The sequence below is a fragment of the Chenopodium album genome, chromosome 16 (assembly GCF_948465745.1).
Source record: "Chenopodium album chromosome 16, dcCheAlbu1.1, whole genome shotgun sequence".
Taxonomy (NCBI): Eukaryota; Viridiplantae; Streptophyta; class Magnoliopsida; order Caryophyllales; family Amaranthaceae; genus Chenopodium; species Chenopodium album.
Window position 1 is genome coordinate 35,855,527 of NC_137849.1, and position 72,089 is coordinate 35,927,615.

The following is a 72,089-nucleotide window of genomic DNA, read 5'->3' on the forward strand; positions in this document are numbered from 1 at the left end:
GTTAAAAGTCGGTTTTAATGATATATATATTTACCTTATATATGCATATCTTTTAGGGATTTGGTTTTACTGAATAAAGATATTTATCTTCTAATAAATCCCTTTTGGAAAAAGATAAATTTTGTTTAAAAAGTATTTTTAAACTAAAAGATAAGATTGGAATTAAATCTGATTTTATGTTAAGTTTATCTTATTATTATTGACAGATTTTATTCTTAACAAAAAGATATATTTTCGGAAAACTTGTTTTTAGAAAATATCTTTTAAACTTATCTTTTCAGAAAATCTATCTTTTTCAAGATGAAATGAATAATTCGAGTGTACTATAAATATGCTCATATGTATTCATTCAAAGTTGAGGCTGACGAAGTGTAGTGGTCGTGCTTAATGGTTTTATCCTTCACCACGAAGCTAAGTCAGTTCTCCTGGTCAAAGTTCCTATCAGGTTTTGGTTACAGTACGTCCAGTGAGTTCCAGACAGGTCTCGAGTGTCCAATATATTAGTTTTATCTCTTTATTCATAGATATGTATTTAGGGATATTCAATGAGATCTTGTAATGGAAAAAGGGTTTTGAGTGTTTTGTATTTTGGGGTGAGATTGTGAATTCTCTTAAATTCACGCAAGTGATGAGTTTGAAATCTCGTAAAATTCGAGTGGTAGCTGTGAGTGCACAGTGAGTGAAAGGAACCTGAGAAGTGTCTTGGGTCACCTAGGAAGTGTCCTGGGTAAGGGGAGAAAAAGGGTCCTGAGAAGTGTCTTAGGTCTGGTAGGAAGTGTCCTATCATAGAGTCAAGTGTCCGTGGTGGAACTTGCAAAGCAAAGGTCTGTGTAATAGGTTGTACTAGGAGAGTTGCCTATTATAGTGGAATTTGTTTATAAGTCCCAATAGGGCCGAGGTTTTACTTCCAGTTAGGCACTGGATGGTTTCCTCGTAAAACTTGCTGTGTGCTTTAAGTTCCTTTACGTTTCAATTGTTTAGTTCCGCATAAGTTCCGCGATTGGAACCTACTACCATTCACCCCCCCTCTTGTAGTAGTTCATCTAAACTAACAGTATCTGAGTGAGCCTGACCCCAAGATGGGTAAAATTGGTCCCGATCTCGATGAGGGGTTCACTGAGGTTGAGAAGAGGTTGCTGACCCTCTTCGGCAAAGTGAGAAATCCAGGGGGGACTGGTATGAGGGCCCAAGTGCCTGAGACTTGGTTTCCTTGCTATCATTACGCCTTCCAAGAGAAGATGTTCGCCGTTGTCAGCCTCAGCCGAAAGTTCCAAGGGGGTAAGGATTTCGGTTGGGGCCGAAGATTTTTTAATTTTCTTTCTTTCTTTTGCTGCATGCCCTTTTTCGTAGACTAACATTTGTGCTTTGACTTTTCAGTGCTGACCGAGGCAAACTCTGGTATCAATTACCGTCTGCTTGGGATCAATGTCGAGAGACAAGTGACCAACAGAGCTCCTGAATTCCTTGATGCTACGGATCGACCAATTGCTCTCAAAGAGAAAAGGCTTTTCATTGTCAGCTCTGCAGAGTATCTTAAGTAGAAGGCTTGGTGGAAGAAGCGGGACCCGTTCTTCCTTTTGGGGCCTTAGGAATAGGCTATTGCAAGCTCTGCAGCTAAGACACACGCGGTTGCTAAGGCTTTCGCCACTGGGCCTCTCGCTGATGAGGAGGAAGCTGAAGAGGAAGAGGACGGGGAGGCTTAGGACGCTCGTCTGCTGGCCTTGGTAAGTCCTTTAGACTTTGCCTTAGTCTTTCTTTTTCTTTCCCACCGAAGAAATTGTGTTGTCCGTTTGTTATTGTTGTTGTTGTTTTGTTTTTTTTTGTTTGACTTGTTGTTCATGCTCTACTCCTTGCCCCCCTGTTTCCTTCTGCTGTAGGACAAGTAGGAAGGAAATAAAGTAGAATTTGAAGAAGAAGAGTCTTCAGAAGAAAAGATGGTGTTGAGAAGAAGAAGGGCTGTTATCAACCCAGGGCGGTTTGTGGACGCCCCTCCTCCAGCGAAAAGACCTCGGCTTAATGAGGACGAGCTTGAGGAAAAACAAGAAGAAGTTCCTCCTCCTTACTGCCGAAGGAGGTGAAACCGTGAAAACTCCTTCCCCTTCTAAGGAACATGGGAAGGAGGAGGTTATGCAACCGACTCCCCTTCCTGAGCAGCTGACTGAGACTCAGGAGGGTGAGTTTGCTAAAAAGGACATCTCTTCCCCTCGACATAGGGCTGAACCCTTCATAGACGAGATTCAGTAGGAAGCTGACAAGCTGAACCCTATCGAGGGTGGTGAAGATATATGGTTTGAGGTGGAGATCTTAGATGAGATCCCACAAATTTTTGTTGTAGAGGGCTTGAAGAAGGCCGAAGAATAGAAGAAAGCTGAAGAGCAGCAAAACAACATGCCTTCTTACTAGGTTGTTGATTCCTTTAAGACTTTCCAATCTTCAGAAATGGGTTTGGCTCTGCCCCCCTCGTCCCAGTTCCCAGGCATTCCAGGGAAACACTTGAAGCGTAGCGTACCTCAACCACTAGATGCTTCGGCGACCCTGCCAACGTTTCTGAATTAGACAGGGTGAGATACTGGACTACTGGGGTTGCTGCAGGCACTCTTGAGCCTTCAACAAGGGTCCCAAACCCCTTCCTCAAAAATCAGAGACTACTCATGCAGGTAAACTTAAGCTTTTTACATAAGTTTTATTTTTTTTTAATTTTTTTTATTTGTTTCCTATATGACTTAGAATCATTGCTTGGCCGTCGAGATGAACAACGAGCTGAGGGCCAAGATTGAGGAAGTTGACCGCAAGCAGACCGAAGCTGAGCAGAAACAGCTGGAAGCTGAGAAGGCTGCTGCCGAAAATGAAGAAGAGTGCCGAAAAATGGCCTCCTAGTTCAAGATCTTCTGCCAAGAGATGGAGCAGAATGTTTTTCCCACCATTGATCAGGGCTACGCTCTTCAGGAGTATGGGGCGGAGGATATTCCTAGCTTCCGAATTCGGATTGAGTAGAGGATCCGAGAGGGAATTGAGGCTGTCCAACTCTAAGCGGCCAAGGCCTCAAGGCCAGGTTGGTTGTTTGTGAGGCGAAGGTTGAGCGGAGGGAGAAAGAGCTTACTGATGAGGTCTGGCGCCTCGGCAATGAGATAGAGGCCAAAGATACCAAATTGGTCGAGGCCGAAACTGATGCTAAGGCCAAGGATTTTAAGTTGGAGGCTATAGGTACTCAGCTGAAGGACAAGGAGACTGAGTTGTCCCAGACTCAGAATGAGCTTTCCAACGCTCGGGACTAGCTGAGGGCTCAAAGTGAGGGTGTTGCTAAGGTCCAGGCTGATCTCGAGGTTGTCCGAAAGCTACTGCAAGTCTAGATATACACCTAGGAGTAGTACGATGAGGGGTTTGACAATGGTCTTAAGGCAGCTCGATGCCTTGCTTTCCATGTCAACCCTAAAATCAATTGGGATGTTGTTGAAGAGTGGTCGCTGAACGATCAAGATCCTCATCTAACCTCTGCTCACCCTGGTGAAGGTAAGTTTCTAGTTCATTAGGCCGAAAAAGAAGCTTGGGAGGTCGTAGAGGCTGAAGAGAAAGAGAGAGAAGAAGAAGCCAAGAAAAGGGAGTCCGAAAGGACTCGTGCTCAGCCTGCCTCTTCATCAGTTGGTACCGAAGCCTCTCAGAGCCTCATCACTACTGCCAAGAATAATCCTCCTACTGAAGCATAGAAATTTGGGCAGCTGTTTACAGAGTCTTACGGATCGACTTGCGCTTAAATTATACTTGTCGCGTCTGTATTTTTGCCTTGACTATTTTTGCTTCAGCTTGTCTATTTGTACAAACTCTGACCTGTTTTTGTTTTTGAGTAGTTGTACTTGATTCGGCAGCTGTAATTTTCCGCCTGTGGGCGGCTACCGACTTAGAATTTGCTTGTGTTTGCTTCAACGATTCTGAACTTGCTATAGCTCGGTGTCCGAGCATATTTTCTTTTTATAAAATGCATTGCTTTTCTTCTTCCATTGCCTTGTTCCTTTTTTCTTAGCCATTCTTGCACTTTTTCGAATATTTCGAAAATTTTGCAAATTTTTTTCCAAGTACAGAACTTCGGCTTGAGAGTTTTCTGAAGGTAAGCTGAGTGCTCCTTGCCTCCCCCCCCCCAAAATCTGAAGTTACTGTCTTCGGATTTCTAAGGAGCTTGCTATTGATTTTTCAATATAGACTAAGCTTTGGGTTTAGCAGAATTTTTTTTTTTTTTGTAGTTTCTGTTATTTTCCTTTTCTCTTCTCACAGTTTCCCATTTATTCGAGGGAATAGATATTCAAGACACAAGGCCATTATTTGGCAAAGTAGAATTTCGAAGAAGAGGAACTTTTTTTGTGACGGGTGAAGAAGAGGGACCTAGACAGGGTACATATTATTTTCTGGTTTTAATTGCTTTCAATACTTCGTACTTATTCATCGAATTTGTCACATGTGTTTCTAATCTTGATTAAGGCATGTGCATGTCACTATCTGATCCCTTATAAAGAACAAAATCATAAGGAAAGGCTCTAATTTTACCTCCTGTATTTAAGTATTTATGTTTTAGAGCTCTGATGGCAATGTTATCATTTTGGTTGAGAACTTTCCACCAAATATAGCTCGAGGATATGGCCATTATTGAGGGCTTTGCAACACCTAATGCTACCTGCTTGGTCTATGGTTTCTAGCTATCTTTTTTCAGCCTACTTGTTACATTTAGTTTTTGCACTCATTTCGGGCAATCCGAATGACTGTAATGTGTATAGCTAAGCTGACAATGGGATCAGAACTCTAAATTTGTCATTTTGGTTGTCACATAATTGTTTTGGGTTTAGCTGATTAGTCAAATCCTTTGTAACTTAATTATTACAGGAGATATTCCATCTTCATTTTCTGAGATTTTCCCTTTTAAACTGAATCTTAAGATACTTTGCTAGAAGTGTATGCCGAAATAATTTTGTGTGGGCCTTGGTTCATTTTGTATCAATTTTCCCTTTTAAACTTAATTACTCACTTATTCTGTATCAATTTTACATATTATCAAAATAATATATGTATCTGTTGGCAATTTGGCATGGCAAGGTGAAGTTGAAAATTTTGATGGGACTAATTTGCTGTATGTGGCTGCTGTTTCTAATCCTTTTTATGACATCTAGTAGTGCAAGCTTACAAGGACGGAAGCTATGTAAAGATTTTCTAAAATTTGTTCCACTACAAGTCTGTAACTAGTCACGAATGAAGTATAAATTGGAATTATTTTTGTTTTAATAGAAAATTCATTACTATGAGAAATTGTACATATGTATAACTGTATATTATAATTTATTTATATGCAATTTAAAAAATTTTGACCTAATTTTGATGTATGTATATTTATTTATATTTTTGTAATACTAGTATACTACCGTAGTAATAATTAACAGTGAGAAATATCTTTTCTAATAAATATATTTTTGATATTTTTTAAAGAATATGGACGAGAAAAAGCGTCCCCAACATAGAAAATATACACAGAAAAAAGTGTCGCAAAAATATTTAACATTAAATATATGAAACTCTAGACAATAAAAAGCGTTGCCAAAAATTGAAGATTAAAGACACAAAAAAGCGTCAATATACTTGAGAGAGTGTGCAACTATAGCAAATTTTGACGCTTCGTATAAAATTTCAGACACTACATAGTGTCGAGATTTGCTACGCTTTTTTATGACGTCTAGTTTTCTCGACTCACCTTTTTTCAACGCTTTTTTAAAGCGTCGATAAAAAATTACGCGACGCTTTTTGGCGTCGAAGAAAAGCTTTATAAGCATCCAAAAAACACGGATTTTCTAGTAGTGATTGTGTATGTATGAGTATATGTGTGTGTGAGAGTGTGAGTGAGTGTAAGAAAGTATATGTGTGTGTGTGTGTGTGTGTGAGAGTGTGTGTTTGCTTCTGGCCGTGTACATTCTTATTTAAGAATATGATTTCAGTTCTAATTTTAGATTCCGAAATTATTGTGTGTGTGTGTGTGTGAGAGAGAGAGAGTGTAAGAGTGTTATAACTATGGCTTAAATTAATGACTTTGTTTTAAATGAACTTAGTATAATTGCTCATTACTTCAATGTGAAAAGTGAATATCCCCATAAGTGTAATATTCTTTGATAAGAGTATATATGTGGGCATTGAAATTGCATGCTCATTTGTCAATGAGCATTGAATTTGCTCATTTGACAAATGAACAAAAAATTGTATGCTTATTTCACAAACGAGCATTGAGTTATTTGCTCATTTGACAAATGAGCATTCAATTATTTATTCATTTGACAAAAGATCAAAGAATTGTTTGCTTATCTCACAAATGAGCATTGAGTTATTTGCTTGCCTGCGCACAAGCCCCACCCCCTTCTTATTGGTCTGTTTCCTGTGCACCAACCACACTCCCTTCTTCCACTTCCCTACACAAACCTATCCCCCCTGCCCCTTCCTTTTTCTGCTTGCAGTTCTGATTTCTAGAAAAACTGGTTTCAACTCTAATTTTACATTCTGTCTGTGTGTATGTGTGTATCTGTGTGTACGTGTGTGTGTAAGTGTGTGTGTGTGTGTGTGTGTGTGTGTGTGTGTGTGTGTGTGTAGGAGTGTTATTTGTTCATTTGACAAAACTCACAGTTAGGACTGCTGCAGCAATTCCAACAACAACAACAACGGCTTTTTCTCCGGCTACAACACCATCTGTTATACAAGAAAAAGATAATAAACAATGTCCTTAATCAGCTATTGCATTCAAAGTTTCAAATTTAATTAAAGCACAAATTAAGCAGTTGCCTTGAACTCTGTGTTATTGGTGCGACTATTTATAGTCAGGTAGCAGTTTTGTGTTGCTAGGTGTCATTGGTTGTTGTTGTGTGTTTGAGCGAGGGACGTTAGGTGGTGTGCTAATGGTTTAGTAATAGTGCAAACTCAAATTTTGATCCTTGTTTTTTAGGTTAATACTAGCACTAGAAGTTCTGTAAACTACATAAATATCAAATTTCTTTAATATTAGCATAGATAGAGTTTGTGGTATGATTCTCTTTTATCATATATAAAATGTATCAAGGTCAGGTAGTTATTCAGGTAGTTACGAGTGATTGAAATTGTATGTTGAGTATCTCTTTGCTCATTTATCAAATGAGCAAAAAAAACTCTTTCCTCATTTATCAAATGACCAAACAATTCTTTGTTCATTTTGTCAAATGAACAAACAATTCTTTGTTCATTTATCAAACAAGCAAACAATTCTTTTTTCATTTATCACATGAGAAAACGATTCTCTGTTCATTTATCAAATGCGTAAACAATTCTTTGCTCATTTATCAAATGAGCAACAACAATTCTTTGTTCATTTTGTCAAATGCGCAAAAATTTCTTGTCCATACTATACAAAATAAGTAAACAATTCTTTGCTTATTTATCAGATGAGCAAACAAATATTTGCTCATTTATCAAATGAGCAACAATTCTTTGTTCATTTTATCAAATGAGCAAACAATTCTTTGTTGATTTATCAAATGAGCTGATTAAAAATTTATAACATAGAAAAATTATTTAAAACATATGATAAAACCTATTAGCTCAATTGGTAGAGCACTATGCAAATTCATAGGGGATGTAGGTTCAATTCCTACATAGGTTATCTCTATAAACAAAATGGGGGGAGAGAGAAAGTGTGAGATAGCTAAGAGAATCTTAGAGAGATGAATTAATCAGTGCTACGGGAAGAAGAAGAATTAGTGTAGGGAATATTTCAAGCATCCCACACTTGAGCCCCACTATGATCATACACTTAAGCATGGTGGCGTCCAAAGGGAAGGAAGCTAGAGTAAAAGAGTCGCCAACAAGTTTTAGGAACTTGTAAACCGTCCACAAGGTGAAGGTTACACCCCTTCACGATCCATGAGATCGCTAACTCCATAGCGGTTTGGAACCATGACTGGATATTCGGGGATGAAGGTACAAATCCAACCTAAAAGAGGTTGAACCTGCCCTAAAAATAGGCCTATACTTTATCCTTCTCGTATTCATGTGCGCTTTCTGACTAACATACAATCAATAGGTTAACCCTAAACCTGTTTAATCTATGTTGGTTGAATATTAATGCACAAACAAATCTATTATTGGCGATCACTTTGAATTATAATCATATTAACCTAAACAAGATTACTAATTATCTTATTAAGCGTGATTACAAGTACAAATTTCCTTTAAACCTGCAAGAGAAGGTGTGATCAAGCAATAGCAATAATATATATCAAGCAACATAATAATAACAATCATCATCATAATAATAATATTAATCTCAATCTCAAAGCAATAATATTATTAGCAAGATCCTAGACATGATACTAACAAGATATAAGAAATAGGAAGCATCATAGAAACATGCATAATATCAGAAATATTAGTTAACCCTAAACATGATACTAGGAATTAACAAAATAATCTAAGCATGATTTCTCTATCAAAATAACAACAATTAAAGCAATTACTTACTTCGATGCCTCGTATCTCTTTCTAATAACAAAATACACGCGTTAGTAACTTCAAGGAAAATAATAAATCAAACAATTAAATTAAATAATTGAAATAGAGATTTGGGACCAAACCCTCAGAAATATTAAACCTTTCACGTCTAGGGCGAAGGCAATTTCGAATTTGGCTAGGTGTGTCTAGAACTTGTGAATGTGGAATTTTGTTTAGAAAAAGAAAAAGAGAGAACTTCTAGCTTTAAAGAATAGATGATTGTTGATGATTGAAAACGGAGGAGATACGACCCCTATTTATAAGAAAACAGTCTAGAAAGGATAGAAAATACTTCAAGTTCTATACGAAATAAAACTGGAATCTGTCGCCAGGCGACAGACATCAGCGCCAGGCGACAAGACCAGCGTCACAGGCGATAGACTTTGTCGTTTGGCGCTAATTAAAAGATAAAACGCGCTTTTGTACGGAATCCTCTTCTTAATATGATTAAGCAGCAAATTATGTGTTTATCAAATTAAAAACAGGTTTATCATAAAACACTTATTTTATTCCAAATAAAACTCTTTAAAATATAATTATTAATCCTAATTCCATTAGAATCTAAAAGAACCTTCTAAATATTCTAGAAGATTAAAATCAATCCTAATAACTTTAGGAATAATAATTAATAGGTCCTCCTCTATATCATTGGGCCACATGTAAAAAATCATTTCGAGCCCAATTTAATTTAATCTATAACTTCCTCATTATTCATCGAAATTGGGCTTATAATATATCGTTGGAAAGCTCTTTTCAAGCCCAACCCAACTACACTATTATTGGACTCTTATCGTGGACCAAACTAAATTGGACTGGATATTTTCATAAACAGAGTAAGAAAAGAAATATTTTTAAAAACAGAAAGAGAGATATTTTAATAAAAACATCCACATCACTAGACTTTTCACACTTTCACTTCGTTCGATAATCAAATGACGTGAAAGATATTCATCACTGGGTTTGGTTTTGGGGAGACACATTTGGGTGTCTACAATTAGCAACAATTCTTTGCTCATTTATCAAATGAGCAAACAATTCTTTACTCATTTGTCAAATGAGCAAACAATTCTTTGTTCATTTATCAAATGAGAAAACAATTCTTTGCTCATGTATCAAATGAGCAAACAATGTTTTGCTCATTTATCTAATGATCAAATAATTCTTTGTTACTTAATCTAATGAGCAAACCATTTTTTGTTCATTTATCAAATGAGCAAACAATTTTTTGCTCATTTATTAAATGAGCAATAATTCGTTGCTAAATAATTGAACAAGCTATAGAATGATAACTTGTTAAAGGACTGCGCATCTATACTTGTTAGCTCATTAGTACCAATTTAATATCAAAACAATTTTGTTCATTCCAAAAATAAGCAAAACAAATTTCTTATATGTGAAATGAAGAAAAATATTTGCTCATATGTTAACTGTACTTTGCTCATTTATGAAATGAGCAAGAGCAAAATAAATTGCTCATTTATGAAATGAACAAAATATATTGCTCACTTATGAAATGAGCAAAAATATTTTGCTCATCTAAAAAATGAGCAAAACTATTTTGCTCAATTATGAAATGCAGCAACATTGTTTTGTTCTTTGCATCAATCAGCTAAAATGAGCGTATTTGTTTACTCATTTTGAGAAAAGGATAATCAAAAGTCAAATTTAAGTATTGTGACGATAATATCCTATTATGTTCATTCTATTGAATACAATTATAAATGTTTTTTACAACTAGCCTATGTAGGATTTGAACCTACACCTTCTGTGCAATGCTAGAACACAGTGCTCGACCAATTGAGCTAATAGGGTAAAAAATTTATATAATCAACAACACACAAATATAAGAACTGGTAAATGCTTGGCTGATCATGGCCAATAAGCTATGACCAAAATCATTTTGGCTAACGATTAAGGTCGAGCAGATCTAAGACAAATGGTCAGCAATTATTATTCAGATTCAGGTCGAGCCATGTTCTCAAATAAGCAAAAAAAATGTCAAAAATTATTTGCTCATTTAATCAACGAATAAGCAAAAAAAAAAAAAAAAAAAAAATATTTTTTTTGCTCATTTAATAAATGAGCAAAAATTATTTGCTCATTTAATAAATGGTTATGAGAAGTGTAAGGAGAAAGAGAAAAAAATGAAGCAATAAAATGAAACTATAGAATCACATTACTCATTTGACAAATGAGCAAATAAATATTTTAGTATTTGCAAATATCAAAGCGTGGAGGGAATTTACCTTCAGAAATTCTATAGGACATTTATGATAGTCAGATGAGAGGAACATGACATGTAATAAGTTGATAAATGCGAAAAGAACTATTTGCTCATTTGATAAATGAGCATTGAATTGGTTTCTCATTTAACAAATGAGCAAATAATTAATATTGATTTTTTTTGAAAAGCTAACTAAATCTCTCTAACATTCAATAGCTTGTACAAGTTATTAAAAATTGCTAGCCATAGATTTTACTTTGTAAACGACACGGAGGATTGCAAGATTTGAAAGCACCAACAACCAATTTTGCTCATTTGACAAAAACTTTTGCTCATTTGACAAAAACTTAGTTGTTCATTTGTCAAATGAGCAAATAGTTAGTTGCTCATTTGTCAAATGAGCAGACATTTCTTTAATCATTCATTAAATCAGCAAGCATTTCTTTTCTCATTTGTGAAATGAGCAAACATTACTTTGCTCATTTGTCAAATGAGCAAATAATTAGTTACTCATTTGTAAAATAAGCAAACACTTCTTTAATCATTTGGGAAATGAGCAATCAATGTTTGGCTCATTTAGCAAATGAGCAAATAGTTAGTTGCTCATTTATTAAATGAACAAATACTTAGTTGCTAATTTAACAAATGACTGCAACTTCAAATAGAATACTTTTCATCATATTTGCTATACAAAATAAAAAAACCTGATATTTCATAAATGAGCAACAGAACATAAAATGAGCAAGTTTTATCCAAACAATCATACAAAGCAAACTAAATATCAAATGATCAAAATCATATAAATTAAATCGCATACTATATAAACTAAACCCAACAGACATATCAATTCCTTAGTTGACAAACATCGCATGTAAATGTAATACACGTGAGGGGGCCTTGATGTAATTACGTGGTTCTAAAAGAAAATAGGAGGAAACCAAAAGTTACATTGAAACAAGTGGCTTCTTTTACTGAAATAATTTGCTATGGAAGCTCTTTTTAGGTCAGATGCTCAATTTCATTTAAACCAATTAACTAGCAGAATCAAAGGTTTTCGGTAATTCACATATTCATCACTTCCGATATTAGCAAAATTAGCAGCAGGAGATGTTACAGAGTAGATATTTGATTCACACTTAGTATACTTTAGTACTACGGGGGTAAGAAGGCAAATTCAGGACACCTTAAAATATATTAGGGGTTATTTTTGGGGGAAAAAACGGAGGAAAATAGTTAAAATGGCAGTATATTTTGTTGAATGATCATTTCGTTATCATTTCTTAACAAAGCTAATGAGTTAAAAACAAAACAAAAAGAACAGAAAAGCAGAATTTCTTACCATCACTTGGTTCATACATTCTAAAACAGTGGTAAGGCAGTTTATGCTATTCATATTAAGCAAAGATATTAGTGGGATTACAACGCGCTCTTATATAGTAGCTATTATTGTTGGTTAATGACTTATCACTATATATATATATGAAGGGTGTTTTATAAAGTGTGTATAATGGTTATGAATCTTATGAATTGAGCCAACTGCATATAATATTTCTCCATAATTGGCACTATAAGAAACCGTACAGTGAGCAGCGCTATGTGGCTTTAGGCAATGTTTAAATTAGAATGGCAATCCGAAGCATTGTGTCTTCTGTTGGTTGACTGTAAAGGAAAGGTGATATCAGAGACGCTATAAAAGATGAAGCTAGATAATCTAGTAGACACTCCTTTATTGCCTACCCTCACAAAGCTACTCATGAATCCATATTATTGCTCCATCTTGCTCTGGAATTAGTGATATGCTCGGGTTCTAGCTTATTATCTTACCCTCATCTAATTAGTATCTACTGCACTTCATTAGCCTCATCTAATTGCTTGGTCTCAGAATCATGTACTAATTTAATGGGAACCGAATATTAACAAATGCAAACCTTATAACAACAATGAGTAAAACCAAACACTCATTTCATTCCTACTGTCTAGCCAAGTTATCACAGCCAACAAAGCTGAATATCATACTTCCAGTAGCAAAAAAGTATGTGAAATTACTCAAATAAAGCTAAACATAAAGAATTTTATTGAGCAACAAACAAGAAATGAACAAGTAAATATAAAATGAGCATAAGCACATACATTGCATTTTCTTGAGGAACATTTGCATTTGCAGAATCCATAGCAATTACTTCCAGGTTTCCAAAAAAAACAAAGAAAATGTAAGATAATTACTCAAATGAAGTAAAATTAAAACTAAAATCAACTAATAATTACTCAAATAAAGCTAAAATCAAACAAAAAATAAGATTAAACCAGAAAATAAAACATAATTGAGAACTAAAATAAACCGAAAAATCAAATTAAAATACACATAATAATTAAAATACCTAAAATCAAGCGAAAATCAACATAATAGCACAAATTATCAATTATTTCTAGGTTTTCGGAAAAAAAAACGAAAAAACTGGATAATAACAAAAATAAGGCAAAAGAAAACTAAAATCAACTTGATAACTACTAAAAAAAAAAACGAAAATAAAACTAAAATCAATGAAAAAAACATAGTAAAACATAATCGACACCAATTGATAAACAATGTGAGCTGAAATCAGCGAAAATTAATTGAAAATCTAAACGAAAATCAACGATGAATGTGACCTAAACTTAATTGAAAAACACGAAAATATAAACAATAAACTCACCTTGACGAGAATTAATGAAGATTGAAGAAGTAGTGATGAAAAATCAGAGCGAATAACATAGAGAAATTGAGTAGAAAACAGAGAAATTGAGTGAGGAGAGAGAAAATACCGCGTGAAAGAGGAAGGAGGAGAGAGAAAAAATGCAGGAGTTTTGTTGACCGGGAATTAATTATGGCCGTTGGATGTAATTGATCCAACGGTCATAATGAATCCTCACATATAATAGGGTTCTCACATAAGGGATGTGATATGATCTCATTTCTATATATTTTCTATTTCTATTTCTGTTTTAACATATTTGTTATTAAATCAAAATATTCTTTAAAAATGACCATTTTCATTATAAAGTAATATGTTTCATTAACCATCAATAAAAAAAAAATTAACTTTTTATATATAAAAAAAATTGAAGTTAAAAAAAAATCACAAGTTTAAACTTTTGATCAACGAAAAAGGAAATGTATAAACTAATATCATTTGAATAAAAAATTATTAATATATAAAAAAATCTTAAAAAATTAATCTTATATCAATTAATTTTATTAAAGTTTAATTATGAGAAAAATGATATGCATATAACGAGCATCCAATTAAAAAATCAAACTAAAATATAACATTTACTAGACTATTTACACGTGATTGTATTATGCAAATCTAAATTAAACCAAATTAGGAAAAAAAAATCACTTTTCATGTGTCATTGCTCACTCCCTTGCTAGTGTAGTGTACTGGTGTATCTTAACTTGAAAACGTCAAATTTTTCGTGCGAGCAATTGAATTTTTTTTTTTTTCAGAAATTTTGTCAAGAACTACCAATTAAAGCGCGTGTTTTGAAAACAACTACCTATTAAATTTTTTTTTTAAAAGAACTACTACAAAGTTATAAAAATTTTAAGTAGCACTACCATTCTAATAATTCCAACTAGAATATTCAGCATATAGGTTCTATTATTGTAAAGCATTTAGGAGGTATAATCCTAACCTCTTTTGTAGAGCATTCATGAAGCCATGCATAAAAACTGATGCTATCACAAACAACATAGTAGAAACATTTAATGCTTACATCATTAATGCTAGGACTAAGCACTTGATATTCATGTTAGAGGATATTAGGGTAGCATTAATGCAGAGGTTAGTAAAAAAAGACAAGAAATGGAAAAATGGACTTCTGTAATTTGTCCTAGAGTACAAGCTAGGTTAGAGAAAGAGAAGGAAAAGGCAGCTAACTGTGATGTAATGCCTTCCTCTGAGAGTAAGTTTAATGTGAGATATTACTTTGATCAGGTCAATGTAGATTTAGTTGGTAGGAGTTGTAGTTGTAGAAAATGGAATATGGTAGGCATTCCATGCTGCCATGCTATTGCTTGCATATATTTTCAAAATAAAGAACCTGAGGCTTTTATTGATGAATGTTACAAAGTGGAAACATATAAGAAGGTTTATAGTGGTTCTATACCTCCTTGTGAAGGGGAGAATAGAAGTATTTTGAGAGAATAAGGTAGGCTAGAGCATAGAAGAAAGAAGAGAATGTTAATTGATGCCCCGAACAACAGAAATGAGGGGGTATTTATAGGGAAAATGAGCAGAGGGAACACGTGGAACCCTAAAAAGATAAAAACCCTAAAAAACAATGCCGCGACACGGTGTAGAATCCCGTGACACGGGGGAAAGTAGTGTGACGCGGGACAGAAAAAAGACTACAGAAGATAAAACGCGTTTAGGGATTACGGGAAGAAAACACGGAGCAATCCCGTGTCACGGTATATGCACAGTGGCACGGGAAAATATGCCGTGGCGCGGCAACATTTCCTGTGACGCGGCGAATCCTGCTTTCATTTTTACGTCCAGATCCATTTTTACCCTAATTACGCTCAGCATTTTTAAGTGCCGTTTCATAATTTCGGGCTATTTAGGTTTATTATTTATTAATTAGGCTAAAATAATAAATAATATGAAATGAATAAAAAAAGGTTTGGGCCAAAATAAAAATTGGACTATGCTTTGACTAAACATTAGGACTGATTTTATGAACTGAGTTTGATTGAATATGAATTTTAAGCACTCCCGAGATTAAATACTTAACCCGACCAATAATGGCGTGAAAAGTTGTTCATCATCGGGTTTGGTTTCGGGGAGACATTTTTTAGGTGTCTACAGAAGCCCCCACTTTGACTGAGACATTTTTAGGTGTCGATAGGGACGAAGAATGATTTAAGACGTTCTGCGATCCTAAATCACTTTGTATACACCGATACCTGCCGAAAAATGTTAGTTACACAGATAAAAGAGTAAAGGGATAGAATGCGTATCTGACACCAGTGTATGAGTGACAAATGAGTTTGGTAGCTTCCTATGCTTGAAGCAATCCACCGGATGACGTTTCGTTGAGATACTTTCCATGCTTGAGGAAAGTCGACTGATGAGTTTGGTAGCTTTCTATGCTTGAGGAAATCTACCGGATGATACTTTTCATGCTTGAGGAAAGTCGACATATGAATTTAGCGGCTTTCTATGCTTGAAAAAATCAACTGAATAATACTTTCCATGCTTGACGAAAGTTGATAGATGAATTTGGCGGTTTTCTATGCTTGAAGAAACCCACCGATACACTTTCCATGCTTGAGGAAAGTCGACAGATGAATTTGGCGGTTTTCTATGCTTGAAGAAATCCACCGATTGAGATACTTTCCATGCTTGAGGAAAGTCGATAGATGATATAATTGCTGACTTCTTCGTTTTGAGGAGGTGACAACGACCGACAATTTTCCATGCTTGAGGAAAAACTTGTCTAATGAGATTGCAAGTCTCTGTGTATCGAGAACCTTGCGCCATGAAATGATGGTGGTTCGATTGTCCCCGAACGTGGGTTGTAATTGGTTCGCTTGTCCCCGAACATGGGCTGTAGATGATTTACACCGTCAAGTCGACTATCCGACCATATTATGTGCTTAAAATATCGAGAATGTGATTTTGAGGCTTGATAGGGGCAAAATGGTAATTTAGGTACAACTTAAATATTAGTCAGAATTTTCCGTGTATTTTCGGTGAGAAAATAACTGTCAGAAAGCTGCGGCAACTTATTTAAACTAGTCAAAATGCCTTGAATACTTCAGAAACAAGTCAATGCGGTATATAGGACACGCACGTGCACCGTGCCACGTGGAGGTTTGCGCGTGCATCGAGTCTTTAGATTTCCGTGCCTTTGACCAGCTAAATCACTGCGCCACGTCAGGTATACCGTTACGCTGCAATGAATACCGTGGCACGGGAAATAAAGCCATGGCACAGGGCTTTATTTTGCCTTTAAATTCGAGTTTTCGCATTCCTGCTTCCTCATTTCATTTTGTTGCTGCTGTTCAATCTTGAGTTCACCATTTTCGCCCTTCTCGTTCTTCTTTTTTTTTTTGTATTTTTTTTGCTGTTCAATCTTGAGTTCACCATTTGTCGCGGCAGGCTTGTACCGTGGCACGAAGCTTAATACCGTGTCGCGGCGTTATTGACCGTGTCACGGTGTATCTGAGAAGGTTTTCTGCTCCGTCGCTGCTGCTGTTTGAGTTTGCCGTCGCCATTTTCGCCGCGTCGCTTGGGTCAAGACCGTGACACGTCACATGTTACCGTGTCATGGCATAGAGTACCATGTCACGGTGGTCTGTCTGCTCTCGTTGCTGCTGTTCGACTTCCTTGCTGCGGTTTTTTCGAGCTCCATTCACTCGTTTCTTCACCATTTTTACTCAAAACTCTTGCAAACTTCCCCATTTTCGAATTCCTATAAGGATCCATGTAAGTTTTCTTTGCCTTTTGTCTCAAATTTTGCCGTAAATGCCGTTTTTGCTTGAAACCCTAAAAAAATCAAATTGGGGGTTTTTGATTTTGAGCTTCTATGTCGAAATTCTTGCCATGAATTAGCTTGTATATGAATGTATGTTTGTTTATGAGCAATTTGAGGCTAAGTTTGCATGATTTGGTGAAGAAATGAGCAAATCACCATTTTTTGTACTACTTGTGCGTGAAATGGTGTTCTTGTTGTTCTTGTTGTTTCTTTGCACTTGAAACGATGATATAATGGTTGTAGATCTTGTAAAATATGCTGTGATGTGCCGATCTATTGTTTTTGTGCAATTTCAAAACATGCTCTGTTTTTGTGTATGTACTATATTGTCATGGAGAACATAATATCATGCGATTAGGAGAACTGTAGTATTAGTTTGTCATGGAGAAACTAAGTACTAGAAATAATTCTATTATTTTGCTAATTTTTAGCCTTGAGGTAAAAATTTAGCGTATAACAGAAAATGCAACTTGAGGTAGCTGTTAAGCTGTTTTTGAATAAATAACTCAATAACTTGAGATCGAGATATTTCTACTTGTGGCCGGCGTCAGGCTTTCCGAGAGGACACTCCCACGGTTCCTGAGGGCATAGACGATGCCTTGGAGACTGAGCCTCGCCCTTCTACGAGTAGGGGTAGGTGGACTCCACCTCCATGGACACCAGACGAATTGGTTTTCTGTCGTGAGAACCATATTTCTCACCGTCCACTTACCGGCGTAGTCGATGGCGTGCTTCGCCATCATGGATCAGGAGCTGGAGACTTGATTCACCGGTTATACAGGATCATCATAGGGGATCCTGCCAACAACGCCTTCGGAGTCAGTCTACGCAGTTTACCGGTTGGATAGGTGATATGTCTATTTTATATAGTGTGTTTCCCCCGTCCTTTGGTCATAATTAGTGGTGTTTTTGGCTCTTAAGAGCCACTTTTATTACTAATTGGTGTTTTCTAGTGTCTTCGTAGTTTTGGTTGAGTTTTGTAGGGAATTGCACATTTGGAGCGTTTTCCCGGGATTTTATGGAGCAACTACGAGCGTTGAAGGAGCACGACCACTTTTCGTAGCCCAAGGCTGGTTAGAGTCATCGAACCGGTGATTAAGGGCTCGACATATGAGATACCGAGGCGTTGGACTAAGTATTAAAGCCCCAAAGAGGAAATTCGAATTGGGCCGAAGAATCGGAGCCCAATCGAAGTCCAAGAGTAGCTCAAGTGAGCATCACCTGGCCAGGCTGCCCTCGCCCTGAGGCGCGCCCGACCGGGCGGGACGAAAGAAGGAAGGATGCTTCGTCCGATCTCGCGCCCGACAGGGCGCGAGAGATGTGCTACAAAGGAAAAAGGCACGCCCGATCGGGCGGTGTGGCGCCCGACCTGGCGCGTGTTACTGGAAGAAGATTAGGCGTCGTTTTAGTTCGTTTAAGCTTAGGATTCTCTAGTTTAATATGAATACGTTTTTGTTAAACAAGTTTAGGACTTCTTAGACCTCTTCTCTTAGCTTTTCTCTCTCTACTTAGTTTTTAGATTAGAATTCTCTCATTTTTTTTCTCTCTCTACAACTCTACAACTTTGTTCTTAATTCAGTCCATTATTTCCGTTAACTTTGGTAACGATTTCTTCTCTATTATTTTCGGTAATTCAATTTCTTTATTTCATCATGTCTTGTTTAATTTCTTTTATTAGTTTAGATTTAATTATGTGTGAGTAGTTTTCTTTCTAGGCTTTATGGGGATCCATAAATAATATGAAGGGGTAATTTATTATTGTTAATTGTCAATGCTTAGTTAATTTCCTATTGATTGATTTAATGCTATGCAATTAGATTTGGCCAGATTTAATTTGTATGAGTTATGCAATATTGATTCGAGATTCGAGATTCGAGAGATGAGAATTGATGTTTAGGCTTAGTTTCAATAGGCGGACTAATTTATAAATGGTTAAGTCGATATTCGAGAGATGAGATTTAATAAAAGTAAATTAACTCTGTGATTGTAATACGTAGTGAAAGCCCTTTATGATCTGATTAATTGATGCATTGATGATTGATTGTTATGTTTTACCCTGCAATATTATTTATTGGTAAACCTATGCCCTAGGCTTTTATAAATTGATTCCTCCTTACTTTTATATCCCTTATTTTAATTTCCTCATATCTATAATTTAGTTACTTTATAATTTAGATTATTTAAATTAATTAGGAATAAAAAGACTTGTTTCCCTGTAGTTCGACCCTTCTTCCCTATCTGCATAGTTAGAGGAATCTAAGAATTATTTTCGATTAGGTGATACGACTTTATCCTGTCAAAATTTTTCGCGTTGCTGGGGAAACAATTTTATTTTTATTTCTAATTGTTTTTGTAGTCTAGATTATTTTCCTTCGTCACAGAGAACTTGAGCTCTTTGGGACAGTTCTTATATTTGTCGTCTAGTTCTTTATTTATGCCCAGGTGTTCCAGATCAGGTTACATCCCTTTCGATCTTGAGATTGAGCGTTCTTTTCATAGACAAAAGAATTTGAACAGGTAAATACTGGCAGGCTCTGGGGGTGATATTCCTAGGGACCCTCCATCTTATTCCAGCAATTTGGAAGTTTCTTCAGAACCAGAATCAGAGATGACAGGAAATCCACCTAAAAAGCTCAGTGATTATTCGCAGCCGTCAGTGACGGATTTTCCACATCTCAATCTCACTCCAGCTCTTGATGGAGTGCGATTCGAGATTAAACCCCAATTTATCACGATGATAGAAAGGAAGCAATGAAGTGGAGCTAAGGGTGAAGACCCAAATCTTCATGTTGCAGACTACTGTCAATATTACAATACCATCAGGCAAGCTGGGGTCACACAAGACCAAATCAGGGAGATCCTTTTTCCTTTCTCTATATGTGGGAGGGCTAAATTGTGGTTTAATGGTTTTAATAGAACTGCGCTTGGTATTATTAACCGGGAGACTCTTGTTTTGAATTTTTATAATAAATATTATCCTGCAGAGAGGACAGCTTTACTAAGGAGTGCAATTCAAAACTTTGCCCAAGAGCTAGATGAAACTTTATATGAGGCTTGGGAAAGATTTAAGGATTTGCAGAGAGAGTGTCTCCACCATAATTTTAGCACAATGGCAGTTGATCCAAGTCTTTTATAATGGGATTGGAAATTCATCTAGAATAATTTTAGATTCTGCAGGTAGTGGGAGGTTTATGAATCTTAATGTTGATGATGCAGGTCAAGTTATCGAAGATATGGCAATTCACAATTCCCAATATGGAAATCCTAGAGGTTTTGCTAACAAGGGGAAACATAGTGTTGACTCCGTATCCTCTTTGCAAGCTCAATTAACCTCCATTTGTCAGATTTTAGATAATTTTAGTACTAATGTTTCTGCTATTAATAATAATTCTAATGATGCTTTCTGTGAAAATTATGGAATTGTAGGTCATTGGGAACAAGATTGAAGGAGTTCCATGGAGCAAGTTAATGCCTTTCAAGCCTATAGGTAGAATGACCCATACTCCAACACCTATAATCCTGGGCTCCAGAACCATCCATATCTTTCTTACCGGAGCACCAATGTTCAAAACCTACTACCCCCACAACAATCACAAGCACCACAACAACCACAACAGAAATATTACCATCCCAACTCTGGCCAGAAAACCCAACCACAACAACCCTCCTCATCTTCTGACCCTGCTTTGTCAGAAATTAGAGCCATGCAATCTAGTATGTAAAAGCACATGGAGAGTAGGGATGCTCAAATTGATTCGATTATAGCTCATAATAAAATCATGGATAATCAAATTGCGCAGATTTCCTCTACTCTTCAAGCCCGCCAACAGGGAGCCCTACAATCGCAGCCAACCAGACCTACAGATCAAGCTTTTGCTATTACTTTGAGGAGTGGTTCACACTATGATAGGCCCCTTATGCCCAGAGAAGATGAACTTGTTTTAATGAAAAATGCTAATCTTGATTCTGTTAAACCAAACTATGTTGCTAATAGCCCTACAGGGCTCAAGGGTAGTACTAATATTTTTGATAATACATTGCAGGGTACAACTCCAGGGAAGGTTGCAACTCAGGATGAGAATAGCGGAGTTCAAAAGCCAGTTATCAAACTTCCATTCCCCAATCAACATTTAAAAACCAATTTGGATAAGCAGTTTGGTAAGTTCCTTGAGATGGTGAAAGATTTGTAGGTAACGGTTCCTTTCATAGAACTAATTACACAAATTCCTGCATATGCTAAATTCATGAAGGAAATATTGACTAGGAAAAGGTCTATTAGTGAGGTAGAGACAGTCGCTTTTACTGCAGAATATAGTGTTGCACTACAAAATAAATCTCCACCTAAACTAAAAGATCCGGGTAGTTTTTCTATCCCTTGTCATATTGGCAATCTGATGATTGATAATGCATTATGTGATTTGGGTGCTAGCGTTAGTGTCATGCCATTGTCTGTGTGTTCTAAGCTAAATATGGGTAAATTAAAAGCTACTAATATTACTCTACAAATGGCCGATCGTCCTTTTAAATACCCCCTAGGTGTTTTAGAGGATGTTCCTGTTAGAGTAGGTAAATTTTATATACCTGTTGATTTTGTTGTTCTTGATATGGCTAAGGATTTGCAAACCCCAATTATTTTGGGTAGACCATTCCTTAATACTGCAGGAGCAATTATAGATGTGAAAAGTGGTAAACTGACGCTATCAGTAGGGGAAGATAAAATTATTTTTAATTTGAATAATGCCCCAAAAAGCCCCATGACAAAGGAGAAGTGCTTTAGTATTGATGTGGTTGATAATTATTCTAATAAGCCCTAAACTCTTGTTAAAGATCCCTTGGAGGCGGTATCTTGTGTTGCACCTTCTACATGAAAAACAAATAGATGGAAAGAGGAGGTTGATGCAATAGAAAGAGCCCTGTATTGTGAAGGGTTTGGTTTTGAAGATGAGAAGGTGGAGAAAAGTGAGCAGGTTGCGACAACTAAGCCCGTAATGCGAGTCCCACCTGATCGAGTGCCAATAACTCAGTCAAGTGAAGAACCAAGGCAAATTAAGGCCAAAGAGGAGCCCCGTGTGAGTAGTATTGAAGAATCCTGAATTTATACCGCGTAGGGTCCTCCCGACCGGGCGAAGTCGCACCCGACCGGGCGCGAGAGGAAGGAAGATTGTGGCCTTAATTTCGCCCGACCGGGCGAACGTCCGCCCGATCGGGCCCGAGAAGAGGTCCATATACGACAAATTTTACCCGACCAGGTGCGTAAAAGAGCCTCATCGAGGACACAAAATCGCCCGACCGGGCAAGGAACCGCCCAATAGGGTGCGAGGTTAGCAAGTTTCTGTCCCTATGTTCGCCTGACCGGGCGCGCCTCCCCCTTTTCCCCTGTTTTGTTTTTCTTTTTTCTTTCTCCTTTTTCTCTCTATTTTCTTTACCTTTTCTCTCTCTAAAAGCCAGATTTCGTTCAGCCACGCTAGGCTAATCCCTGAGTCAATGAGGACATTGTCTGATTTTGGCTTGGGGGAGTTTTAGGATTGAGGTATGGTTTCTTTCTATTTATTGTTTTCTAGTGTAGTTTTATTGCTTATAGAAAAATGAAAAAAATACAAAAAATTGAAAAATAAAAAAAATAAAAATACAAAAATACGTTCCAATGATTAATAAATCATGCTTCCTTATGCCCCATACTTGAAAATTATTTTGATTCTTGGTATATGATGATGAGCATTGTGGATAGGTTAGCCATGATTTGATTCTTAACATGCGTTAATTTTGTCCAACTACTTGTGAATATAGTGCTTGACTAGTTGATTTGGTTAGGAATTGTGTGTTAGTTCTTGGTATGTCAATAAAGTTGAGTATTGGTTTGCAACTTAAAGTAATGTTTGCATGACTCATTATTATGCACATTGAGGAGGACGAAGGCATTTGTTCTTTTAGGTGACCTTCAGACGATATTAGATACATTTGTTCCCTTCTTGCTACCCATGTTGTTGCCTTGACTTTTTGTTGTTACTAGCCACATTACAAGCCGATTTTCCCCATTCGTTACTAGTCCCAAGCTAGGGGAGCTATTAGTGAGTGAGGTGAGGGAATTTTGTTATGTGCTTATTATTTGCACAATTTGGGTGGATATGAGGAGTTGTTTTGTTCTTGATTGTGTTTTATTTTTGATGATCTTGAAAGTTAAATTTTCTTGAAAGAATAAAGTGTGATGATATGAAAAAAAAACAGAAAAAAGTGAAAAAAAGAGTGAACTTTAAAAGAAAAAAAAAGAGCAAAAAGAGAAAAAAAAATGTTTGAAGTTCAAATGTTCTAAGTGGAGGTTGATCGAAAGAAAGAAAAAAATTGAAAGTTGAGTTTCAATGAAAAATAAAATCAAGTTTGGAAGTTAAAGTTTGTTATTCACTCAAGTTTTACAATGTTATATTTTTATGAGTGATTAATTGTAAGTGTTGGGAATTATTGTTTTGATTGGAGTTGTATTTGGTGAATTTTGGTAGAGTTGAGTTGTGTTGGAGATAGTTTGGTCATTATTTATTTTTGACCTTGGGTTTTATTAGGATTTGGCTCCCTTAAGCATGGCTTTACTTTGACATTTTCCCAAATTTATCCTACCTTTTACCCTAGCCTTACATTACAAGCTTTGAAGACTTTTCGACCTTTGTGCATAGAGTTGTGTGAATATGAAATTAGTTGTTTATCAATGCGAAGAATGACTTGACATATTCCGAGTCGACTATTAGGTTGAGTGCAAGTTTTCTTTAAACACACGAGAGTGTGAGTTGGGAGGGCATTGTTCACATAAAAAGGTTGAGATGGAGAGCGATCGAGTACATCTTTTACTCGCCACATAAATGAGAGTTGAGTGTGTGATCACTAGTCTTGAATTCTATATGCTCTTGTGGTTTGCTCTATTTGACAATTGTCAGGGTGGATGAGTGATTGGATGGATGAGATTGGTTGATGTTGGTGCATGCTTGTTAGCTTTGCCTTGAATTGGTTGTTCTTGATTTCGATTATTTGGGGTGAGGCATGTTTTATGTATTCATTGATGAGCTCTTTGCTTAGGGACAAGCAAAGGTTTGGCTTGGGAGAGTTTGATATGTCTATTTTATATAGTGTTTTTCCCCCGTCCCTTGGTCATAATTAGTGGTGTTTTTAGCTCTTAAGAGCCACTTTTATTACTAATTGGTGTTTTCTAGTGTCTTCGTAGTTTTGGTTGAGTTTTGTAGGGAATTGCACATTTGGAGCATTTTTCCAGGATTTTATGGAGCAACTACGAGCGTTGGAGGAGCACGACCACTTTTCGTAGCTCAAGGCCAGTTACTGTCATCGAATCGGTGATTAAGGGCTCGACATATGAGATACCGAGGCGTTGGACTAAGTATTAAAGCCCCAAAGAGGAAATTCGGATTGGGCCGAAGAATCGGAGCCCAATCGAAGTCCAAGAGTAGCCTAAGTGAGCTTCGCCCGGCCAGGCTGCCCTCGCCCTGAGGCGCGCCCGACCGGGCGGGGCAAAAAAAGGAAGGATGCTTCGCCCGATCTCGCGCCCGACCGGGCGCGAGAGATGTGCTACAAAGGAAAAAGGCGCGCCCGACCGGGCGGTGTTTCTGGAAGAAGATTAGGCGTCTTTTTAGTTCATTTAAGCTTAGGATTCTCTAGTTTAATATAAATACGTTTTTTTAAGCAAGTTTAGGACTTCTTAGACCTCTTCCATTAGCTTTTCTCTCTCTACTTAGTTTTTAGATTAGAATTCTCTCATTGTTTTTCTCTCTACAACTCTACAACTTTGTTCTTAATTCAGTCCATTATTTCCGTTAACTTTGGTAACGATTACTTCTCTATTATTTTCGGTAATTCAATTTCTTTATTTCAACATGTCTTGTTTAATTGCTTTTATTAGTTTAGATTTAATTATGTGTGAGTAGTTTTCTTTCTAGGCTTTATGGGGATCCATAAATAATATGAAGGGGTAATTTATTATTGTTAATTGTCAATGCTTGGTTAATTTCCTATCGATTGATTTAATGCTATGCAATTAGATTTGGCCAGATTTAATTTGTATGAGTTATGCAATATTGATTCGAGATTTGAGATTCGAGATACGAGAATTGATGTTTATGCTTAGTTTCAATAGGCGGATTAATTTATAAATGGTTAAGTCGAGATTCGAGAGATGAGATTTAATACTGGTAAATTAACTCTGTGATTGTAATACGTAGCGAAAGCCCTTTATGATCTGATTAATTGATGCATTGATGATTGATTGTTATGTTTTACCCTGGAATATTATTTATTGGTGAACCTATGCCCTAGGCTTTTATAAATTGATTCCTCCCTACTTTTATCTCCCTTATTTTAATTTCCTCATATCTATAATTTAGTTACTTTATAATTTAGATTATTTAAATTAATTAGGAATAGAAAGACTAGTTTCCCTATAGTTCGACCCTTCTTCCCTATCTGCATAGTTAGAGGAATCTAGGAATTATTTTTGATTAGGTGATACAACTTTATCCTGTCAACAGGACCTGCTTTGAGTATATCTTCTGTTGGAGCTGTGGGGACTAGTAGGGACACTACTCCTCGTACTCGGATGATGGAGGGTCTTTTTGGTCCGCTATTCCCTTACTCGGGATCTCAAGATGACACTGATCCTAGCTCTGGATCTGAGAAGTATTGACCAAGGGTTTTTATTATGTACTTGGTTCATGACACTTGACATCATTTATGTACCATGACTCACTTTGTATATTTTATACACACTTTATGTATTTGACATTATTTACTTAATTAGTGTGCATGTTAGTGTGTGCTTGAGACTGATTGTGTGTGATTGTATATTTAGTAATGATGCAAAAAAAAAATCGTTATTTTTCGTAAGTGGAGGGTACCGACCTTCCTCAAAAGAAAAAGAAAATAAAAATGGGACTAGGTTTACAACTTCCCCAAAAAGAAAATAAAAATAAGAATAAAAAATGGGACAAGTTTTACAACTTCCCTAAAAAGAAAAAAAAAAAGGGACAAGTTTTACAACTTCCCAAAAAGAAAATTAAAATAAAAAAAAATGGGACAAGTTTTACAACTTCCCCAAAAGAAAAAGAAAATAATAATAATAATAAAAATAAAATAAAGGGAGAATTTTATTAGGAATAAAACTCTCGAAAAACGAGATTGAAGGATAAACGGTGAAGGAAAATATAACAAAAATCCGGAAAAAATAGGTCAAGGATAAAAATTAAGAAGTGCGTGACCACCGTGACATGTCAGAATATACCGCGTCACTGTAACGTTTGTCGCGTCACGGCATTCTGTCCTGTGACACGGTGGAATTTCCCGTGTCACGGCACACAAATATTGCAGCAGTGTGTTTTGCGCGTGTAACTGGATAGATTTTTCGCGTTTCTAAACGCTTTTGGCTATAAATTACGACCAGTTAATTCGTGATAATTACGAAACGTAAAATAGCTAGAATTTCATATTTCAATAATAATGTCTCAGAATTTTTATAATACATTGAGTGATTGGTTATATTCTTTGATTAATTCAGACAAAAGAGAGCTAGAATTGTTTCATGTCAGAAGTTTATTAGCATTAAGGCATGTAGCAATTGAACATGATTTTCTGAGAGCAGCCTTAGATTATTGGAGTCCGAAAACTCATTGTTTCAAGTTTGATTATGATAAAATCTATCCTCTGCCGAAGGAATTTGGTGCTATCTTTGGCTTTCCTGCTAGAAATCTCGTTGCAATGCCTACTCTGCGTAAATATTATTACTAGGATTTTGAACATCATCTAAATCTGACAGATCCAAATTTAAATAGAATTGTGTATGGTAATGAAGTAGATCTAGAAAAGCTTGCAAATTTATATTTTAATCATCCTGTCTCTGAGTCATATCATGTACACCGTAGAAGGGCTTATATTTTTTGCATGTTTAGCAAGCTTTTATTTACAAATGATAGAGTAGGACATGCTTGTTTAGCGTCTGTGCTTTAACATGTTGAATCTGGAAGATCCCCTATGCCCACTTGCCTTGGAGAAACTTTATGCGGTCTTGACGAAGCAAAATCTGACCGGAAAGCTATCAGCAAGGGCTCTCTAGTACTATTGCAGGTAAAAACGCGCTCTGGCTAACCCCCGTGACACGTGGCAGGCATCGTGACGCGGTACTGTTTTCCGTGACACGATGCATTCTGCCGTGTCACGGTGCTCTTTTTTTTTTTTTTTTTTTTTTTTTTTTTTTTGCAGATTTGGTTGATGGAGCGTTTGGAACTCTCTGAAGCTCCCGACGATACTGAAAAATATGGTCCCAACGATCTAGTTCGTAGGAAGAAGAATTACTCTGCAAACATGTCATATGATGATTGGAAGGTGTTCTTTGCAAAGAAGGAATTTTCTATTCGATGGGTGGTGCCTTGGTGGAGGCTCACTAGGATGGTTAGGACGAATGATACACCATATTGTCGTGTTCCTAGTATGATCAAGTTGACTTTTTATTGCTCTTCCCGAGTGATGCGACAATATGGACTTGAACAAGTAGTTCCACGCTATAACGATAGTCCTCGTGAAGTATCTTTGCATGAAAGTAATGTTCACAAGTATGAGATCTATTGGATTGGAAGGCCAATATGGACTGTTTCTGCGAGCAACCAAGCTCCTCCCCCTTGTCTAGTGCATACAAGGCATGGTAGAATCCTCGAAGTAGGAGGGAGCGAGTCGGATCACGTAAGTTTGATGTGAAGGGACGACTTGGAAGTAAGAAGGCGCCTCCTAAAGATTGTCTAGGTCCGAGATCATAAGGGATTGAATTTAAGACTCCTATAATGCCTAAAAAGAAAAGTTATGTAAGAGGAAAGGGTAAAGAAAAGATGGTTTATAGGGAGAAGCAACCTAAGACCTATGAAAGGGGTGAAAGTTCAACTAAAGGTGTGACGGTTCGAGCTACAAAAGATACACTAATGGTGAAGGCCGACCTAGTTGAAAAGAAGAAGGAAGCTCCTAAAGTGAAGAAGGATTAGACCAATATTGCTTTGCTTTTATGATTTAAGTTTTTATTTTTTTAAATAAGGCGTATGATGCTAATAGTTGTAGTCACATTTATTTCAATAATAATAGCATATTTATTTTTGCCTTAATTAAAAAACTGCTATGACTTTTTTTTTTATCCGAGTCAAGAAGTCGGATGCAATGGAAGAATAATAATAATCGAACGAAAATTGCAAAATCCTGCATAACTTCCCGCCGCGGCACGGTAGATTTGCCGCGTCACGGTAACTTCTGCCGCGGCACGGTAGGTTTTACCGTGACACGGTGGCTATTTTGGTGTATTTTCACGCCTAAATGTTGCTGTGTCGCAGTATACTTTTGCCGCTTTGGGGAGAATTCTGCCGTGTCGCGGCGTATGCTGCTGTGACACGGTGGGCTCATTTTGCATGTTTCTTGCTAAAATGTCGTCGTGTCGCGTAATTTTCTACCGCGTCGCGGTGTGTTCTTGACGTGACACGATGACTGCTTCTTTGCAATTTTCTTCAATATATGCCGTGGGTATGTTGACTGAGGAAGGGTGTTTATTTTTTTAAAGTGGCCGGGCCCCCTTAAGTGGTTGCCTACGTATCCTTAAAAGGAATCAGGCCAAACGTAGCTCTATTGGGTCTTGAACCCTTACAACTAGGCATAAAATTTCTTGAGTTGATCCAAATTGGTTAAATTGTGGAAACCGTTGCCATCCATGTCTACTAATTGTGCCGCTCCACCAGACAAAATGGACTTGACAATGTATGGACCTGACCAGTTTGGTCTAAATTTTCCCCTTGGATCTAACACATTTTTCAAAGTTCCTTAAGCACTAAGTCACCTTCTTTAATGTTCCTAGTCTTGACTTTCTTATTGAAGTGTCGTGCCATACGCTGTTGGTAGATTTGGACATGATGCAAAGCTGCCAAGCGTTCATCATATCTCGCTCTAACCCAATCGACTTCATCTAGTTGACTTTCCAACGCGATTCGTAAAGAAGGGATTTCAAGCTCTATTGGTTGTACAGCTTCAACGCCATAGATCAAAGAGAAGGGGGTAGCCCCCGTTGATGTGTACCCCCTTGCAACGAGTGCGAGACACAACTTTTCAAGTGGTGTGTACCCGGTCTCATAACCTTGAAGCTTTTTGCTCAAATAATAGATTGCGTTCTATCTGCTCTCAATTTCTTGTGCTAGCATTGCCCCCATCGTTTCTCTTGTGACCATAAGGTAGAGTCGAAGAGGAAAGTCAGGTATTGCTGGTGCTAGCACTGGTGGATTTTCAAGGTATTCTTTGATCTTGTCGAAAGCTTTTTGGCAATTGTCATCCTATGTAACTAGAACGTTCTTCTTTATCTTCTTGAATATAGGTTCACATATCGTAGTGAGATTGGATATGAACCTACTTATATATTGCAACCTTCCGATAAAACCTCGAATCTCTTTCTCAATCTTGGGTGGTGGCATGGCCATGATTGACTTGACTTTTGTGGGATCTATTTCAATTCCTCGAGAACTGATCACATAGCCAAGTAGTTTGCCTGATGTAACTCCGAATGCACATTTTGCTGGATTCAATCTCATGTTTGCAGAGTCTTTCAAAGAATTTGTGAAGTGCAATGATGTGGCCTGGACAATCTTTTGACTTGACGATCATATCATCAACATAGAACTCCACCTCTTTATGCATCATATCATGTAATAATGCTGTGGCTGCTCTTTGGTAGGTGGCACCCGCGTTTTTCAACCGGAATGGCATTACCGTATAGCAATATATACCCCATTGTGTGATGAATGTGGTTTTCTCCATGTCTTCCTCAGCCATCAGTACTTGATTATATCCAGCGTATCCGTCCATGAAAGATAGGAGCGCATGGTTTGCTGTGTTGTCGACCAAAATTTTAATGTGAGGTAGAGGGAACCCATCCTTTAGGCTTGCTTTGTTGAGATCCCTGTAATCAACACACATTCTGACCCTTCCATCTTTCATTGGAACTGGAACCACATTAGCTATCTAATCTGGAGACTTGGACACTTTGATGAAACCTGCAGCCAGTTGCTTTCTGATTTCTTCCTTGATTTTGAGAGCCACATCCGGTTTCATATGACGTAGCTTTTGTTTGACAGGCTTCATACCTGGAATGAGTGGTATTGTATGCTGTGCTATATCCCTGTCAATCCCTAGCATATCTTGGTATGACCAAGCAAATACATCAACAAATTCACTAAGCAAGTTAATTAGCTCTTTGCGTTCATCTTGACTTAGTGTTAATCCAATTTTAACTTCTTTGATAGTCATATCATTGGAAATATTAACTGTTTTTGTATCTTCAACAATTGCCGTTTTATTTTCGTGTTCTTCCATTGCCTTTATTATTTCTTTGTCATTTTTATCATTAGCAAAGCAATATTTATCAGACTTAGGGGAATGACACGCATCGTAAACAAAGGTACTCATTTCATTGAATTCATTGCTCATTACATCAAAAAGGGTAAGGTCAGCTGCGACCTCGTCGGAATTATTTAGGATAAAGGGAGGAGACTCAACAAGATGCTCAACAGTAGGAGGAACTACAAAAGAAGACTCAATAATAGAAAGGGGGTCGGCCTCAAATCCTAAAGACTCATCAACAGACTCAGACTCAGACGATTCAGATTCATCAAACATAGGACCTTCGCCAGTGGTCACTTCCAGCTTTTCTCCACTCGGCGTAGTGATCTTCACCGTCTTACGCCATCCCTTTAGAACACCATCAGCTGGGACAATTAACTCAGAGGGGTCGAAATCTTTACTCGATATGACAGCTTGAATGAACTCAGAATTTTCATAGCTGATAAGCTTGGGTTCATTCTTTTCCAGTCTAAAACGAAGATTAATATTCATATCATTAGAGCTCCGACTAACTGGTTTCTTAGCTGTTGAGAACTCGCCTTCGTCTATGAAATCACAATCCAGGAACATCTCAAAACCTGGCTCACGCTTCCCATTGTGGATGAAAGGCTCGGGGAATTCATAGCATGGGAAGTTTTCCCCCTCTTTGATATACTAGCCATTGAGAGAGAAGGGATAAGGATCCATGGCCATTTTCGTCTTCATGGTTCGAGCATTATTGCGAGCTTTCATCTTCGAGAGAGCTTGTTTCATATCTTCCTTTGTTGGTTTGAACCCCAAGCCAAAGGTGTCTTTCTTGGGTGCACCAGGGTGACCCTAGAGTTCAGCCATCTTTTTCTTAAGTCTAAGGGTCATTCCAGGGAAATGCCCTTGCTTCTTCATGATTGCATTAATGTTGGTATTTGAATAGGGAACAAAATCGAGGTGACACTTCTCCTCTTCTTCAATCATGAGAACATCGTCTAGAGAAAACCCCTAGAGATCCTCATCTTCCTCATCATGTTCGACATGGACAATGGGAGTGTCGATAACTTGAATATGCAAGGGAGAGGCATCAATGGTGATTAGAATCCCTCCAACTATGGCTTTTACTTTTTGGTGCAGCGATGACGGGATCGCCTTTAGCTCATGAAGCCAAGGACAACCTAACAACAGATTAAAAGAAGCCTTAATGTCCACCACCTGAAACTTGGTGCGACGTTCAATGACTCCAGTAGTTATGTTTAACATGATAGTACCCACGGCTTGACGGCGAGTATTATCATAAGCACTAATCCCTTGAGTGGAGGGGATCAATTCTTCATTTTTTATTGCCAACTTCTTTACAGTGCGTAGTGGGAATTGACTGTTGAGCCATTATCAACTAGGCTCATGGGAACATTCATCTGCCTACACACCATATTGAGGTGTAAGGCCTTGTTATGTTGATCCCTTTCCGGGGGCAGATCCTTATCAGAAAAGGAAATCAGATTATTAGTACTTGGAAATTCAGTAGTGAGAAAGCTGACTAGCCCTTGAGGAGTCATGTCACTATCAACTCCTATCTTCACCAGAGCATTCATCACAGCCTTTCGATGCTCGTGGGAGGTAGCCAAAAGCTTCCATACATTCATTTCCACCTTAGTCTTTTGTAGTTTCTTGATCACATCGTTGCTCACAAGGTCGATGGGATCAACTATTAGTTGTTCTTGTGGTGGAGGTGAACTAGGCTGTTGCAACCTCCCATTCCTGGTGAGAACCTTGACCTCAAGGTCCCCTCAAACATCTTCGCTAGTGCCAAGAGATAGACGTCTTCATCGTCACTATCCCAAATTCCATTCACTTCTTCATAGCTTGAAACAACAACAACATTTGGTAAAGGTTCATTCACAGGTTGAATGAGTAGTGACGGATCAAAGGAGACTTCATCTCTCGTGATAGCCAAAGCATCAGAAAAAGGACCTGTTTGAATATTGGGCTTCTTGCCCCCTGGAGGGACAGGAAGCTGATTAACATCAATCAGGTCTTGGATCGCATCTTTTAACCTCCAACATTTCTCAGGAGTATGACCTTTGCCTTGATGAAACTTGCAATAAGCATTGGAGTCATAGCTAGCAATTTTGTTCTCTGGTCGAGGTTCTGGAAAGGGCTCAATAGGCATGATCAATCCTTGAATGTGCAAGCGATCAAAAGCAGCATCATAGCTCATTCCCAAAGGCGTGTAAACCCTCCTTTGCCTTTGGAATCTCTGAGTGGGAGCATTAAGAGCTAACACATCATTGATGTTGATGTTGTAAGTAGCATTATTGGGCTTGGAAGACGAAGAAGAAGGATTGTCGTTCTTCTTGTTTTTCCAAGTGTTGTTGTTGTTGTTGCTACCAGCAGTCTTCATCAACTCATCCTCGATATTGATCCCAATATCGTACACAGCTTCAAAGGTGTTCAAAGGTAGAAACTTCAAGTGCTGCTTATACTTATGAGTCAGATTTGAAATAAACAGGCGAACCGTCTACAGCTGTTTCTCTCCACCTGTTCAAATATGTAGTGAAGCCTTCATTCTCCTTCTGTTTGAGAATGGAGAGTTTACGTTCAAAAGTCTTAGCTTGGATGTTACATTTGTAACGGCTCATAAAACTTTCAGTAACATTCTCCCAAGTCCCAGTATGCTTGGAATCCAAAGAGTAAAACCACTGTTGACAAGCGTGCTCCAAGAAAAGAGGGAACACAGTAGAGAAGAGTGCTACATTTGCTCCCTTGAGAGCCATAGTTGCAGAAAAAGCCTTTAAATGAAACATAGGGTTATCCCAGTAGGCTTAAATTTTGGGATGTCAGCAATGAAAAACTTCTCAGGAAGCTTGTCCTTAACAGCCAAAGAAGTGGCAAGTTGCTCCACGTAGGTGAAGTCCTCATAAATTTTGCTCACTTGTTCCTTGATCTTGTCCATTGCAGCCGTAGTGACATTAGTTTGCTCCATGGTGTGGACCTTAGCGGTGAGTGTTTGCACCATAGCAGCAAGTGTCTCGATGGTCTTGTTGAGACTCTCAACTTCTTCCTTAGTGGCCATTGGTTGAAAGTAAACTGGAGATGAACTTTGTGGAGATGATTGTGGTGGCTTTCTTGAACGCCTCTTAGGTATAAGAGGTTGTTGAGGTAGTGACTCGAACCATATTACTCCTAAAAAAAACGAAAAAACGACACAAGACCATCCTAAAGTACGATTATAAACAAAATGGTGCACGACTCAAGGAAAAGTGTGTGAACTCAACATGACTTGTGAGTGATTAAGTGAGGTTATGGACGCGTGTTATGACCGTACAGCTAGACATGGCATCAAACCGGACATACGAACCACATAAGTACGCACAAAACCCAAAAATAAACTAACAGGACACTTTTCCTGGGCACCGTGTCACAGTTCTGGCTGTCGTGACACGGTGCAGTGCACCGTCCGACGGTACAAAGCGCCGTGTCACGGCACTACACACCGTGGCACAGCAGAGCTGCTGTGACACGGTGCACAGTTCCAGGTCTAGTTTTGTGAATTTTCCAAGTTTTATTCAATTTTAAATCCGTGCTAATTGCTATGTGGAAATAAAAACCCCCAGTCATAGGTTAGTCCAAAGAACAAAATGAAAAAACACATGTGGGGTTAGCACCAAATAAACCACGTAGCACTTAGTCACGATGATACAAAAAAAGTTCACAACCTAAGGTCAAGATCTATGTTCAACTATGGTCATGCTTTTTGGTGTCAAAGGGTACCATTGTTAAGAGTTTGGACGCGTTAGCAAGGCAGCCTCCCTTGAGGGTGTATGCCAGCGGGCGGCTCCACGAGTTCGTGATGTAATCGAACTCGACTCCATGGTTTGGGTGGATTTAATAACTCGGATGAACCCTTATTGCCATGAGCGTTTTCGGGTTAATAGAGTTTAAATTCCCCGGGGCTAAGACGTATGTAGAACACACACGGTTTTTCAGAAAAACCGAAGGAAGCTGACTGTGAGAAGAGAAATAAAGCCACTGGAAAGATTTCAGGACTGTCGTGACACGACAGAATGTACCGTGTCACGGTGCTGAACACCGCATAACGGTGCACAGCGCCGTGACACGGCAGGATCAGTCGTGGCGCGGCAGTCAAAAAAATTTGATTGGTGCCTTTTTCCTTCGTTCGCAATCAGGTTATTCAATTTTTCCTACGGGACAGACCTGAATGCGACGTTAAAATGTCTATGCATATGCAAAAAATGCAAAATTAATCACAGGAATACTTTTCAAGAATCTTTCAAGTCTCATCCACTCATCTTAATTAAATACCGATCACTCAAATCGATAAATAACCAAGAATCCTCCCTAGTGGAGTCGCCAAATTGTAGGCGTCGTTTGAAATGCGCCTACGTTAAAGCATCTGTGAATATGCTTGGCATTCATAGGAAGTAGGAATTGACATAATACGATTAGGGAAAAGGAAAGTAGGGAGTCGCCAAAAAGTTTTTAAGAAACTTGTAAACCGTTCACGGATCATTATAAGGCAACCATGATAAAGGGACAACGATAGGCAACAACGATTGACCCATGAAGGTTACACCTCATTCATAATCCATGAGATTACTAACTCCATATGGTTCGGAACCACGAAAGGAGGATCGGAGATGATGGTACGAAATGAGTCATGGAGTTACATTCGCACGTATTGGCCTCTACTCGATTCTTATTGTGAAAAGTGATTCCTGCGATCTCAAAGGCATGCAAACAAAATATTCAATTTGCTCCAAACTATTATTATGCTAAATTGGTTGAATATTAATGCAACACATAATTCTAAAATATCCTTATCACTTTATTTAATAACAAGATTAAAAAGGAACCTAAACCGGTTGCCAAATTATCTTATTAGGCTTGATTTTCAATTACATATTCCCTTTAAACATGCAATATGGTGATCATAAAATATAGAATAAACATTAATATTGGAAGCAATTTAACAATAAATCTAACAATATAAAATCATTAGAAAAATAATAGAAATAAAAGGAACTTGATTCCTTACTTTGATTTTGCTTGCTTGCAACTATAAAACAATAAACGAGTTAGTAACTTCAAGGAAATAAATAAAACAATAATTAAAATGAAATTAAATAGAGTTGATTTGGGGCCAAACCCTCAAACAGTTCTACCTTTCACACCTTGGTTTAAGGACAGAACCTCGGGTAAAGTAAGGACTACTTGGAGTGCTTAAATGAAGTATTTTGAGAGAATAAGGTAGGCTAGAACATAGAAGAGAGAAGAAAATGTTAATTGATGCCCCGAACAACAGAAATGAGGGGGTATTTATAGGGAAAATGAGTCGAGGGAACACACGGAACCCTAAAAAGATAAAAACCCTAAAAAACAATGTCGCGACACGTCATCTTTACGCCGCTACACGGTGTAGAATCCCGTGACACGGGGGAAAATAGTGTGACGCGGAGCAAAAAACAGACTATAGAAGATAAAACGGGTTTAGGGATTACGCGGAGAAAACACGGAGCAATCTCGTTTTACGGTATATGCACCGTGGCACGAGAAAATATGTCATGGCGCGGCAACATTTCCCGTGACGCGGCACAGTTTGCCGTGACGCGGCGGATCCTGCTTCCATTTTTACGTCTTGATACATTTTTAAGTGTCGTTTCACAATTTCGGGCTATTTAGGTTTATTATTTATTAATTGGGCTAAAATAATAAATAATATGAAATGAATAAAAAAAGGTTTGGGCTAAAATAAAAATTGGACTATGCTTTGATTAAACATTAGGACTGATTTTATGAATTGAGTTTGATTGAATATGAATTTTAAGCACTCCGGGATTAAATACTCAACCCAACCAATAATGTTCATCATCGGGTTTGGTTTCGGGGAGACATTTTTAGGTGTCTACAAGTCGCAAAATATTTTTCCCACAATAAACGCCGGTCGTCCGGTAGAGACTCTAAATATGGGAATTTATATTCGAAAAATTGCACATCCTAACTCACAAAAAATTCATTCGTATCCAAATCATAAAGACGCCAACCCTTTTTCCCGTGAGGATAACCAACAAAAATACACTTACGACTCCGAGAATCAAACTTGTCCTTAACCAGAGGACAATTTGCAGCATAAGCAAGGCAACCAAAAACTCACAGACTATCATAGGAAGGAGACTGACCAAATAAAAACTCATGAGGGGTTTTACCTTTCAAAACCGGAGTAGGGGTGCGATTAATAAGATGCACTGCAGTCATAACACACTCACCCCAAAAGTACTTGGACAACTTTGCTTGAAATCGAAAAGCACCAGCCACATTTAAAATGTGACGATGCTTATGCTCACCTCTACCATTTTGATGAGCCGTGTCAACACATGACGTTTGATGCAGGATGCCCTTTTTCGCAAAGAAAGGCCCCAAACTGAGAAATTCTTGACCATTATCACTACGAACCACCTTTACCTTCCGACCAAATTGAGTCTTAGCCATAGCACAGAACTCAGGAACCAACTGAGAAGCCTGATACTTACCAACCATAAAAAACACCCAAGTTGCACGTGAAAAATCATCAACAATGGTTAGGAAATAACGAGCAGCACAACTAGATTCAATCTTATTCGGACCACAAATATCACAATGAACTAAATAAAAAATTCCAGATACTTTATTCATACTTAACGGAAAAGAGTTTCGGGGTTGCTTCCCCATAAAACAAATAGAACAATCAAAACAACAAATAGAATCACTACTATGAGTACTACGACTACTAGAAACTCCCGGAAGAGAGTTCACAACTTGCATTAACGGATGCCCGAGACGCCTATGCCACAACAAACTTGCATCTGAATATAACCACTTTGTTCGCCTGCAGATTCCGAGCATGAACCGGACTAAAAATATAAACCTCATCACATTGGACCCCCGCTCCAATCAGGTTCCTCAAACTGCGGTCCCAGATAATGCATAGCTTGTCAGTGAACATAATAAAGTAGCATTGTTTTTCTAACAATTGAGACACAGATAACAAGTTGCATTTAAGAGCAGGCACATATAAAACATTATCAAGAGTTAAATTATCAGAAAAAATAACTCTTCCTTCTTTCATTGCTGTGGTGCTCTTCCCATTGGGCAAACCAACAAGCGAAGAGATGTTATGTAAATTAGTGAAAAGATCAATATTACCAGACATATGCTTTGAAGCTCCAGTGTTAATAAGCCGATCAATGGAATTATACGCACCATGTTTGTTTCCATCTGACGAAAAACTAGACTTGGCACCCTTTACAGCAAACATAAGTTCCTTCCATTGAGCATCAGAAATCGTAGGAACACTCCCACAACCAGAATCAGAAACCGGCTTATTATTACCACGAGAGCTACCAGTATTACCACCAAAATCACCCTTGCCTTTACCAGACGACCGACCACCCCGACCTCCACGACCACCACGACCTCTACGCCCCCCACCTGAGAAGCCATGAAGCTCATAACAATGGTCCTTATCATGACCAGACTTCTTACAATAAGTGCACTCTATCCATTCGAAAGTCTGATCGAAAGCCGTACCTATTGCATTAAAACCAACAGTCGCAGAAGAAGAAGAAGAGGTCTCATGTGCCTCAGACACAATTTGCTTACGCTCCTCAGCAACAACTTTAGCATAAGAAGCATTCATAGAAGGTAAAGGATCACTCATCAACAATGTAGAAACAATAGAACCAAACTTCTTAGGTTCTAAACCAAGACAAAATTGATGCAACAACTCATTCTCATGCAACTTAGCATATTCTTTCGCAGCAGAACAAGTACAAGTAGGAAATTTCACATAACTAGACAACAAATTCTGCAATTTATTCAGTTCGGCATAATAAACTGCAATAGAACGACCCCCTTGCTTACAATCAGCAATATCATGTTTCAATTCAAAAATACGAGGACCGTTACCAAGAGAATAACGATCACGCAAATCATCCCATAAAGTTTTAGCATCATCAGGAATAATAACAGTAGAACGAATACTAACATCAAGAGTATTATAAATCCAAGCAACAACAATAGAATTAACAATACCCCACTGATGATAATCTGGATGCTTGGGATCGGGTTGAACAATAGAACCATAAACAAACCCGAGCTTGCTCTTGGACCAAAGATTGTTGCGAATTGACCTAGATCACTCTTCATAGTTGTCGACGGTAAGCAAAACAGGACAAATCACCAATTGAGATCCCTCACTCGGATGAAGGTAAAAATCAGTGAACGGCTCGTATTTAGGAGGAGGAGGAGGAGGAGTGTTATCATCGCCAGCCATCACACCAAATCACGAGCAACAACACAACCAAACAAAGAAAAACACACCACACACACACTCGGACAGAACAAACAGCAGCAACAATGCACTGCCACACCAAAAAAAAAACGCCTCACACTGCCAGACACTCTCACAGCAGCGCACAACAACAACAAGCAAGCGCACACCACACGCCCTAGCGCACAGCACACACCACACCTTCCTTGCGCACCACGCAGTTGCACAACACACAAAACCAACGCACAACACCACCACGCATACGCAGCACTCAAGCACGAGCACCACCAAAACACAGCACGCAACAATAAATTGCGCACCAAACCAGAAAACAAATTAGGGTTTGAAGTCCCTAATTTCGAGCAAGAAAAACAGAAAAATAATTTGTGTATATGTAAAAAAAATCGAAGCCTTAATCTCACAATCATACAATAAATTGCAAAATTAAATCAAGAACAAATTAAGATCGATTAAAATCTCTAAAAAATTAGAGTGGCTGTGATACCATGTTAAACTCAAGAAAATATTGGAGAAAACGACTTAGCCTTTGCATTGATAATAATCACATATATATACACAATACAATAGGAAACCTAATTAGCCTAAACTCCTAACAAGATCAACTTGACATAAATACAATATTAACATAAATATAACCAAACCGACTCTAATAGATATATACCAAATCATATCATAACTAAGCATTAGCATGACCATTTGATGCCAAATAAATGAATTCGCTTGATAATTAAGTTCTTAAAATTTTACTTCCAATAAAATTTCAATATTTTATTACAACTTTTATTAACATATCTTATAAAATGTAATTAAAAATATTATCATTGTTCCACAAAATTTATCATTATAACATTAATACCTTAAAATTACTTTCTAAAAAAAATTATCAAATAAAATTATTCGAATTCAGTGAATGTATATATCTGATGTAAATAAGCATACATTCACATTCAGTGAAAATCATGTAATTTACCCGTAAAAAAATTGATTTCTTCTAATTGCTCTGACCATACTACTTGCGTCACTTTCAAAAACTACCGGATAGTCAAAACTCTTTCCCAAAACTACTAACAGATTTATGAGTTGTTGTACTATATATTTTTTTATTTTACAAATATGATTATCGAGTGTTATTAATCCATGAGTAGAAAATTCAAATAACTATATTTTTCTCTTATATAGTGTGTGTATATTTTTATAATAGACATAGCATTTATTAATGATTTGTTTTAAGATTTAGTACATAAACAAAAAAATGTATCTTAAAATTCAATTAACAAACGAGGCCTTCCAAAGGGAGGTTAGTAAGGTATGAGTAAATGCATAACGAAGGGCATGAGGGTCATTTCACGAAAATGTATATTCTGAATTTAGTAGTATCATTGGGTGATCAATAGTATCACTGAACATTCAGTGGTACTATGTATATATGTAGTGATATTATATATTCATTCAGTGGTACTAATTATGTGTAGAAATAGAAGCACTACATAATCAATGGTATAATATATGCTTTCAGTGATACATTTAAAAGTAGTCCCACTTATCCATCTCTCTCCTCCTTTTTCTCACCCTCATGTGCTTTTTTAGTATTTGTTATGCATTTACAAACGCACATCAAACCTATATTAATACTTCCTTAAACAACCAAGGCATCACACGGAACACTAGATGTTTCAATTTTTTGCCAAGTGTCGCACCACATAAGCAACAATTAAATATTAGTATGACATGTAGGATTTATTTGGATATATTTTTTTATGAATAGAAAAGTTGTATTTTTTTTATTAGGATAAAAACTTGGATAAATTTTGTGGGATATAAAACGTTAGTTAAGAGTTTATTTTCAATAAATTTGGATAGATTTATAGGATAAAATTGCTGGTGTAGAGTTTTATTTCCGATAAAATACCAATAATTTCATCAGCTAGTAAAAAACTAAATTATAAGTTTAGCCAGACGACATGACAGCGTCACTTGCCATTTAAACTTTTCACCCATGTCACGCCACGTAGAAAACAATCAAATAATTTATCATATAAATTTATTTTAATATCATATTTTTTTGGAGCGAAGGAAGTAGTTCGAAACGTACAACATTCATTTTTAATTTATTCTAATCTATTAAAATAAAATAGTTCACAATTTAATATGATTTTATTACTGTAGGTAAACTTGTTAATCAAGTCCAGTCGCGGGTCATTTCAAGTCGTTCAGGTCACGGGTCAAAAAAATATTCAACGATAGCCCAAAGTTTCTGGTTCAAGTTAATCCAACGGGCTTAAAACAGTTTTTTGTTTAATTTATTTCTGTCTAATTTTTAAGAATTTCTAATATATCAAGCTTACTTTACTATTTTTCTATAATTTTTAAATTGAACATGTTCAACAATATTATTTATTTTTCATTACATGCCGACTACATAATTTAAAAGAAAAATACACTTTAGTAATCCCAACTATGGGCGATTTACTTTTAATAATCCCAACTAATCTTTATTATCTAATAATCCTAACTATTGGGGGTGTTTGCCACCAATAGTCCCAACCGGTCAACACTAAGTTAATGAACTGTTATAACAGATTACCATGACATGTGTCAACATGTGATAGGTCTAAATTTTTTAAAAAATTAAAACATATTAAAAAAAATAAAAAATAAAAAATAAAATAAAAAATAAAAAATAAAAAATAAAAAACCAAAAAAAAATCCCAGCCACCCCTTTACCACCGTGAAACCCTAACCCCAATCCCCTAACCTCGTCGGACCGGTCAGCCACCACCTTTTGTCCACCGAAACTAACCAGTCGGCAAATCTCGACCCCCATAACCACCATCCCAGCTAACCTCGACCGCCAACACCACCAGCCCAGCGAACCTCGACCCACAAAACCACCACCAACGATCCTCGATCCCCAAAACCACCAGCCCAGCGAACCTCGACCCCCCAAAACTACATGAAGTCACAGTCACCACCTACAGTCACACCTTTAATTTGCAGCGATTTTTGGTCGACGGAGGTGGTGTGACGGCGGGCTAGCTCGAATACAAAGCTTCACCAATTCTAGTTCTTATGGTCGGGGTTGGCTAAGAGGTTGTTTCGGGGGTCGGGGGTGGCTTAGACGGGGTCAGCCGACCGGTGTAGGTGGTTAAGGGGGGTGGCCACCGGTTTCCGGCAAGGTTGGGGGTGGGGTTTAGGGTTTGACGGTGTGGATAGGGTAGCTGGGAAAATTTGGGATCTATTTTTTATTTTTATATGTTTCTATTTTATTTATTTTAAAAAAATTGAACCACTCTCGTATTGACATGTGGCTATTAAAACCAAAAAAAAAAATAAAAAAAAAATCTCGTCAACGGGTTACCGGACATTGGGACTATTGGTGGCAAACACCCCCAATGGTTAGAATTATCAGATAATAAACCTTAGTTGGGATTATTAAAAGTAAAAATCCCATAGTTGGGATTATTAAAGTGTATTTTTCCTAATTTTAATCATCACAAAATCACATCAATTCCTATCAATGATATATTTTAAAATAAGGTAACATAGATAAAAAGTTTATCCTAAAATTCAATAAATTAGGGTGTGTTTAATTCATTGATCTTTTTTTACTTATTATTTTTTGTGTTTAGAAAGCCACAAGGGCGGGTGATAAGAACCGATCCCAAGATCTCTAAGAACCGGGAGGGGAGCTCTAACCACTTGAGCTATAGACCTTATTAAAACTTATTTTTGTTGTTATTTGTATTAAGGTAACCCTTATCAGAACTTTATTTTCCTGAATTGAACTTATCTGAACTTAATTGAACCTATCTAAACTTATCTGAAATTATTATACCTTAAATAAGTGAGATAAGGTGAACAAAACAGACCCTAACCCGTGTGTAAGGAGGGTGTGCCCATCGTAGGGGATCCTTCTCCTTAAATGCCCATGGCCATTTAAAAGCCAAGGACTTTACACTTGTTAGGGTGTATTAGGATTTGAATTCCTGACTGTTTAGGGGACCTTGAATTAGAATTGATTCTATCATTACGCCTTTTTTGTAAGAAACAAGTAGAAGTCGCCAATGAGTTTTAGGAAAACTCATAAACCTCGTTCATGTCTTTCTCCCAAGTAAAGTTCAATGGATATTTAGCACGAATCGTAAGTTTGCCCATGCCCAAATTGGTCTACGTGTACCAGAAATGAGTTCGGGAGCGATGGTACTAAAATAACATTCCTTTTAAGGGGGGGGGGGAATCGCTATCTTAGCCCTAGTACGGCCTCTACTAGCTCTTCCTTTTTCACAATTTCATCACCAAACAATATATGCAACGTGAAACCTAAAAACTAAGTTAGTTGACTTTATTTACAAGCATCAATCACGTAGGAATTACATTGCAAAAGTCGTTATTCTTATTTAATCAATATTCGTGAAAATAACAATAAATAAACAAGATTCACCTTGACTTAAGTGATCAATCAACAATTAATTATCTTTAATTAACACAAGATACTATGTGGAATTAATTAAAAGTTCGTTAAAGTGATCAAACAACACTAATTAATTAATTAAAAGTTATTTAAACAAGAAAACAAAGGTAATTGATTTAAGTGCTCGGGAATTTACCACTTCTCCTTACTAGATCTTCGTTTAGAACACTTATGGACTCCTTCTTATTCAGGAACCTCCACCGTAGTAACAAGTATTAAGGGGGTGAGTGTTTAGGATAAGAAGGTTAAGAGTACACAAAGTTTTTGCCAGAATTTTAGGTTAATTTTTGTCTGTTTCAACCTCGTATTAAGCCTTTATTGAATAGATGCATTTAGGGTTTTGAGTATTCTGCTGCAGCAGGTGTCGCGCGCATCAGAACGGGTTGCGCACGATAGCCCAAAGCAAGTGATTTAGATGCGCTGCTATGAGCAGCACAACTAAATTTCTTGCGCGCAGTATTATGGTAAGATTCGATTCTAGATTTTTTTGAAATTTTGAATCTTTCGCAAGCGCATCACTAGAGGTTACGCTGGGTGTCACGCACAACCTTGTGAGTTGCGTGCGCCAGACCAGCGCGACTCATTGAGATGTGCGCGGATTTTTCTGCGGCAACATTGATTTTTAACCTAGGTGCCTCTAAATCCGTCATAATTAGGTTTTAACCTCGGGCTTAAGCTTAATTATGATCGGGCTTAGTTAGTTTGGACCTTAATTCATTTTGTTTTGGGATAGGCTATTCATTTTGCATTCTTGTGACTTAATTAGTTGTCCATAAGCATTCTTCACGTTGATCCAACACAAAGATGGTTTTATTTATCGTCATAGCACTTCCTATCGGGACAGGAGGCCAAATGTAGATGTCTACACCGTGCATCGCACAGGGCACCGAACTAGTATGTTTATATAAAAATAATAATAATAATAATAATAAGATAGTTCATAAGAAAAATTCAGAAGAATTAAGTTTAGATTAGTTTTAAGGAATCTGATCCAAGTTTAATTTACAACTAACTACCATAATTTAATACATACTTTATAATAAGTTCAAATTAATTGGTACAAGTTCAAGAAAATTTAAGTAAGTAAAAATCAGATAAATTTATATTGTAGAATGTGTCTTTAATTAGGCCCCGTTCGCTTCACCTTATTTTTGCTAAACTGAAATTATTTTCACTGAAATGAAATTATTTTTGCTAAACTTAAATTATTTTATTGAACCGAAATTAATTTTACTAAACTAAAATTATTTTTGCTGAAATGAAATTATTTTTACTAATTTTCTATTATATTTCCTCTTTAAGTTTACTGATTTAACTGAACTGAAATTATTTTTACTATTATTTTTGTTGAACTGAACTAATTTTTGCTTAATTGAAATTAAATTACTGAACTAAAATTAACTTTACTAAATTTTTTTTTTAAGGTGAAGTGAAAAGAGTCTTACTCCAGTACATGAGATCTAATCCGACCAAACTAGAAAGATTTACGGCTAAATAGATCAAACCTTAATAATTTTAGACTAGAATACCTTATTTCTTTCTTTAGGTAAAGAAAATAAGATCTAAATGAAGATTTTTTTTTTGGTGTTTAGAAAGCCAGACCACAAGGGCGGGTGATGAGATTCGATCCCAATATTTCCTGAAATTTAGAGGAGAGCTCTAATCACTTGAGTTATTCCACACTCTCGGTAATGAAGATGTTTTCTCAAATTGTTAGACATACTTACTTCTATGTACACCCTGTTATATAAAATCCACGTTTGTGTATGATATCCATTTGAAATCATAACATATCTCCCGTTGTCCACTAGGCACTGCATTACGTGACTTCATTAATCTAATAATATTAATTTTAATGCTAATGATATATTTCTTTGCTAAAAGTGGCTATGGTCAAGCTCCTTTAGCCATCATTAGTCTAATAAAATCTTATAAATTCCTTTTGTCTCAAACAAAATCCATTAATTAACTAATCCTTAATCATTCACTGGGGTTCTAGTGCTCCTCCAAAAATTAATATTCAAGGCCTGATAGGAATATCTTATCACCCTACATTTAACTGAACTTTTCCTTTAGCTTGACCTATAAAACTAGACAATTTTTACATTCAATCAATGAGCTTACAAAGAAGCTTCAAACTTCGAGCTTGATCCAACAGTCTTTTTTGACACGAATTATGTGCAGCATAAGTGTTTAGCATTGTAATATAAAACTGGTGAATATTTCGGGCGATACCCAAGCACTTTTTGTAATCTTTGGTTAGAAAGAAAAATTTTGACGCAGTAACGTTACAAGTAATTGTTTAATATTTTCAACAAACACCCTTAAAATATATATATATATATATATATATATATATATATATATATATATATATATTATCCAAATGAGGAACAAGTCCGAGAAAAGCAACACCCTTAAAAATATGCATAGAAATGAAAAAATATTTCTTTCCATTTCTAAATAACTGACACAGTCAAACTTGATACACGTGTCAATGCACTTGTTGGGTTATAGGTTTAATTAACGGATTTATTAATATTTTTACCATCTTGCATAAATGGATTACATTAGGGATGTCAATGGGGCGGGTCAACTGACAGGTCAAGTATGGGGCGGGATGGGGATAAAAATCATACCCGCCATGGGTGATGGGGTGGGGGTGGATTTTAAGTTATACCCGCCCAGCCCCACCCGCCCCACTTCGTACCCGCATTTATATATTTTTAAAGGCAAATTATATACTTTTATACTATTTTATAAAATAATTACACGAATAAAATATTAATTATAATACTTTGTACTACATTTATATTATAAACAAAAATGTGTGTAATATTAAGAATGTTTTTATTTTATTATTATAATCCGTATTAATTATGTAGGATTGTGTATTTGAGAGACGGAGATTAGGTGGGTCTCGGGTGGGGATTAGGCGGGTTTTGGTGGGGATTAGGTCGGGATGGATATCCAAGTGGGGGATGGGGTGGGGATGGTTTTGGAGTTGTACCGGCCGGGGCGGGGATGAGGATGAATATTGGACCCGCCGCGGGGATGGGGATGAAAATGTTAGATGGGGATGGGGATGGAAATGGGAAGGCCAACATCCGCCCCACCCCACCCTATTGACATCCCTAGATTACATGCATATGAATAACACGAATCATATAAATAATTAGAAATACAAATATGGAGTGAAATCCTTAAATAATTAGAAATACAAATATGGAGTGAAATCCTTGGATGTGTAATTCTAATACTCCCTCAGTCCCATAAAAAGTGACACAATCAAACATTGCAATATATCGAGATAGTAGTTTAACCTTATTTTTATATAGGTAACTATTAGCGAAAATCAAATAAAAAATTATATTATGAAACTTTATATCAATACAAGAGCAAGTTTAGCCCCAAATCTTAAAACTTGAATGTGACATCATTTTTTGTTGTCCCCATTGAAAATGATGTCATCAAATTCTTGTTAAGACTCACTAAGACTTGTCCAAATTTATCACTTTAGCCCTAAGATTCAAATATATGACATATTATATGTAGAAAAGTGTAAAAAAAAAAAAAGGATAATAAAAATAAAATTGAAGTGGGTACCAATCTCAAGTCTTATGTTGAGTTTTGGAATTTCAAGACTCAACTTGAGACATGCTTGAAATTTAAGAAGAAAAATGGGGGATGTCTTAAACATAAGTCTTAAGACTCAAGGTGATGATGTCACCCCAATTCTTGAGACTTGGGGCTAAACTTGCTCTTATCTAACAACATATTTATGATATAATATATTGTATTATATTAATAAAAAACTACTATTCAAAATAAAAAAATAATAAAAAATATTAATAAAAAACTATAGTCAAAGCTCATATATGAATAGTGAAATAAGTCCAACGTCTAAGTTATTGTGGGACGAAGGGAGTACTACTTATTTTCTTGAAGATTAGAGCCTCATATGATGTTGTTCCTTTATTATCAGTCCCCGGGGACAGATCAAATCTCCACAAATGCTAGTTCAGAAAGAAGATCAATCTAATCTTCTTTTTTTTTGTGATCACGAGGGCCAAGCCCCAAAAACAAAGAGAAACTAGCAAACTAGAAAAAAAACAACGAAAGAAAAACAAACAAAGGAAAACTACAAGCTAATTATTCCTCAATACCACTCCTCGCAAGTACTCCAATAAAACGGTTCGAAGATCCTCAGGGACCGCCTCAAAAATAACCAGAGTTTGCTCCATTTCCACCCCATAGTTTGCTAACCAATCAGCAACTCTATTGGCGTCCCTATAGCAATGTCCGATCGTGACTTCCCAAACTTGTCTTTCGATCAAGGCTTTGCACTTTCGGATGATATGTATAAAAGGAGGATTAGTAGGAATAGGAACCACTAACATTCGAACCACCACCTCCGAGTCAACTCTCAACTTTACTTTGCGATGTCTTCCATTCCACGCAATAGCTAAACCTCTCATCACTGCCAGTAGCTCAACCCGTGTACAAGTACAATTGCCGCACTTCATCGCAAATATTTCAAGTACTTCTCCGGTATGGTTTCTCACCACACCCCCAACCCCTTCTATCCTAGGATTTCCTTTCGAAGCACCATCTGTATTTAGCCTAACCCATCCTTCTAGTAGAGCATCCCAACGCACATGTATTTCCTCAGGTTTTCTCTTTCTTAGATCAGCAATGTTGTCACGTTCATAAGCTCTCTTAATGTCTCCAACTCGAGCCATAATAAAGCAAGCTGTATCGATTGGAATATCCATTTCTCTTTCAAAACTCCGAGCATTTCTCCACCTCCATAACCACCAGCATGTAACAGGAAAAATCATCGGCCAATCTTCTTTAGCATAGAACCTAAGGGCCTTCAAGTTTCGCATAATCCAGTCTTTTATTGGCAGCCAAAAATTTGCTTCCTCTATGTTTACTTCTAGCTTCCTCCATACTGCCAAAGCCGTAGGACACAATCTCAAGATGTGTTCAACATTTTCTTCAACATATCCACACATCAAACACCTCGGGTCGTTGGTCAAATGTCGCAAGAATCTAGTAGCATTTGTCATTAATATCTCCCTATACGCTAGCCAAAAGAAGAATCTAATACGTTGGGGAGCTTGGATTTTCCAGATTAATTTCCAGGGGGCTTCTTCAATTGCATCTTGAGTACCCACATCTCGAATGATAGCCATTGCCGACTTCATAGTGAACCCCCCCCCCCCCCCCGAGGTAGTACCCTTCCAATAAATATTATCCACCGCATCTTCATCTTCGATGAGTTCATGTGCTTGAATTTTATCAAAGACTTCCTTAACTCAAATTTCTACCCTCTGTTTTCATCCCACATATCATTGACCTTATGCTCCAAGATTGCTTCCGGGGGAGGGATAACAGTTTCACTAATCAAAGCACCATCAATACCCCAGCCATGGTGCCAAAATGAAGTTGCTCTTCCATCGCCAACAGTCGTACTTATGCCTTTCTTTAAGATGTTGACATTTTCGACAATTCCTTTCCAAGCATTAGAGGCATCTTGTTTGTGTTTGAACATTCCGATCTCACACCTTCCTTAACAATATTTATGTCTGAGCACTTGGGACCATAAAGAATCTTTCTCAATTAAGACTCTCCACCCTAATTTTGACAGGAAAGCTGCGTTCGATTGCCTTATTGATCGCAAACCTAAGCCTCCTTCTTTCTTTGGCTTTGTCACTGTATCCCAGGCCCCTAGGTGCATCTTTCTCTTTTCTTTCGTACTTCCCCAAACAAAAGCTCGAGTCTTTTTGTCTATCATATCACAAATACCTCTCGGAACTCTTGCGGACTGCATAGTGTAAGTAGGAATTGAGGAGATACAAGCTTGTGCTAATGTTGTTCGACTTGCTATTAAAGGGTCTTAGACTGCCATCCACCCAACTTTGCATTTACTTTGTCAACCAAGTGTTGCTAAGTTGCCTTCATTACTCTTCCATTGATGGTCGAAACTCCAAAATAAGTTCCAAAATCTTCTGTGCATTCCATCCTTAGCTCTTCGCATATAGCATCACGCACATCATAGTTAGTGTTTAGAGAAAAATAAATCCTCGATTTCTCAACACTAACTTTGCTCCCCGAAGCATGAAAAAATGAGTCAAGGCATTTTTTCATCGTGCTTGGTCCACACTTGCCTCACAAAAGAGGATTTGATCATCTGCAAATACTAAGTTTGTGATGGGCGGACCCCCTCTACTTGCTCTCGTCGGTTTCCAACATCCAAATTGCAACTCTCTTTCAATCAAGTGCATGAGTCTTTCCATACAAATCACATAAATGTAAGGAGACAATGGATCCCCTCGACAAATACCACGTGATGGAGTAAACTGTTCTGTAGGCTCACCATTCCAAAGAATGCTCAATTTTGCCGAGGTGATACCCATCATAACAATGTCTATCATGCGTTGTGGTAGCCTTAGTTCCATAAGTGAATCCTTGATAAAAGACCATCGCAATCTGTCATATGTTTTCTCAAAGTTGATTTTGACTGCCATGTATCCTATCTTGCCATGTTTCTTCCGCATTGTATGTAGTATCTCTTGAACAATAACCACATTGTCCGTAATTTGTCTCTTCCGAACAAAGGAATACTGTGTGGGGGAAATCAACAGTGGAAGCATCAGTTGAGCCTATTGACAATCACTTTAGTCACGATCTTACATGTGATGTTACAAAGCCCAATTGGTCTAAAGTGATTAGCACTTTGGGGAGTTTCCAACTTCAGCATTAATACCAAGAATGCATCGTTAAAACCTTTGGGAAAGCTACGCCCTTTTAGTACATCAAACACCAACCTAATCAAGTTTGGTTTAACCACTTTCCAGAATTTTTGATAGAATAATGGTTGAAAACCATTGGGTCCAGGTGCTTTATAGGGATCCATGCTTTGGAGTGCCTTAAGGATCTCACACACCGCAAACGGTCTAGTCAATGTTTCCCATTCATCTACGTTAATACTAAGGAAATAATCTCTTAAAATTTCCCTTGTTGAATGCTGTTGTCCTTCCTCAGAGAGCAAATTTTTCCAGTACTCTAAAACCAGACCTTTGAGATTTTCCGGCTTAGTTCCCATTCACTGTCGAGCTCATGAGAGTTTCAATTCTATTACTCCTTCTTCAAATGATTGTAGAAAGGTGGAAATACCGCGTGTTGCGGTCTCCATCACAAATGGCCTCTGCTCTAGACTTTTGGAACCACATAACTTCTTCTTCATCTAGGACTTTATTCATCTCAGCATGAAGTTTTTCTTCCAATTTAAGGATATGACGAGGTCCTCCATTCGCAAGCGATTTCTGAATTCCTTCTAACCTTGCCATTAAATCCGCTTTCTTTCAAAAAAATGTTATGGAAAACTTCCCTATTTCAGTCACTCAACTGTACAGCAAACTATAGACACCTACTTTTGGCCTCTTGTCCTGACAGGAAGTGCGATGATGTTACAAAAATCCATTCTTCATGCTAGATCAAAGTTGAAGTGTTTATGGACTATGAAATGCATTGTAAAGTAAGTTAAAACCCATATCTGAGACCAAGTTATCTTAGAACCTTGTTCGATTACTAATTAGGCAAAAACGTGCTCATACATGTTTAAATTTGATTAATAACGGACCCAAATGCGTCAAATGCAATGATTGGATCCAATGGATCTTACATTGTTGAAAACCGAGCCAATAAAATAAACCAACCACCAAATTTCTATACAAGGCCAATAAATATGGATATCCTTTTAAAAGATATTTCCAACGGTATATTATAAGCCCAATTCCGAGCTAAAACGAAGAAGTTATGATCAAAACACTAAATCGGGCCCTAAAACCGACACCCTTGCACTCCAACGGCCATATCTTTTGATCTACAACATATTTTAACCTAATTCTAACGGTATTGGAAAGTACACATTCAGAGATTTCCAATGATATCTTACACGCCTTAATCTGACTTTGCAATCAAAAGTTATGTAAGTTTTAAAAACGCGTTTTCGTATAAAGCAAACCGCACCGAGTGCAACTTAGTGAGTCGCAAGCGCACGGAAGTCATTGAGAGGCGCGAGGCACCTAGCGTGACTCAGAGAATTGCGCGCGCCACCTGAAGGCAGGGCTCAAAAACCCTAAACCTAGATTCCTACGCCTATAAATAGGGGTCTTCATTCAACCCTAAAGCGGACGGAAAAATCAGAATTCTAACCCTAGCATTCTCAAAACCCTAATCTCTCAAGTTCTCTTACTTTTCTTCTCTCTTCCCAAATAATTTCCAACCCTAATTGAATCCATTGAAGTCCTTGGAGGTACAAAGAATAAAGAAAGTCCATAAACTGATTAAACGGAGATTTAACATAAAAGAAGAACGGTTAGTTTCCTGAGCACTTAGATAAATCACTTTTCTTTTATTGTATAAATAACTTTAATTTAATAAATAGTGTTGTTTGATCACTTTAAACAAACTTTTAATTAATTAATTCACATAGTATTCTTTCGATAATCAATAGAATTTGATAATTAACTTTTGTTTTATCACCTAAGTCAAGGCGAACATTGTCTATTTCTTGTTCTTTTCACGAATTTAAATAACAAAAGAATAACGAATTTTGCAATGTAATTCCTATGTGATTAATGCTTGTAAATAAAATCAAATAAATTAGTTTTAGGTATCACATTGCATATATTGTTTAGTTATGAAATTGTGAAAAAGGAAGAGCTAGTAGAGGCCGCACTTAGGCTAGAATAGCGATTCCTCCCTAAAAGGAATGTTATTTTAATACCCTCACTCCCGAACTCATTTCTGGTACACGTAGACCAATTTGGACATGGGTAAACTTACGATTCGTGCTCAATATCCCTTGAACTCTACTTGGGAGAAAGGCATGAACGAGGTTTATGAGTTTTCCTAAAACTCATTGGCGACTTCTTACTTGTTTCTTATAAAAAAGTGTGATGATAGGATCAACTCTAATTCAAGGTCCCCCAAACAGTCAGGAATTCAAATCCTAGTACACCCTAACTAGTGTAAAATCCTAGGCTTTTAAAGGGCCATGGGCATTTAAGGAGAAGGATCCCCTACGATGGGCACACCCTCCTTACAGTGGCGACTCCACTGGGGACTTAGAGGTTACAAGATTAGTTCATAATTATGGTCCAAGGTTTCCAACACAAGGTTACCTATGGGTTGTAACGAGAACTAACTTGGATAATCTCTAGTTAGAGAACGAGACTTGAACGCATAATATCTTCCTTTTTCACAAAAGTAAAAGCCAAAAAAGCAACATTGCATCATGCATAATCATAGCACACTATAACCCTTGGGGATTGGCTCATTGACTAGGGGTTTCCAACACTAGGCTTCTATCCCGAAATCAATAACAATCATCCCACCCATATTGCCAACAAAATTTTGGGAGGGCTATGTCATGGGTTAACACATTGAGTGATTGATTCGTGCATCGTCCCTTAAGATATGGTACCTTTGGACACCCAATCCTTGACCTTAGAATAGCATTGTATGCTTCGACGGTTCCTTTTATGTGCTTATGTGACTACATGAATATGGGCTTATTGTATGCTTCGTGTCTAATCTAATTAATTCCAACTTGTTACCTAGAGATATTAAAAAATTTGTAAAAACATTGTGGTTTGACCAAAAAAAAACAAAAAAAAAAGTTATCGTTCTTTTTGCGTTTTCGTTAAAAAAAATTAAAAAATTTCGAACCTACTAGGTGGCGCGCGCAACTATCAAAGTTGTGCGCACCCTCCAAGCGCAAGTCCAGAAGTTGCGCGTGGCTCTTCCGCGCAACACTGTGACTTGCGCGCACCCACTGTTCAATGTAGACTTTGACTCATTAAGAGCAATGTTATACGGAGAAAACGATATTACCGCTTCAAGGTTAATCATTAAATAGGTGTTAAAAATATCTCTTTGGCTAACAATGTTGTTTAACTTAGTTACTTTTACTCTTATCGCCTTTTTCAAAAACTCCAAAAAAACATGTTTTTTATCGTTCTTTTTGCGTATTCATATTTAAAAAAATTAAAAAAAAAAAAGTGCATGTGGCAGATGCTACTCTTGTAGTTGCACTTTCCACCTTAGCGCAAGATGGAAAATTGCACGTGATGCTATTTTCGATTATGATGATTCGTTTACGTACTTTATAATCGAACTAATGACATTACTCCTTATAAGTTTCGTCATTAGAAGTTCGCAACCCTTAATAGGACGTCATCAATATTCCCATTCTTAAACGTGCCTATTTTCGTGTTCATCATTTTTTTTAGTTTTAATTGATCAACCTTGATTTAAGAGTATAATTAATTTACCTCTTCTATGGTTTAAAAAGAAAATCCCAAGAACCTTACTTGGGATAATTGCCTCACAAGAGAAAAAAAAAAAAAGAGAGAGAGAGAGAGAAATAGAACGAAAAAAAAGTATAATAAAAAAAAAGATCGTTCTAAAAAAAATAAAAAAAAGTATGATACAAAAAATTATTATTCTAACAAAAAAAGAGAGAAAATAATGAATGATAAAACCGAGAAAATAATTTAATTATTTCTTGGATTTTACATTCGGAGGCCATTATTCTTTTTAATCAAATAGTAATACATTATCCTTTAAAGATGAGCAATATGAGAATCATAATAAAAAAAAATAAAAAAAAAGGATAAAGATCTCTATTATAATCTAAATGATCAATAAATACCATATTTCTAGTATATTGATCATTTTAAGGAATGTAGTCAAGTTGACTAATATTTCTAAAAATTTGATGAGCATGTCAATCCAACTTTCCCTTTCTTCCTCTTCTCCCTTTTTTTCGAAAACAATTCACTTCAATTAAAATCCTTAGATGATTACCTTGTTGAAGTCAACACAAATCATGACATTCCATTAATGATTGTTCATGAATTTTTTGACATTCTTCATCAACAAACTTGCTTAAAGTAAATTTGTATTACAAGGATTAAAAAAAAATAATTAAAAAAAAGGGAAATTTTGTCAGATAACACCTTTTAAGAGTGATTTGTTGTGATAAAACACCTTATAATTTTTATTTTTGTGAAAACACACCTAATACTAGAAATTATTTGTCAAATAACACCTTAGAGCAGTTTCCAACCTGTTGACTCGGTTTAACGGTATTGACTACCTCGTGGGAGTCACGTGCGTCGATTTACCCCCCTCCCTTCTAATTTTTTACCCTTTCTTTCCCACCAACTATATTTTCTCTCTCCTCTCAATTTCTTTCTCCCCCCTCTCAATTACTCCTCTCTGTCTTACTATTAAAGCTCAGAGAAGAAGCTGGTCTGTCATGGCAGTGGCGAATTGAATGCCTCAATTCATGGTTTAATTTGGGCCAAGCGTTTGGGTAAGTGTAAAAATTTCTCTCTCCTCACATTTGCTTTTCACTTTCTACTCAAATAAGTGGCAAGTCTGTGCTTTTCAGCAATGAGCACATTAGTAACATCCCTCTGCCAATCCAAGATTTTATCATCTACCCATTCAAAGTAGTTGCACCCTCTGTGACCTGTCTCAAAGTTGTAGAATTTGCAAGCTTTGAACCTCCTCCCTGGATTCTCATGTGTCCACAAGGTCCTAGCAGCAACTCGAAGACCACAAAAGCACTTCTAACCCCTCGGCATTACTACTACCTCCATCCCACATAACATTGCTAGGATTAATTAACCCCCAAATAAAAACCCTAATTCGAATTTAAAACCCTAACTAACGATAATTCGCAAATCAACAAAATAAATGGAATAAAACTTAATTAATGCTACTTACCTTCCTCATAAATATGCTAATTGAGTATATTTGCAGAAATTGGAGCTTAAAATTGGAGTTCACCTTCTTGAAAGGGGAGCAATGGAGTTTGGGTAGAAGAACAGGGGAAAGAAGAAGGTTTAATTGGGAAAGAAATTGAGAGGAGAGAGAAAATAGAGTTGGAGGGAAAGAAAGGGTAAAAAAATTAGAAGGGAGGGGGGTAAATCAGCGCATGTGACTCTCACGTGGTAGTCAATGTCGTTAAACCAAGTCAACAGGTCGAAACCCGCCCTAAGGTGTTATTTGACAAATAATTTCTGATATTAGGTGTGTTTTCACAAAAAAAAAATTATAAGGTGTTTTGTCACAACAAATCACTCTTAAAAGGTGTTATCTGACAAAATTTCCAAAAAAAAAAAACATTCATTTTGACTTTTGATCGTTGTTTGAATGCTTGGCAGAAAAGGTTTAAGTGAACGCGTACACATTACTAGATCATCTTCCACATTCGCATACTAGTCCAATCATCAGTGATAAAGCAGCATTGGAGAAACTTAGAAAGGAACTCCAAAACCTAAAGGCCTTACAAGAAGAAGAAGCCCAAATAAAGGCTCATAAAAAACAGAAAAGGCTAAAATAAAAGCAGGAAAAAAAAAAAACATTTTGCAAGAAAAAGCAAGAGCCGAAAGAGTAAAGGCCTTGGAGAAACTTGTCCTTCGAGCTAGCTCAAGGAATAAGTACTTCAATTATGAGCTTGCACCATAACCTAGTGGCAAGACTCTCCCAGAAAAGTTCTTGACTACGGATTTACCAACCTTTAAGGTTACAGACAATCCTAGGACTCACTTAATGAGCTTTATTGTTATTATGGCATTGTAAGGGGTTGAGCCAAGCCAATATGCATGTACTTTTCCTCTTTCATTGGACCCAACTGCTAGATCATGGTTTTATAACCTCGATGCAAAACAAACTTCCACTTGGAGTGAGGTTGTAAAAGCGTTCTTAACCCAATATGGAGATAACATCAAGCTCACAACTACCTTGCGCAAGATTGAATTGCTTAAGCAAGGGGAAGAAGAAGGCTTCATTGACTTCTTTTCCAGGTGGCGATCAAAGGTTGGTCTTCTTTCACAAAGACCTCCGGATCATGAACTTGTCCCAAAGTTCATAGACAATATGTCTCCACCATACAAGTGCCATTTACAATAACTTGGTTTAGACACATTTCAAAAGGTTTATACTATAGGAACATTAATTGAAAGGGACTTGATAAATGAAACCATGAATCATATAGATGGACTAGATTTCTAGAGAGGATTTCACCTACGTTGGAAATGGACAAAGCTCAAAGACGTAATCTCAAGAAGTTGTCAACAATTTAAGATGTAGCACCCTAGGTCTTGTTTTGTTTCTTTCCTTTTGTTTTTTCTTTATGATAGACTAAGAGATTCATGCTGTCAAATCTACTTATTTTGTACTCTCATTAATTAATGAATAAAAAATTATATTTTCAAGTACGTCTATCTTGTTCCCTTTTCAATCTTTTTATTGTTATTAGCTCAAGTTAAATTAAACATATACATGCAAATAGGCAATATCAAAATATCATACATACTCAACATTTTAAGAATCTTGATGAGCTTTAGCTTACAAGATGTATTGAATGAAAAGAGGCCCATCTTTCTGGCCCACTAAAAAGAGATATGATGATTACACCAACATAGGAGGCAAATTGAAACTCCACGTAGATAATCCCATCTTAATAACCTTATAACCCTCCATCTTTTGTTAGCCCTTTTGAGCTTCGTCAATTGAGCCTTACTTATTCAACCTACATTATTCCAAACCTTGGGATGGGAATGGTGCAAAGAGATACAAATGAAAAATTGGGGGAAACGAAACATAAGAGGGGAACACAAAGTTAGTCTAAACCCAAAAAAGGAAAGATCAAATGCAAAATCGTTCTAAACCCAAAACCAAACTTGTCAAAAAAGAAAAAAAAAGAGAAAGAAAGAGAGGGAAGACAAGAAAAAGGCACCTAATGTAGGAGTTGTCACACAAAGTAGAAAGGTTTTCATTTGAGAAGCACCAAAAGTAAGGGATTAAGGGAGTATATTTGAGCCTGACTATTTTTCATAATCTTGAACCTAGCCACGTTACAACCCTGGAAATGCCCTCCTTGAGGTAGACCATAAACATGTACCAAAATCATCATTCCATGAAAATATGGCCAACCTTAGGCCTTTGCACATATGGACCTATTATTGAGTATCTATGCCCATACAAAAAATGCATGAAGTGTTGAGTAATGATTACAAAATCATGTAAAAGAAAATCAAATGATTTGGATGATTTGATGGCCATTAGCTTGATGACACCATTTTAGTAAAACAATTTAATCAAACTAAATTCAATGTTTTCCATATCTTTTGCCAAGAAAAATGAGATGACTACCACTTTGAAAAACAATCATCTTATTTTCTTTTAATAATAGGGTTATTTATTACCAAGGTAATTCAAGTTCTATATACGTTGCCTAGAAAGAAAACGAGTTAATACAGTAAATTGATTTGATATATCGACAGCCTCGACGTCAACTTTAGATGTCTTTTACAACTATTGAGCATTGGTCTTCTCACTTATCATGAGCAACTAATATGTCCGCATGCGTGGGATACCTTCATCCTCTCTAAGAGAGGAACGTTGATTGAACATGATCGCTACATGAAAAAATGATCATTATCGCTATTATACGTATACCTCATTGCCAAGTCATCACGATGATTCAACTATTAAGTCGATAATCCTTGCTTTTCGAAAACATGTCTAAACCTTTTCTTTATTCTTCTACGGGAAAGTTGGATTTCCCTTCCTTTTTATGCAAATCCGTCTTTTTTGTTCATTTCGTTTTTGGGGGGTAAGTCAGGATGATCCCTCCCATTGGCAAACTAAACTCCAAAAATGGTAACAAATTTTTGTTCTTTGGGGGCTCAAAAAGCCAAGACATCCCTCCTTCCCTCTATTTACAAATTTGAACTCAGTAATTATGTTACAAAATCAATGTCATGCAAAGCTTATTATGAATCATCTTAATAACTTTAAATGACAAAAAGAAGAACACTACTTCCTACTTGATCAAACAATTCATGATAAATATGTGCAAAATCCCACAAATTGAAAATACAAATCCTGGGGCTCTAAATAAACGTGAGAAACATCCCCTAGCATATGAATACATGAATTTCGAAAGTCACCTAAGTCTACACCTGGGGGATACAAAAATACAGTTTTCACCTTAACTATCGTGAGACCATAATTTGGAAAGTGATTCGAATGATTTTATAAATTATTCTAACACTCCATCAAACCTAAGTTTGATAAATTCATTCTCAAACTACGGTGCTTATTTAATTGGAAGAACTTCACTTTCAATTAGCAAAATATGACAATGATGACAAACACTAAAAAGAAAAACATAAACAAAATTAGATATACAAAAGTTTGCTCACATTTTCATAGTTTTGTTGAAATAAGTAGCAAATTACAGCATACCTTCATCAATCATGGACGAAAAAGTCACACTTAATTACGAGTTAGACTTTTCTTTCCATTTTGGGTCCAGTTTCGAAAATAATATGATTATGTATTTTGCCTACTAGAAAAAGTTGCTTCATTTTATTTTCAAAACAAACTTTTATTAAATTTATTGGACCCTCTCCAAATTTTGAATTCTAGTTCGAAATAACATGTTTCTTACTCTCTAAAAAAAATAGTCTTCAAAATTTCCTTTCTTAATTTTTGTTTCATTTTCTCAAATAAATAAATTTTCAGATTCTCAATAACCGTTTGGATAATACATGTATCTACATAAATAATTCCAAAAGGAATGAACTAAGATTCGACTTCTTCTTGACTCGAACTTGTTCTCGCCTAGTTATCGTGCGAATATGGGCTTAGGGATGGTAAACGAACCACGTACGGACCAAAATCAAAGATTGATAAGAACAATGAAATCATTTGATGTTTTAAATCAACTTTGAAGAATAATATTACCGCAATGATCTCTACGAACATTTTGACAGTAGGTAAAGATTACTAAACCTTAAACACAATTGTTTTTGGTTTGTAAACAAGCAAAGAACTAACTTGCTTCCTGTAGACACCTAAAATGTCTCTCCAAAACCAAACCCGATGATGAACAACCTTTCACCGCCATTATTGGTCGGGTTGAGTATTTAATATTTAGAGTGCTTAAATCCATGTTTCCATTCAATACATTTCATAAACCAATCCAATTCCTAGCTCATTTCCCTAAACCATAACTTACTTTTCACTTTTTGTGTCCACATCACAAAACCGAGAGAAACTGATTTTTTGGCCCTATAATTTTGATCCGATTATTATTTGTTTGGATAGGCCTTGAAATAATCTTTCCAAAAAATATCATAAGCCCAGTTCCGATTTAAAACGAAGAAGATATGAGCAAAGTACTAAACTCGGCCCAAAACAAACACCCTTTCACTAAAAAAGCCATATCTTAAAATCTACAAAAGATTTTGACCTGATTTTAATTGGGTTGGAAAGTATACTTGATACGCTTTCCAATGATACATTATATGTCTTATTCCGAGTCACAGATAAAAAGTTATCATACTTATAAAAATGCATAAAAAACTAGAATTACAGCGCAGCAGCTGAGATGTCGCGTCATGGCAAAAGCTGACGTGGCACGGTGCATATCGCCATGACACGGTATTTTTCACCGTGTCACGGTGCTTTTTCCGTGTATTTTTCGAGTTTTCTCACACGTTTATGAATTTGGACGCGAATCTAGAAAGCCCGTACACCGTGATGTGGCGCCACGTGCCGCGCCACGGTGGACATTGCCGCGTCGCGGCATTCTTTGCCGTGTCACGGTACACATACCGTGAAACGGTGCTTTCCCGTGTCTTTTCTGTGTTTCTTTTGGAAAAATTGTACACTATGCCACGTGCCGTGACATGGTGGACTTTGCCATGTCACGGTATTCTTTGCATTTCCGTGTTTTCTCCACGTACACAACTACACGTGCTTTATCATTTTAAGGAAAAATAGTGCACCGCGACATGGTAATCTGTACCATGTCATGGCACCCTCTGACTGTGTCACGGTGCCCCAAAATTAGAGTTTTATCTTTTTAGGTTTCCGTGTGTTCCCTCTACTCATTTCCTCTATAAATACGAGCCTCCTTTCTGCAGTTCGGGACACCAAAAATCATTCTCTGTCTCTCTCTCTACAACAACAATCATTCTCTTCTCCCTCTTTAGCCTACACACCAGCTTCCTTATTCTTCTATAATACATCCCTTAAGCACTCCAAGGAGTCCATACTTGACTCGAGGTTCCGTCCTTAAACCAAGGCGTGAAAGGTACAAATAACTGAGGGTTTGGACCAAATCAACTCTACATTTATTTAATTTAATTTCCATTTGATTTATATTTTTATTGAAGTTACTAACAATTTATTCATGATGTAACAATTTTAAGGAACTCGCGTAATGTGAGTAATCAATTATTTTAATTACTTATTTTATTTTTATATTGCTAGTATCATAATTAAGTTAATTTATATTTGATTTGACTAACAATTTATTGTTAAATTGCTTCCAATATTAATGTTTATTCTTATATATTTATTGATCATCATATTGCATGTTAAAGGGAATATGTAATTGAAAATCACGACTAATAAGATAATTTGGACAGCCGGTTTAGGATCCTTTTTAATCTTGTTATTTAATTAAAGTGATCACAAATATTTTAGAATTATGTGTGTGCATTAATATTCAACCAATTTAGCCTAATGTTAGTTTGGAGCAAATTAAATCTTTGTTTGCATGCCTTTGAGGTCGCAGGAATCACTTTTCACTATAAGAATCGAGTAGAGGCCAATACGGGCGAATGTGACTCCATGACTCACTTCGTACCATCATCCCCAATCCTCCTTTCGTGGTTCCGAACCATATGGAGTTAGTAATCTCATGGATTATGAATGGGGTGTAACCTTCACGGGTCAATCGTTGTTGTCTTTCGTTGTCCCTTTATTCGTGGTTGCCTTTTATGATCCATGAACTGTTTACAAGTTCCTTAAAAACTTGTTGGCGGCTCACTACTTTTCTTGTCCCTAATTGTATTATGTCAATTCTCACTTCCTATGAGTGCCAAGCATATTCACACATGCTTAACGTAGGCGCACCTCAAACGACGCCTACACTTTCTTCAACATGGCCTTAGCTAAAAGGCGTTAGCCATGTCAGTGCCCTAAAATGTTCTCAAAAACAAAAAAACATGGGATACATAGGCTCATTCCGACATCATGATGATATGAATGGCCTAAACAAAAGCAAGTCATTAGAAATACCCCAAATTGGGGGCTCCAACACTTGTTAAATAGCAAGAATGCACATAACCCGACACATGGGGGCTCCAATATCCGCAATAAACAAAATGAGATATTCATGCCATTCGAGTTACTTTCGAGAATCACCTAAACCACAAATGGTTTACGTAGATCTCGAGCCTTACAATTTTCAAACGCGTCACAATGATTTAATAGTCATTTTGTTCCTTTGAAAACTAAGTTTGCAACTAAACTTGGCCATAGAAACAAACTACAAACATATAACATATTCAAGCCATTTTCAAGTTCAACTTCAAAAACTAATCTTAGTGCCTAATTGTTGTTTCAATACTTCAATTTACTCTGAAGATTAGAGAGTATAACTAGTATAGAGCATATGAAACAAAATCATGAGTTTCAAAATAGAATTCAAATGCATACAACATACTTTCTCATACGAAAGTTTAGTACTCAATCATTCATCATGAAAATTGTATCAAAACACTTAATTTCATGAGTTAGAATAAGAGACTCCTAAATTCTAAATTAAGAGGTCTTCATTTTTCTCCATTGTTGCACACAAGGAGGATAACATCTACTTTCTTGAGCTTCAAATTAGTAACAAAATTTGAACTCAAAAGAAAGAATTCTAAAGTAACGAGTATAGAGGAAAAAATTGAACAACATTTCATTTTCCCTCTTACTTGTTCTAACGAACGACCAATATTACTGGACTTAGCATATTTCATTTGTTAAAACTATGAATGGTCAAAAACGATTTATACACACCATTTTAATCGCTTCCAAGATCCTAGTTGTTAACATAATAAGACAAAACACAGGATTTCTAGACCCACTTCAAGCAACATGAAAGTGTCTAATTATTAAAAGCAAACAAGTCATTGAAGTCACCCAACATTGGGGGCTATAATATTCGAAAACATAAAATGGGGGCTCAAAAGCCCGAAATATAACCAAACCACACCTGTTCGATGATGTCTTCAAGAATTTCCTAAACTAACTAGTTTGGTGCAAATCTTGAAATCACAGTTTTATAAGTGAATAATAATAACTATCGGTTATTTTTATCATTAATAAAACTAATTTTGCAACTTAAGCATGAACACAAGTCGCAAGAACAGTTTCATGCCATTATCAAAGTTCAAAATTATATTCTAATTTTAATGCATAATTGTTGTTCTATACATTTCAATTTACATTAAAATTTATAAGTATAGTCCATGTGAGCAAAAAAGAAAAGTTCAAGCACAGATTCAAAATTAAATGAACAAAAAAACACATATATGCTTGAATATGCTCATACAAGATCAATACTTTACCACTTCACATGAAACTTGTTGCAATATATTGCTTAAACATATCACGACAACATAAAACAAACAAGTTCATGAAAACAAGTCAAATCGAAAGCCCTAGACTTCTAAAAGTTAGGGTTTCTCATTCAGCTTTCTCTATTTTATTGACCAAGTTCAAAGTCTGGTACAATAGAAGGAGTAAGAGTTACTTTCCTTAGCTTCAAACAACAATAAAAAAAAAAACAACCTTTGTAGAGAAAGAAAGAGATCGAAATGGTGAAAGAGGAAAAAAAAAGAGCGAGGTGCAAATCGCGCTTCTCCACCTCTTTTTACTAATTCAAATGTCGCGTGCAACTCATCAAGCTGTGCGTGGCATCCCGGCGCAACGCAGAACCATGCGCGCGCCTGGCCAACGTGACCCACTGAGTTGCGCGCGAACACTGGTCACCTAAAAGACCGGTACTTAGATTTCGACCCGTTTTGAATTTTTTTCCAATGGTTTTGTACGTTGTTAGGCGTAATAACACGCGAATTATCGAAATCTTTTAAAATTGCTTTGCATCGAGTAGTTTCTTTTCTTCTTTGATAGTTTTTTGCATCATCATGCATGCACACCGTGCTTGGTGCCTGCCCTAAGCATAAGTTTTGGACGTTTTTCGTGAGCGTGTCTTAAGACGTTCCGTAGTGGTGATTTACGTAAAAGCTCCTATAGACAGGTTTGTCATTTTACTGTACTTCCTTTAGAAATGTCACATTCTTTTCTTTATTTTTGGCGTCCACATCAAAAAGGATGGCGTTATCATACAGCGTAAAATTGTATGGCGTAGGTGTTGTGTAAAATTTCACCTCTTCCCAGAAACGTGATCTACCTCTCGTAACTAAAACGGTAGAATTTCTGTCTTTCTGTAGGCGTAAGTAAAACGAGTCGACTGGTGCGCCAAACCAATCGAGAACAGACACTTCTCGATTGGAAGCAAATACGGTAGTTAGTGAGCTTATTGGCTTACCGGAAAGTTAGCGATGTTGCATCCATTTAGGCACGTGCCCCCAGTCCTAAGACACGTGTTTTCATCTTGTGGACAAAACTGCTGAGAGAGTTTCCGATTTTCTCCTCTCTCACTGGATTTGGATATTTGCCTCCAGTCTTGAGACATGTATTTCTATCTTGTGGACACCGAATACTGCGTTTTGACAAGCGAATGTCAAGAACTTTATTCACGTGTTAGGCTACGAATGCCGAAACATCTCTCCTTTTATCATCTTTTTAACTTGTTAAAATCAGACTAAAGTTTTAATGACATATCGAAGGACTTTAGATCAGCGATGCCATAATTGAGAGGATATCATCCTCTTTACACTTTTTTAAAAACCGATATCTTCTCATGCCATGACATCACCCAGGACAGCCTTTACTTGTAAAAGCGTTCTACATTTGCAAAGGATCAATCTAGATTCTTTAGCGCGTTAAGTCTAGAAAATACTTTTCTAGCCTTAATAGCTACTTGTCTCAAACATTTAGCGAATCGAGGACAGTTTCGACATTCTCAAACACTACTGAAAGATTCCTTATTTTTATGGAACTTCGCAGAATGAGTCTCGGATTTATTTCCTTGGCTACTTTGATCATCATCTATTCTATGACTCGATCAAAGTGGGGGCTAGCTGTAGACACCTACTTTTGGCCTCTTGTCCCGACAGGAAGTGCGATGATGTTACAAAAATCCGTTCTTCATGCTAGATCAAAGTTGAAGCATTTATGGACTATGAAATGCATTATGAAGTAAGTTAAAACCCATATTTATCTTAGAACCTTGTCCGATTACTAATTAGGCCTAAAACGTGCTCATGCATGTTTAAACTTGATTAATAACTGTAGGGAATATTTCAAGCATCCCACAATTGAGCCCCACTATGATCATACACTTAAGCATGGTGGCGTCCAAAGGGAAGGAAGCTAGAGCAAAAGAGTCGCCAACAAGTTTTACGAACTTGTAAACCGTTCACAGGGTGAAGGTTACACCCCTTCACGATCCATGAGATCGCTAACTCCATAGTGGTCCTGAACCATGACAGGATATTCGGGGATGAAGGTACAAATCCAACCTAAAAGAGATTGAACCTGCCCTAAAATAGGACTCTACTTTATTCTTCTCATATTCATGTGCGCTTTCTGACTAACATACAATCAATATATTAATCCTAAACCTGTTTAATCTATGTTGGTTGAATATTAATTCACAAAAAAATCTATTATTGTCAATCACTTGAATTAAAATCACATTAGCCTAAACAAGATTATTAATTATCTTATTAAGCTTGATTACAAATACAAATTCCTTTTAAACCTACAAGAGAGGGCATGATCAAGCAATAAGATGATATCAAGCAACATAATAATAATTAATACAACAAATCATCATCATCATAATATCAATCAAAGCATAATAATATTAGCAAGACCCTAGGCATGATACTAACAAGATTAATAACAAATCCTAGGATGTCACTAAACAATAAAGATTAAAACTTTAACCCTAACATGAAACTAACATAATAGAAGAAAATAGGAAGCAACCTAAACATGATACTATAAAGCAATAAAAGACATCCTAATATGATACTAGGAATTAATATAATATAAACATGCTTTTTAAAGATATAGCAATAAAGCAACTTACTTTGTTACCTCGTATCTCTTTCTATCAAAACAATACACACACATTAGTAACTTCAATAAAAAATATTAAATCAAACAATTAATTTAAATAACTGAAATAGGGATTTGGAACCAAATCCTCATAAATTATCAACCTTTCACGTCTAGGGAGAATGCAACTTCAAGCTTGGCTATGTGTGTCTAAGTATCGTGAATGAGGAATATTGTATTTTAAAAAGCTGTGCTTAGAAATCAAGAGACAAGGAAAAAATAAGCTTTAGCTTTTAAAGAGAGAAGAGATGATGATTGTTGATTATTTGAAAACGGAGAATATCAACCCTATTTATAGAGAAAAATATCCAAAAACGATTAGAAAAGAGTTAGAATTTGAATCAAAATAAAATTGGTTCTGCCGCAGAGTCATCGCAGCGCGATAGGGTCCATCACGACGCGATGGGGCCATCGTTTCGTGATGGAACAGTTTTTACGGATTTTGTTTTTATCATATCCTTTGATCCGGAAGTCCAAATAAGGCATATAATATGTCGTTGAAAAGATATTTAAGTCTACTTTCCAACCCAATTAGAATTAAATTAAAATATTTTTTATAATAATAGATATGGCTGAAATAGTGGAAGGGTGTCGGTTTTGGATAGAGTTTCGTATTTCTTTCATATCCTTTTCGTTATAGCTCGGAATTAATATTATAATATATCGGATTTTTTAGATTTTAACACCACAAAAAAACGAAAAAATGGATTTTAACACTACAAACAAAAAAATAAATAAAAAAATAAAAAAAATTATTATAACACCACAAATTTTTTATAAAATTTTACTTTACCACCATTTAACGGTTGTCGTCCAAAAATCCGTTAAGTGGGGTCCATTATGCCACGTGTCATCATATTATTAGTTTAGAAAAAAAAAGAAAAATTAAAAAAAAATAATAAAACCAAAACCCTAAACTACCCCAGCCAACCCCATTTCCCGGCCCACCCAAACACTCCAGTTCCCAGCCCCAGCCGCCGCTAATTTTTATCCCCTCCCTTTCCCCCTCCCCAAAACCAACGAAACCTCCCAATGGCCGCTTAAAATGGGCGGTAGTTTTTCAAACAACCAAAAATCGACCACCATTAACGGCCACTAAAGGTCGAAAACGACCAGTTTAAGGCCTAAGTGGTCGATCTCGACCATAAACCGGTCGTTTTCGACCCTTAGAACCCAGTTTTGGTTGGCGGTTTTGGGTGGTTCGAAAAACGGCCACCCATTTTTGGTGGTCGTTGGGGTTAGGTTACCGATTTTAGTGAGGGGGGAAAGGAGGGGGCGGAGATTCCGGTGGTTGTAGCTGGGAACGGGGGTGTTTGGGTGGGGCCATGGTCGGAGCCGCCCAGCCGGCGCTGGGGATGGGTGGCTGGGTTAGTTTAGGGTTTTTGTTTTTTTTATTATTTTCTTCCAATAATATGCTGACACGTAAGCAATGTGGACCCTACTAACGGATTTCATCCATAAACAAGTTAAGTGGTGGTAAAAGCCATTTTTTTAGAAATTTTGTGGTGTTAAAATAAAAGTTTTTTTTTTGTAGTGTTAAAATCCATTTTATGACTTATTTGTGGTGCTAAAATCTAAAAAATCCTAATATATCATTGAAAAGGTAATTTCAAGATTTATCCAACCATATAAGATTTGGATAAAAATTATGAGTCAAAAAAATAATATCTGATCATCTTTGAACGTCTTTCATTTCGAATAGAATTAGGACTTAAAAAAGGAAAGTTTTATTCAATTTCAAACTCTTTGATCTTATCTTTTCAAAAAGGATAATTAAGATCTTTTAGAAACTAATAGAATTTTCTAATTAATCCTAATTGGTTTAGGAACAGCATTAAACCTTTGGACCCTCCACATGATCATTGGGCCATAGGTAAAATCCGATTTGGGCTCAGTTTAGTATTTTGGCCATAACTTCCTCATTGTTCATCGAAATTGGGCTTATAATATATCATTGGAAAGGTTTTTTCAAGACCCATCCAACTACAAAATTACTGGACCCATATTATGGACCAAACTAAACTAGACTGGATGTTTTTTATAAATAGGATACGAAATGAATGATTTTCGAAAACAGAATGAATTATTTTTATTAAACTTTTTAGAAAACAAAAGAATTAATGAGACTCTTCACATTTCACCTTACTCGATATTCAATGACGTGAAAGGGACTCATCACTGGGTTTGGTTTTTGGGGAGACACAATCAGGTATCTACAATAACGGACCCAAATGCATCAAATAAATCATTGGATCCAATGGATCTTACATTGTTGAAAACCGAGCCAATAAGATAAACCAAACATCATATTTCTATGCAAGGCCAATAAATATGGATAGCCCTTTCAAAGAGCTTTCCAACGGTATATTATAAGCCCAATTCCTAGCTAAAACGAAGAAGTTATGATCAAAACACTAAATTGGGCCCTAAAACCGACACCCTTGCACTCCAACGGCCATATCTTTTGATCCACAACATATTTTAACTTAATTTTAACGGCATTGGAAAGTAGAAATTTAGATATCTCACACGCCTTTATCCAACTTTGCAATCAAAAGATATGGAATTTTTAAAAACACATTTTCGTATAAGGCAAACCGCACCGAGCGCAACTTAGTGAGTTGCGCGCGCCTGTCGCGCGCAAGTCATTGAGATGCGCGCGGCACCCAGCGTGACTCAGAGAATTGAGCGCACCACCTGATGGCGCCGCTCTAAAACCCTAAACCTAGATTCCTACGCCTATAAATAGGGGTCTTCGTTTAACCCTAAAGGGGACGGAACAATTAGAATTCTAACCCTAGCATTCTCAAAACCCTAATCTCTCAAGTTCTCTTACTTTTCTTCTCTATTCCCAAATACTTTCCAACCCTAATTGAATCCATTGAAGTCCTTGGAGGTACAAAGAAGAAAGAAAGTCCATAAACTCATTAAACGAAGATTTAACATAAAAGAAGAACGGTACGGTTAGTTTCCTGAGCACTTAGATAAATCACTTTTCTTTTATTGTTTAAATAACTTTAAATGAATAAATAGTGTTGTTTGATAACTTTAAACAAACTTTTAATTAATTAATTTGCATAGTATTCTTTCGTTAATCAAGACTAGAATTTGATAATTAATTGTTGTTTTATCACCTAATTCAAGGCGAACATTGTTTATTTCTTGTTCTTTTCACGAATTTGAATAACAAAAGAATAACAACTTTAGCAATGTAATTCCTACGTGATTAATGCTTGTAAATAAAATCAACTAACTTAGTTTTAGGTATCACGTTGCATGTATCGTTTGATGTTGAAATTGTGAAAAAGAAAGAGCTAGTAGAGGCCGCACTAGGGCTAGAACAACGATTCCTCCCTAAAAGGAACGTTATTTTAGTACCCTCGCTCCCGAACTCATTTCTGGTACATGTAGACCAATTTGGGCATGGATAAACTTACGATTCATGCTAAATATCCCTTGAACTCTACTTGGGAGAAAGGCATGAATGAGCTTATGAGTTTTCCTAAAACTCATTGGCGACTCCTTACTTGTTTCTTATAAAAAAGCGTGATGATAGGATTAACTCTAATTCAAGGTCCCCCAAACAGTCGGGAATTCAAATCCTAGTACACCCTAACAAGTGTTAAGTCCTAGGCTTTTAAAGGGCCATGGGCATTTGAGGAGAAGGATCCCCTACGATGGGCACACCCTCCTTACACAAACCGTTTCAAAAACGGTATTAGTTCCTGGTGGCTATCTCAATTTTCTTCAACAAAATTCTCGAACTTCTCATGGTGTAGCCACGCAGCCTGAAATCTGAATGGCTTTAGAGCCAAAGGAATGGGCGTGAAACCATTAGTACTTATGATGATAAGGCAATGATTTGAAGTAAACCATGGCAGGTTACGTACCGCACCTTCAGCAAACCGAATTCTCCATTCTTCATTGGCAAGGCCTCTGTCAAGCCTTGCCGATTTGAACGTTTCAAGGGTCAACCCCCTATCATTAAAGTCTCCCGCAAGCATCCAAGGGCCATTGTAACTTCTACCAATATTCTCAAGTTCTTTCCATAAATTTTTTCTTTGAGTACTATCCAGACTAGCATAGATAGCCGAAAACAACCATGGTTCTTCATCTTTCTTCTCCACTTCGATTGTAATCTGTTGAGTATTATTATCGAGCACCGTCACTTTAACTAGTTCTTCCCTCCAAAACAACCAAATTCCACCACTGAAACCTTGTGCATCAACTCTAGTCTGGCCTGAAAATCTAATTCTGTCACATAGCTTTAGCGCCTGATCACCACTAAGATGAGTTTCTACCAATGCAAGTACAACTAGATCATTAATATGAATTAGCTCTCTAATAGCTGCTAATTTATTCCCCGCCCCTTGAACATTCTATATTATTATTTTAATTGACATATTAAACATCGGAAAAATTGAGTGACGATCATAAATATTCAAAGGAATATTAGGCAATAATCCTATGTACGCCTCCATCAGCGCACTCATAGGACCTCTTACTCTCATCGGGATCTCCATCATGGCCTACATCTCTGGAGGGTTGTGCCTGGAGGAAGGAACGTGCTTAGTTCGAGCAACACCATGTTTGATGTTGGGTGAAACTTTGTCAGGGTTGGACCCTCCATCATGTAATCCACGAATACTGTATGATGGAGGGGTGCACACCTCTAAGGTTATCGGAATCTGGGGGTTTGTTGGGATCTCCCACGGCTCCATTGCAACTCAAAGGTTCACTGAATTCTCTATTCTGCTTCTGTTGGGATGCTTTCGAAACAGAATCAAAATTTTTATCTCTTCCTCCTTTCTTAGTCAATATTGAATCTTTTTTAATATAAGGTTCAATATTCTCTTTATTATTGTTTAGGTAATTATGCGAGTTCAAGTTATCCTTGGGGGGTAAGGACTTAGCATAATTATCTTTTTTCCAAACTAGGCATCACAATTCTATCTTTATTGGCCCTTTTAGATTGCTCCAAAGATTCTCCTAAATCAACCACTGATTTTCCTTCCATATTAATCTTCATCTCATACTGAGTGTTTCCCAAATTTGCATTGATTTCCTTTAGAGAATTATTCTCCTCGCCCAAATTAACTGTCTCTTTCAAATTAATTGAAGGATCTGATCAAATATTTTCCATCTCAGCATGTTGATCATCCCCAAATTGCTCATGGTTATTTTCCAAATCAACCATTTCCTGATCATTCTCCTGTCCCAAAATAGAGAACCTTGACCCTGAGCTTGACCCCGAACCTTTCTTGTTAGTCTCCACCTTCTTCCAAACCTGATTCTTGGTTTGTTTCCCTTTGACCCAGCCTGCAGAATCTTCACCTTTATTCTATTTCTCTCCATTTTTCCTTAGTTCTTCACCGGGTTTTTACTGAGCTTGCATTCTTGGTTTGGCGACATATTTTTGAGTGTTCCTTTGAACCAACATCCAAGATCCAAACTGATCTTGTTCCTCAGGTATGGCCTTAATCAAGTTATGTGGGACATGAACTTCCTTCTTCCTGAGACTCCTTTCACCATTATCATCTTGGACAGCTTCAAGCTCACAATCATTATCTTTATGGCCCAACTTCCCGCATCTAAAACAAATTTGTCTCAGTTCATATTGAATGTGCCACACTCTTCCATTCAATCTGAATTTTGCCAATAGGGGTTTAGTCACATCCACTTCTATGCTGAATCGAATGTACTGACCCCTGCTCATAGCCTCTATATTTCTATCTATACTAACAACTTTGCCAATTTTTTATCCTATTCTGGGTAAAAAAATCCCTATCAAAGTATTCGATAGACAGTTGAGGGATTCTTACCCATGCCGTGAGAAACTTGATTGGGGCTTCTTCAGCGGCAAAGTTTGGTATCCATTTCCGGATTGTTAGATAGCTATCCCCAATTATCCATGGACCTTGAGTCAAAACAAAGTGATAGTCTTCCATATTGATGAATCGCACCACATAGTACACATACCCTACATCTGTAAGGGAAATATTCCCTTTTAAACTCCATTTCAATCTCAATCTCTTTATAAGGACTTCAAGCTCAGTTTCTTATCAAAGAGTTTGATAATTAGGGCATTTTGCCATGGTCTTCTTAACCTCTGTTTCTCTTCTTTGGTTAAAAGGAAATTAGGGCATGCCTCATCATCTAAATCGCAATCCGAAGGTAGATCATCATCCACTACTAGAATTCGATTAAATTGCGGCCGTTTTTCTACGACCGTCAAGAAAGCGGTCGCAAAATATGAAATTTATAACCGCTTTTTTTGCGGTCGTAATATTACGACTGTTTTGGAAACGGTCGTAGATTTACGACTGTTTTGGAAACGGTTGTAGATTCACGACTATTTTTAGCCTTTCAAACGGTCGCAAGGATGTTTAAACAATTAAAAATAATTCTAAATTAAAATATCTCTTTTA

General features: G+C 36.8%; 1 protein-coding gene and 1 non-coding gene across 2 annotated transcripts; both read right to left on the reverse strand.

Annotated features, from left to right (window-relative positions):
* Nucleotides 1–20,279: 20,279 nt before the first annotated feature.
* Nucleotides 20,280–20,386, reverse strand: LOC145587129 (small nucleolar RNA R71). The gene has a single exon (XR_014101159.1). It is a non-coding gene; the product is annotated as a small nucleolar RNA R71 (small nucleolar RNA).
* Nucleotides 20,387–37,493: 17,107 nt separating this feature from the next.
* Nucleotides 37,494–38,984, reverse strand: LOC145584161 (uncharacterized). Its single transcript, XM_081641075.1, has 2 exons — nt 38,851–38,984; nt 37,494–38,691 (listed from the first exon to the last, which is right to left on the reverse strand). Exons 1-2 carry the CDS (start codon nt 38,982–38,984, stop codon nt 37,494–37,496), a joined length of 1,332 nt encoding a protein of 443 aa, XP_081497201.1.
* Between the last annotated feature and the right edge of the window lie 33,105 nt (nt 38,985–72,089).

Excerpts from the sequence above, each read along its gene's own strand:
- LOC145584161 (XM_081641075.1), bottom strand. The coding sequence starts at position 38,984 with ATGGCTGGCGATGATAACACTCCTCCTCCTCCTCCTCCTAAATACGAG. Across the intron at positions 38,692-38,850 it reads ACCGTCGACAACTATGAAGA|TATTCGTTCTACTGTTATTA; the intron begins GTGATCTAGGTC and ends TCTTGATGTTAG.